The sequence below is a fragment of the Coffea arabica genome, chromosome 3c (genome assembly GCF_036785885.1).
Source record: "Coffea arabica cultivar ET-39 chromosome 3c, Coffea Arabica ET-39 HiFi, whole genome shotgun sequence".
In the NCBI taxonomy this organism is placed as follows: domain Eukaryota; kingdom Viridiplantae; phylum Streptophyta; class Magnoliopsida; order Gentianales; family Rubiaceae; genus Coffea; species Coffea arabica.
In genome coordinates this window covers 35,371,975-35,444,063 of record NC_092314.1, presented here as the reverse complement: position 1 = coordinate 35,444,063, position 72,089 = coordinate 35,371,975, and the positions used below count along the sequence as shown (strand labels likewise).

At 35.4% G+C, this 72,089-nt stretch overlaps 3 protein-coding genes and 1 pseudogene across 26 annotated transcripts; 2 read left to right on the top strand and 2 right to left on the bottom strand.

The window, feature by feature from the left end:
* Window positions 1-4,452, top strand: part of LOC113735856 (uncharacterized) — a 6,818-nt pseudogene extending 2,366 nt beyond the window's left edge.
* A 14,352-nt stretch (window positions 4,453-18,804) lies between these two features.
* On the top strand, window positions 18,805-32,159 carry LOC113734980 (uncharacterized). 24 transcript variants are annotated; one of them, XM_072082592.1, is made up of 9 exons: window positions 18,805-19,037; window positions 20,819-20,978; window positions 22,118-22,370; window positions 23,146-26,323; window positions 26,532-26,686; window positions 27,318-27,367; window positions 27,497-27,582; window positions 28,919-29,054; window positions 31,583-32,159. In XM_072082592.1, the coding sequence occupies exons 3-4, from the start codon at window positions 22,271-22,273 to the stop codon at window positions 25,959-25,961; spliced, it is 2,916 nt and encodes a 971-aa protein (XP_071938693.1). In that variant the 5' UTR covers window positions 18,805-19,037; window positions 20,819-20,978; window positions 22,118-22,270; the 3' UTR covers window positions 25,962-26,323; window positions 26,532-26,686; window positions 27,318-27,367; window positions 27,497-27,582; window positions 28,919-29,054; window positions 31,583-32,159. The 24 variants fall into 24 exon arrangements, with proteins under 24 accessions (XP_071938693.1, XP_027117610.2, XP_027117608.2 ...); XM_027261809.2 differs by lacking the exon at window positions 20,819-20,978 and having other exon boundaries at window positions 26,516-26,686; window positions 28,953-29,054; XM_027261807.2 differs by lacking the exon at window positions 20,819-20,978 and having other exon boundaries at window positions 26,516-26,686; window positions 27,292-27,367; window positions 28,953-29,054.
* A 15,545-nt stretch (window positions 32,160-47,704) lies between these two features.
* Window positions 47,705-48,802, bottom strand: LOC113735855 (uncharacterized). Its single transcript, XM_027262832.2, has one exon. It carries the CDS (start codon window positions 48,800-48,802, stop codon window positions 47,705-47,707), a length of 1,098 nt encoding a protein of 365 aa, XP_027118633.2.
* A 12,421-nt stretch (window positions 48,803-61,223) lies between these two features.
* On the bottom strand, window positions 61,224-61,926 carry LOC113735854 (uncharacterized). The gene is made up of 2 exons (XM_027262831.1): window positions 61,775-61,926; window positions 61,224-61,593 (listed from the first exon to the last, which is right to left on the bottom strand). Exons 1-2 carry the CDS (start codon window positions 61,924-61,926, stop codon window positions 61,224-61,226), a joined length of 522 nt encoding a protein of 173 aa, XP_027118632.1.
* Window positions 61,927-72,089: the final 10,163 nt, after the last annotated feature.

Sequence of the window (72,089 nt, the reverse complement as noted above, 5' to 3'; positions counted from 1 at the left end):
CCTATAAGGAAAACAAAACTAACGGAATGAGCTAAAAGCTCAGTGAGGTTCCGTACACATTATCAAAGCAATTAAACAAGGACATTAATCAGATAATAACAAGTAATCCAGAAAACATTTACAATATAAAGCAATGATAACACATTCATTAAAAGAATACATGCTCACATGGAGCCCTTCGTTTATTCATTCCACCAACCATTTCATTATTCCTCCAGCATTAAAATAATTTCATTTATAAGTGAAAACCCCTCCATTGTTCCTGCCATTAATTCATTCATTTCATTTTTCCCTTTCTAGCCAATTCGCTGGCTAGTTTCCACCAGACTTCGTGGTCATACTCGAATATACCAAACATTTTTCCAGAGTTACCAATCGTCCGACCGAGTCCGCTTCTGACTCGAGTCGACCGGCAATGAAGGGTAAGGGTTCAGTTCAGCCAAAAGGCTTACATTCATGCACAAGTAGCATTTAATCATTTAATCATTGAAAATTTATATTCATTTAGATCGAGTGCGATAAATTACACACTCGCCTAACAAAATTCATTTTTAGAAATCATTGAAAACATTTAACATTTAATCAAACATTCACAAATAGTCACATAGCTACAACAAACCATATAGTCATTGAAAACATAATGTACAAAGAACACTCACCTATTTAAGCAAAATAACGTCCAAAGTATCCTTCCAGACAACACTCTCAATCACCAAGGAACTCTAAGAGTAACCAAGAGAACACATTATGCTTCAACCATCAAAGATTAAGTGAATCAAAGAAAATCCGAATACCTTACTAGTACAATGTTTAAATATGAGTTTGAAAGTTAAAAGAGTACATTTAGATGAAAAGACATGAGTAACTAAGAGTTTCCCAAACCAAACACAAAACTATATTCAAAAGAGTTTAGAAAATTCCATCGAAAAACAACTGAAACGAATGCCACGTCACAATCCGGTCGGATTCTCGGCTAGATTCAAGGTAGTGGACAACCCCAATTTTTTTTTCTTCTTTCCCTGTCTCTTGGCCGGATACACGGCCGGATATGAAAACCAGTTTTTCAAATTTTTCGTAAAGCTCTTTGTTTGGCTCAAAACTAACACATATGCAAAGAAATAACATATAACAAGTGTTTTGAGTAAAATCATATGAAAAGGAAGATAAACAAATCCTAAATTCATACCTAAAGCCTCGCTTGATAAAATAGATTTTGTAGCCGAGAAACCCTATGCAACTCCTCTTTATTTTGGGAAGAAAATGAGTAAACATTTGAAGTTCAAAACTTGACATTTGTAACTAGACATCTTGTTTAAAACGGTCATCACATTCACCATTAGAAAAATGTAAAAGTTCAAGTAAACTTTAACTCATCTAATACCACAAGAGTGGACCTAAGTATGTCTAAGCAAAATAAGTCCAACGCATTACAAAATCACATTTCAAGTTTCATTTTCACTTATTCTAACTACGAGGGAATAAATGGACAGCATTTTCCCTGTTTTTCCTTTATTTTTCCATCTTAGAATCAACACCAACTCATCTCAAATCAACCACAATTTCACATACAAATCATAGGCTATAAAACACACCTTTCGACATAATAACCACAACTGAAGCTACACTTATCGGATTGAAACGAATCTTATGGCGTTTCAAAACCAAGACATATAACTACATTCCTTATGAAGACCCCCAAAGCCAAATCATGCATTTTCATGGTCAAAAATCGAAATCTTGAAAAGGATAGAAAACTATCCGTGAAACAAGGCTTGTGGGCAGTCAAGGGTATTTCAGTCATTTCACAATCTATAGTGCTCCGACTGAGCTGAAATTTTACATGCAGCTATATAACATCGTTTCCTACAACTTTCATGTTTTGACCTAAGTCTAATTCGGCCTCTAACATGGACGAATAAAGCTTGTCAGAAGCAGGGCAGTTTATCATCAAAGCTGAAAATTTTCTTTAGGCAAATGAAACTAACACCAAAACATTAGCTTTTTAACATATCAAAGCTAATAAATCATGACCAACCATTAATCATCACATGTGAGCAGAAATTACACCATAAAACTGAAAATTTTCATATTACCACCTCAACTCATGGAATATTGCATAAAACTATCAAAATCTCAACCATAAGCTACTAGTTTGCACATATTAAAAGTAGGGAAAAATTGCTAGCCAAAAATGCCTTGTAACCTCAAGAAAAATGGTAGCTTAGTCTTTCTTCCTCCAAAATAACTCCACCAAAGTCTTTAAGCTTCCTTAGTGGACACTTGTATGGAGTAGTTTCAAATTTGATTGGCTAAAACACAAGATTTGAGCAAGTTTGGAAGCTAGAAATTGAAGTAGTCTCTCTTGTTTTTCTCCTCAAAGGTTCGGCCAAGACACAAGAAAAATGAGAAGAAATTGGTCAAAAATTGGTTTTAGGAAAGTGAAATAATCCTAGTCAAAGTCCAACTTCCAATGAGGTGGTGACACTTGGCCCTTTGAATGTTAAAACTTATCTTTTTTTTCCCAATGTTTAATCTATCTAGCTAACCTCTAATCATCTCCTAATATCTTATAAAATAATAACACTTAGCACAAAAATCACTTAGTCACCAAATTTATATCGCACTAGCGGGTCCTACATCTATAATGCACTTCAAATTAACGTACACTAACTCATACCAGGAAAATGATTTAAAAACTGTACTTACTTATAAACATGTATAGCAACGTTAATATTTTAAAGGCAAGTATTAAAATGTAGGCGAAGAAATAAAATAATGCCTAGAAAATGTGAAAATTTTTGGGTTCTCACAAAAATAATTTAAAAATTAGTAAAAATAATTAAATTCGAGTTGACTCGGAATAACTCGGAGTGATTCGGTGTGACTCAGCAATTTCAACCCTTCACGGTGACGTCTCGGCGAATCAAGTATTTCGGAATCGTATTATCCCAGTATCGTATCAGGAGAGTCTGAGATGGTGACAACTCGGCCGAGTCGTCTTGGACTTGGTCGAGTCTTAGGACCATGAATTACTAATAGCATAAGTTACTTGACCTATGAATTAGGTGAAATGTCATAGTATTACTAGCTGATTAACTTAAATTTAAAGGTAAAATATGGGATGAGACAACATTTTGGACCAGTATGCAATGCAGTTGGATATGTGGATAGACAAGTTTAGGGTATCAATCATCTTTATTCAGAACTTGTTTGGAAACGTTTAAAGGTACATACTTTGGATATCTAACATTATTGTTTCTTGTTCATTATGAAGTTCCCGAGTTATTATTAGTTAGCAATCAATCTCTTTTTCAAACCAAAATATAGGCTTGTGCATATACTTCCCCTAATTCTGATTCTCTCCGTGAAGACTCTCCAACTCGGTGCCTTGGTCCATTTGAACCTGAAGGCTTGTTAAGGTTTGACAGGATAGATTTACTTTCAAACATTAAAGTAGCACTACTTCTTTCAATAAGACAATTTTGATGAGGTTAGTGGCTTCTACATTGGTGGTTTTCTTTTAGTTCAATTTCAGCTATTCTCTCGGGCACAATTGGCATACATAATGGGCATGTCTTGATTCATTTCAAGGTTATGATCATTATCTCACCTCTTTAGCTTAAGTTAGGTAGATGGTGGATGATTAAGGACTAAAAGATTCAGCATATTCTGATGTAGGATCATGCTGACAGGCTCAAGTATTGGGTGTCAATGGGACTTGGTTTAATCATCTAGCCATTCTTCTTCATTTCACAGATGGTAATTAAGCATCACGAGTCTACCATAACCAGACTTTTCATTAAGCAAATGACTCCAATGAAAAATAGTGACATCTCCTGTTTCAATTCTATTTGCAGCTATTCCTATGAATAAGCAGCTATACAGCTTCAGTTGCATGTGTATGACAGCAGGTGTAGCTGGAATTATGTTCATGGCTTATACATACTGGTAAAGCAATTTGATATTCCCATTATAAGTATATTTTTCGAATAAAAACAAATTGGAGGATCCCAATGAAAATATCTGATTTTTCCTTTGGCCAAATTAACTGATTGACGTTTGGGGAATGAGGAAGCCATTCTTGTTCATTGAGTGGATAGGAATGAATGCAATGCTGGTGTTTATGATGGCAGTACAAGGTATCTTTGCAGCCTCATAAATGGATGGTATTATGAAGATCCTAAAAACAACCTAGCGAGTACCACTTACATCATTTTCTTCGAATCAGTACCGAGGAATAATATAACCTGGAAAGATGTCATTGTATAATGGATTCTAATTTGATGGAAATACTGAAATTTGCAGGTGAACTGGATTCTAAAACATGTCTTCATTGACGTATGGAAATCGGAAAGAGTAGGAACTCTTTTGTATGTGATTTTCACTGAAATTGTCTTTTGGGCTGTGGTTGTTGGTGTCTTGCACAAATTACGCATTTGCTGGAAGCTATGATCGATGATCAAAATTTTTTAAACAGTGCATTCAGAAATTATAGCATTAATCAACAGTATATGATGAATTACCCGCCTGATATCCCTCTATTTTGTATGTGGTCTGGTAATTGAACATGTAAATCTATTGTTTGATTATTTTATCCAATTAAATTCTGAAATAATCATATTAGCATTACAAGGAAATAGAGTCTCGATTTGGTAAATGATTACTTGATATTGATCTTGGGGCACTCACTGCTCAACCAAATTATATGGGAAAACCTTATTGGTAAGCTGTTTGAAATGTTTTCAAGCTCTGAGGTTTTTCTTTTCTCTTGCAAATCAAACTCATAGCTCCACTGAAAATGGTAGGAAATTTGATGGCAAACTAAATAGCATGTCAACATCGTGTGAGGAAAAATTCCATGGGAATTGAAATAGAAAGCAGTAGCTTATAAATAAGGTTGATGAATGTAACACAAGCAAGTAGGAGAAAAATGATGAACTTTTAACGCATGAAAACATTGTTCTTAAGGTTTTAATTGTCTCCATTATATTCAATAGTTAACTTCTGCGTTGTGACAATTTACTTCCAAGATAAAACAAGAGGAGAGAAAAGCAGACTGTAAAATCTAGTTTTTTCACACATAGAAATGATAAAATACTAAAGTTAGTTCAATTGTGAAAAGAGCTAGATTTCAAAGATGGAACTTGGGATCTTTGATCACAATTCGGTGTTGAATCATGTTTGGATCATATTTATATCTATTACCGGATCCTATGACCAAGCAAGTCCACTCCATTTTCCTTTCCTAAGTCTCACATTGCACAGTCCAAGTTTCATTTGTACATTCTATGTGCATTTGTACATTCTGAGTTCATTTGTACATTTCGTTACAAACTATTCTAACAATCCCCCCTTGGTTATTGAATTATTAAACTAATGCAAGTAATACCATGTATAAAGGCAACTATCATTTGATTTAAAATTTATGTTTAGTGTAAATATATCACTTAAATCTAACCAAATTAAGGTGGCTTATAGTTTTACATTATGATTTGAAAATTAGGTTAGATATATCATACATATGGCATTATAAATATTGATCAATTCACAAACAACTTTAATATTAATAAATGTCATGTGCTCCATCCTAGATTTATAATCATGTACAAAAGTAATGCCAAACTTATGTTAGAAATGGCACCAATTCAACAATCATATCGGTGAAATCACTTTCAATTTTTGTAATATAAAACATTATAAAAGACTTTACACTTTATTAAGAGTATATTCAGTATATGTTTGTTGAAAAAAATATATTCAATATATACTCAACCTCTCGATAACAATATGGTCTAGTGGATGTTGTGGTCCAATAAATACTAGTACTCATGACCATTAATTAGCAAGTTATTATTACCGTTTAAAAATTTTAATCTAGTGGTAGTGTTAAACAAAAGATACGGTTTCCATTCCTAGTGATTCTAGTTGAAGGTTTCAATTTCATTACGTTGAGTTCATTAAATCCTTTGGTAAGAGCTTTATCAACAAATTTGCATGACTATTTTATGTTCTTACAAATACAACAGTAATGACGCTATCTTTCAACATTTGTTTAAGGTACTCATGTTTTAGACGAATGTATCTAGATTTACCATTATACAATTTGTTTAATATTATATACATAGTAGCGTTACTATCACAATATAATGAGATTTAGGCCGTGGTCACAAGTTGATATTAAGTAGCAAATCTTCAAAACTACTCCATCTCTTTACAAGTAACAATCGAAGCAATAAATTCAACTTTTACGGTGCAATGAGCAACAACTTTTTTGTTTCTTAAAAGTCCATTATATTGTACCACTACCTAAAGTGAACATCCACCAGGTTGTGGAATTCTTGTCAATCATAATGAGCCTAATAGCATCTAAATAAACCTTAAGCACTGCAGGTAATTTATTAAAGAGTTATAGACTCTTAGTCCTTTTAAGATATTCAAGAACTCTCCTGATAGACTTCCAATGGTTCTCATCCGGACTCTTGATTTATCTTGCAAGTTTACAGATTGCATATAAAATATGTGGTCTTGTACAATGCAGTGCATACATTAAATTCCAATTACACTTGCATATTCAAGTTGAGCAATCAAATTACTAGGATTTTCATATAACTTCAAGTTAGGATAAAAAGGGCTGCAACTTCTTTGAGCTTTATATGTTAATATTTGTTTAGTATCTTAGCAATGTATTTGACATGAAATATAACTTGTGCTCAAGATAGTATCCATCTCTCTAAAGTCTATCATTTTGAATCTTGGAAAAAGATACTTCTTTTTTCTCTTCCACACATTTCATGTTAGTAGCAACTGTAAGCATGTCATCCATATAAAATCTATCAAAATCAATATTATTCTATCAAAATCTACCTAAAAGAAATAGCAAACACAAATTTCTCATGCTATTATTTGGATGTTTGTTCTAATCGCATAACAACTTAACAAATTTGCATACTTTCTTTTCATTTCCAAGCAAAACAAAACCATTATAATTTATTAGTATACACCTATTCATCTGAGTCATCATTTAAGAATGAAGTTTTTTACTTAATTTGTTGTAAGAATGGATTATGTATTAAAACTTATGATGATGGTACTCTTATAGATGTTAGTCTAGCAACTAGTATATATGCATCAAAACAGACTATTCGTTCTTTTTGTTTAAAGCATTTATCTACTAACTTCGCTTTGAAGGTTAGAATAGATCTATTAGTAGATCTATCAGTGGCATACTTCCTTCTGAATACCTACTTATAGACTATAGATTTTGAACTAGTGGCGGAGCCACATACAATCAAGCAGGGGCAATTGCCACCACTAAATTTTTAAAAATTAGTTGTTAAAGTTAGAAACTTTTGTAGTCAAACATTTTGTACTTCTTGCTTTTGTTCTAATTTAATTATTCTTTTTTCACAAATATTCTACTTTAGTTGCAAGGGTCCAAAAATTCAACTAATTCAAATATTGACATGCTACTTTATCAAACACAAAACAATATTGATGTAATATATAATTTTATTTGTGTATAACCGGTATTTCTTTAATTTTCATGGCATTGCCCATAATTAAGATCCCTTTATCAATAAATAATCTAGTTATGAAGTATAATACATTTTGATTTTTAATTTCTTACATATTTCATCCCTAAATCTACAATTTTGTTCTTTTTGTAATTATGTAGATATTATTTTGTGAGGACCCGTAAATTCTCCTTATTTTATATTATTTTATGTTATTTTCTCTCATGCATTTTCTTCACTATACCCTATGATATTGATTTTCTAAAGATTTTATAAGTGAATAGACTTTTTAAATAATTTTTCTAGTATAAGTTAGTTCATGAGAAATTAGGAATATATATTGGAGTGGGACCAGCTAGTGCGTTAAGTGAGAGAAATTCGGTCAATTAGGTTAAGTTTTATATAAAAAGATTTAATTATTAGGTGTTAGGAGATAATTAGAGATTATCTAAATAGAATAACCATGGAGAGACAAGAAGATAGCTTTAAGCATAAAAGATGCCACGTGTCACTTTCCTATTCGAACTTGGACTTTGACTAACTTTCTTTACCTTTACTAAAACCTCAATTTTGACCCAAAAATCATCTTCATTCCAACCCTCTTGGCCGAACCTCTTAAGGAGAGAAAAAAGAGAAAGTTTCAACTTTTATCTTCCATTTCTTGCTTATATCTTGAAATTCAACCGATTAAATTTTGAATTTGTCCACAAAAGTGACTTGCTAAGGAAGTTTCAAGGCATTGGTGGATTTGTTTTGGAGAAGGAACCCCTAAGCTACTATCTTTTTTGAGATATCAAGGTATTTTGCTTGGAAACTCACTTTTGTTCCTCATAATGGAAAATTAGTGACTTGTGGTGGCTAAATAGGTTGTTTTATGGAAGATTTCATGGATTAAAGTGGAATTAGATAAATTTCTGATTTTTTTTGGGATTTTTCTGTTTTCATATGATGGTTATGGTTGGTCTTGGATTGATAGCTCTAAATTGTGTTAAATGGAGCTTTTGTGCGTTAATTGCGGTTGTTTGTGGAAAATTTCAGAATTTGTGCGGAAATTTCAATTTTAGGGTTTCAATTTGCCCTATTTTTGCATTACATGTTCGTCCTTGAGGGAGGCCGAATCAGTCCTTGCCCAAAACATGAAAGTTGTTGGTAATTGAGTTAGCTAGCTACTGGTAAAATTTCAACTCAATAGGAGCACTATAACCAGTGAAATAACTGAAATACCCTTGACTGCCATAAGTCTTGTTTCACGGACAGTTTTTTGTCCTCACTGAAATTTCGATTTTTGACTATAAAAATGCATGATTTGGCTTTAGAGGGTTTCATAAGAAATGTAGGTATATGTCTTATAGCTTTGAAACCCCATAAGATTCGTTTCAATCCGATAAGTGTAGTTTCAGTTATAGTTGTTATGCCGAAAGGTGTGTTTATGATTTGTATGCAGAATTGTGGTTGATTTGAGATGAGTTGGTGTTGGTTGTGGGATGGAAAAGTAAGCAACTTTAGGGGAGATGCTGTCTAATTTTCTAGGCCGTTTGGTTCTTTTAAGTTTGAGTTGCATTTGTGGTAGAAATGAAGGGCTTTTGGGTTGTTCAATCCCTAGGTCCTCTCGTTACCTTTTCGTTCCAAAATCACGCTTTTGTACCCTTGCATTCGTAGTTTGTTTGGTTAGGCATACGACTCATAGTTGAGTTTCATTTGTGAATGTCGTTCCCATAGGAACCATAATTGTGTTACTTTGATCATTTTAGGACGTGCTGGTGATCCATGAAGTGCTTCGGGGGAGGGGAACGTTTGAATTTGTTTTACTTCGGGAGGGACGTGCTGGTGATCCAGGACTTCTGTATACTCTGTATGAAACGAGGGTGTACTTTATCACTCTCGTTTCTCTCGTCTGTTTACTTTGTTTCCTGCATACTGTATAAGTTTGTATTTGCTCTCTGTATCTGTTATTTGTATCTATTTTTTGTATAAGTTTGTGACTTCTGAGCTCAAAACCTATAGCTAGTTACTCGAGTCGAGTCGGCAAGGGTCAGGTCGATTAGATAACGAACCACGGTAGTCTGTTTCTAAGAATCTTTGGGTATTGAGACTTTTGATTCCGGTATACTCGAGTATTACCACTTTTGTTTCTGTTGAAGTGTTCGGGCCCGGTAAGGGGTAAGTTTGGTGGACGGAATGTGATGTAAAGTGGGGGTCTACGGACATGGTTGTTCTGCATACGTTGACGGAGAGTTAATGGGTTTGAATCAAGTATTGCAACAGGAAATTTTGGGCTCCTGAGAGCCACCTATATCCTTTCTATCTATGGTGTTTGTTCATTTCTTTATTTGATTTGCATACGTGACTAATTGAATATGAAGTTTCATGATTCTTAATTGCTATTATTTTGGTACCTTATTGAGTGTAAGCTCACCCCATTCCCATTATCTTTATTTTCCTTACAGGGAACCACACATTGAACCATGATTTTGAGAAAAGGGTTGAGCTAGTGTAAACATTCTTTTGTTAGCTCTTGTGTAATCAAAATCCTAATTATCTTTTAATTAAGTATCACACTTTTAATTGTAAAGTTTTCAATGTATATATATAAGTGTTTTATCACGTACATTAAGTGTATTCATTTGAGATGGTATATTTGCATTTGTTGAGATGCTACTTGTAACCATTGGACGATCGGATGAGCGCGACATTTGAGCAAGGAAAGAAGTTTCTGGCAGGAACTGACAGGTGCTGAACCTGTACAATAATAATTACTAAAAAGTCCTAATTACCACCACAATTAATTATAGAACAAATTTAAGTACTGGAGCAGGGACCCTAGGTGTGCAAGGTTACTTGATTCACCATGTTTCCGAAGAGTTTGTTTGATCCGATATACCAGATTTGTCTATAAAAATATTAATTTTGCGTACAATGGCAAGTAAGGTCGATTCCACAGGGAGCGGATAGGAAATTATTTCTTTCCAAATTAGTAGAACGAAATTGGGGGATTTTCAATGGGAAGCAAATAAAAATGAAATAAAACAAACAAAATTCAAAACTAACCCACAAAGCACAATTCACTAAAAATAACAATTAATAAAAGTTCTACCAAAAGATCAACTGCTCAGGCACGGTCCAATTAAATGATCATCGATGCAAAGATATTTCATCCATTCGTCACTAGGTTGGTTATAGTTGTCAATAAGTTCTGACAACCAGTTCTTCCTTACTTTTTCGACAGTCAAGGTACGACCATTGACTTCTTCCCTAACCAGATAACAACCCTAGATACGACCGTAGGAATTTAATTACCCAATTGCATTAAAGTTAGAAGAACCCAACCCTAACCAATAAACACGCTAAGAGGGTTTATTTAAGTTAGATCTTACATTTCCTCAACATAAAGCCAATTATGGTGATCGCCACTAGGTATCAACTAAACGAACAATTACGGATTCAATTTAGTTAATGTGACAGTAGGCTATTAAATTAAATCAAATACCCGGCCGTTGATATTCAATTAATAAAATACCCATGAACAATTAATTCAGGAAACGCACGAATAACAATAAATTGGAAGAAATAATGAAGATTCGATTAGATCTCACAGATATTATGAACCGCGCCCTTGCGTCAACCTTTGGGTAGAGGAGAAAATTAGCCCCTCCTCATCGTATCCATCCCGCGTGATTTAATTGAAACCCTTCAATTAATTGCCGAAGAATTGGGGAAGGTGGATTAATTGAAGAAACAACCGAGAAGACCCTGACACCACCTTCGTTTTGGAGCCGCAATTACAAAGTAAAAGGCTAACCGAAATTGCCCAGAGCAAGCGTAAAAGTCAAAAAGGAAAATAGCCGTCTGGCCTATTCTAATTGCTACCGAAGAAAAGAAAGAAAAGGGGAAAAAGCGTTTGACAGATCTTGCAAAAAAAAGTGAACTAAAGCTAAAAAGTCTTTTTTTTTTTTTCTGAATCTAGCTTTTCTTTTCTATTTGTAGTACCCCTTTGCGCCGCCAGTAGGAATCTCCCAAAAGGAACAAGCTTTGTCCAAGGGTTTTAATCCCACGCACATGGTCCACGTAGACCGGGTGCCTTAATTGGTCTCCTGCTATTGGTCCCGCGGATCCGGCTTTTCGGTAGCATCTACCTTTTCTGGCGTGGCCACGCCCTGAGATGAAGGGTCTTCTGGAAGTTTGCCTCAAGAGATTACTTTTAACGCCAATCATCTATAATTCATACAAATATGAAATATGAGTTAAACCTCAATACTTAGCACAGTAAGTAGCCAAAATTAGGACAAAATAACAGTGCAAATTGTGCCAAATAACCGCTCTATCAGGAACTGTTCACCAAATTCGGCCGTGTATCCGGCCAGTTCTTGGCTGGATTAGCAGGGATTTTGAAAAAATTTTTGGGTTACTCACTGCCTCATATCCGGCCAGCGATCCGGTCGGAAATCCGGCCATATCTTGGCCGGATTGTGATGTGTCCGCTTTCCATTTGCATTTTCATCTTCATTTTTCATTTCCGTTGAGGCGTTTAATCGAAGTACCATGATATCTTACGGTGTAGAACTCATGTTTCTCAACTTAGTAGTCTTTGATTGATTGTTCTCTTGGGGATTCGTTTGTGCGCTACATCGAGTTTGTGTGATTCAACTCCATAGTGCTGGCGAGAGTTGAACAGGCGGTTCGCCGAATCCTTTGGTTCATCTTAGAGTGAGATGGGGCTGTCACATATTTTAAGTATTTTAAAGCATAGAAGAGTTAATAATAGTGGAATTCAATTGATTGGTTCGATTATATTGCAATTCTTGAGTCATTTATATCTTTTGTTGTTTTTCTCAATTTAAAAATTTTCTTTTGGAGTTGCTTTGACTTGTTTTGCCTTAATCAACAACATTATATTTGGTCTCTTTTTTCCTTTTTACCTTTTTGTCCTAATTATCATGCTATTTACATATTAATTTTGTCATCGTTAATCTTTTTATGCATCAAATAGCTTGGTTTGTGAATCAACTCGAATGGTATTTAATCAGTTTCTCATTCTATTTAAGTCTTTTGACACATGTAGTATGGGTTTTCTTGGATTTAGACGCTTTTTATACACCCATGATGCCATCTTCAAATATTTCACACAATTATTTCATAATTTTTTTCTGTGTATTTCTTAAGACAATAAAGAAGAAAGCAAGTTACTTCTACTTCTTTTCTTCTTTGGAAATAGTCACTCCTTTAATTTTTTTCTTCCAAATTTCCACTAGCTACTATCTCAAGGCACGACTACTATCATTTTTTATACTTTATTTTAATTTTAAGGTCAGGCAAATCTCTTGCTAATTCTCATTTTGTTCACTTTTATTTATTTTAATATAGTCTATAAATTCGACTAGGGTTCAACAAAAATCTAAAAAAAAAAATAGTATCCAATGCCCAATTGCCCTAATGTGTAGTTTTAGATGACTTTATAAGCAAGACTTTTGGTATTCTTAAAGTGATTTTCTCTAATTTTGTTAACCATCAATTGTAGGATGTATTGTTCCTCATCGTTGAGATTCAACTTCTTCTTCAAATAGTAACCATCAATTGTTTTCAGTTGTTCTCTTGACTGAGATGAGAAATAATGGTTAATTGTCTATTTACTTCATTGAATTTATTGAAATAGAAGATTTTAGGAGAGTGAGACCTAAGACCTGATGCAATTACACGTTTGCTTGCCCAAATCATTAATCGTCTTAAAGCTAGTGGAGCAAAGAGTGAGACATGCTCCTAATTCAGGAGATGCAAGTAAGATATAATCAATAAAGCATCTTCCTTTCCTCCCCTTAGCAAAAAAACAAAGAAGAAGAATCTACAAAAAAAAAGAAAGAAATATGTATATGATTTGCAAAGCACTTGTGAAAGATCAAAGAGGTTTTATGGTTAACTGAAGGTTTTTCTAAAAGAGACAAAAAACTTGATTCACAGCTTAGTATCGTGCACTCTGCAATAGCAAAAATGCATATGTCGATCTTTCACCTTGAGTTACCAAATAATCTTTATACTTATTTAGCATGAAATTGGGATTTATTTGGACAAGACAAAGTATCTTCCATAAATTATCTCATTTTCATCTGTATTGTTTCTTTTTGGCTAGAGTTTTTTTTTATTCAAGAGTTTTCAATCCAACATTTACAAGTAGTGGTTCTCATTGGTGAAGATGGCTTGGTTTTGACTTGGGTGTTTTCTATAGAACACAAGTTCAAACACAGTGATTTGCAATTAACAAATGGGTAAAAATTTTAATTTTTAGTCATTTATTTGTATACTTGTGCTTTCTTTTAGGGTAAAATACAAAAAAACTCCCTGTGATTTGACAAATATTCAATTTAACTCCCTCTGATTTGAAAACCTATACTATAACTCCCTATGATTTTTATTAAATTGAAAATTGGACATGAAACATCAAATCTAACGGTTGTATGTGAAATATCAATATTGCCCCTATTATACGTGAGATGCTTTCCATTCAATTTTCAATTTAGTTGAAATCATAGGAAGTCATAGTATAATTTTTCAAACCAGAGGGAGTTAAATTGAACATTCAACAAACCATAGGGAGTTCATTTATATAAGGGCAATATTGACATTTCACGTATAACCGTTAGATTAGATGCTTTCCGTCCAATTTCAATTTATCGAAACTACAGGGAGTTATAGTGTAGGTTTTCAAACTAGAGGGAATTAAATTGAACATTTAGCAAATCACAAGGAGTTTTTTGATATTTTACCCTTTTCTTATGAGTAAATCTTTTCTACACTGATGGTGTATACACTATCATCATTGGATTCATGACATGTGTGCAAAAGTTGAATTTCAAATTCAAATTTTGCATAGTTGTCAATTATCCAACGCTGATAATATATACACTGTCAGTGTAGGAAAGATTAATCATTTTCTTATATGATTTGAAGATAACTTTAGTATGTCTAAAATAGTAATTGACCCCTTTTTGTATAATATTATTCTTTCAATTAAATGTCATGTTGCCCATTTTGAATGAAGCTGCTATAATGGTGGGTATAAGATGATATAAATTATCATCGACAAACAAAAGGCTCTATGACTAGAATATTATTGCAAAATACTACAAGCTTTCATTGATATTTGGGGATATGGGAATCATAAACACTTTAACTCAGGATTGAGGTATTCAGATGCATAAGAGTGCTATAAATAAGTTATATCTGCTTAACACATAGTTTTGACACTATAATCTCGAGATATGTATATGAAATATAGATATGATTTCTCCTTATATTGATGGAATTGTCAAATAAAGAGATTTGGTGGGGGAAGACTTGACAAGTAACTTATTTGGACTATCTCTAGAACTTTTCAATCTTTATTTAATTTTTGAGGTGCTAAACCTTTTGTTTTGGGAGAGGATATTTTTGTCCACTCATTAAAAACTTAACACCGTCCGCCATTTGTTAAGGCAAAGGGAATGATTGTTATTTTCTAAACCTCGGGATGTATTAGTAATTTGAATGCATTACAAGGGAGGTAAAAGTAATTAATTTAACACTTGATTTCATGTTGTGCTATGAACAAAGTATATATATTTGTTTACAATTGTTTTTCTCTTTTTGTTGCCATTTTGTATATATGAGTATTAAAGCAATTATTATCCAATACAGACACCTTGCCGCACGTGGGGAATAAAGACCTAATTAATTTATTGCTTCTTTTACATTTTGGGATAATTTTTGCATCACTTGCACTAATTTTGAAAAATCTCACTTGCCTCCTTTATTTTAAGCTTTTTGTAACATTTGAAATCCATTTCAAAATATAATATTAAAAAACTCATTTTGTGAGAGATAGAATATATTCTCATTCCAAATTTACTCTTTTGTTGTCTTAGTCTTTAGTATAAAAACTGTTTTTTACCAGTCCTTCATTTTTATTAATATATACAAATAAAGGAAGACGGGAATTAGAACACAATCTCCTATACATGGTAATTTTAAAAACTTGACTATATTGATAATAATTTAAAACAAGATCCAAAAGTATGAAGGTTTAATTTTAATGGGACAAAATTTAGTAAGCTATTGAAATACATAGAGTTAATATTCCAAATTTTATTTGAAAGTTTTGCAAATTACAAAAGTATTATAAGCTCAGTATAGATTGCCTCTTTTTCTCCAAAACTACTTTTGTTTGTGTGGTCCACAGTAACTCCACAAACAATTACAAAAAACAACTCCAAAAACACACTTAAATACATTAAAACAATGAAAATAAAATAAATTATCACCATATTTCTTCTTTCACACACCACTATCTCTCTCTCTCTCTCTCTCTCTTCCCTTCGTCTCTCCGCTCTCTTCCCTCATCTCTTCTCTCTCTCCCTCTTTCCTTCTCTCCCTCTCTCATATCCCATCGTCCTTCTTTCACCCATCTCTAGTAGCATTAAAGAAGGAGGGAAAAGAGAGGAGAAGGGAAGAGGGGAGGAGGGATGAGAGAAGAGGAGGAGGCTAGTGGTGGAGATGGAGGCTAGGGATGAGAGAGGAGGAGAAAGAGGGATGAAAAGTTTTTAAATTTTGAAAAATACCGCAGTAAAATTTTAAATTCTAAAACAGCCCAAAATGCATTTTAAAAAACACCAAATCTAAACAATTTGTCTACAATAGTTCATATACACCATTATAGTAACGTTTTTTTTAAAACACCCTTAAAAAGGCCTAATTCATATAGAGCCATATTCTTATCTTATACTAATTAAAAAATGTCCATGCAGGAAGGAACAGTAACTTGTGAACATTGTTTTGGACTAGTTATAATGTAATTTTGGCCAACTATGGTAGTGTTTCACGTGGCAATGAAAGTTTCACTAGTATCTTATTAGCCACTGGATCACCAAGTAGCCTCAATCTTGATCATTCATAAACTGCTTGTTTAATTGTTTTGAAGCACGTTTATTCAGGAGAAGGTTGGTTAGTGGTAAAATTGAGGGATTGCAAGATGCTGAGTTGCACAGACAAATCGAGGAGAATGTTTAAACAGAAGAAAAACAAAAACAAGTTTATGAAGAATAGAATATTATTTGATACTATTTACTGCATTTTTTATTTATTTTCAAGTTTTTGAATGCTATGGTATTGTTGAATGTTATTTTTTCCATTTTTGAATTATTATTCACTGAATTAGACGTTCAAATTTATATTATAAGAATACTTTATATTACAATGCTCACATATAGTAATATACTTAAGACAAGTTATAATAGATTATACATTAAATTTGTATTTTATATCGACATTTTTATAAAATTGACTAAATAGTTTATTTTTTTTCGACAATTCCCGTTCAATGAACGGGTACAAAACTAGTTTGTTTATAAAACTAAAGGTACGCTCGGGGCGACACGTGGACGGTGGATAGGGTGTCCACGTGTTTTCCATTCGAAGAATGGACGGTTCGGACTTGATCTCAGGAAGAGAGAGAAAGGGCAACCCAGGACTTGGGTTGTATGGCCAATAGGGCGGGCCCTTTCTGTTCCCCGCTGTACTTTTTTGCCACCTGGCCGAAGGCCACAGGCCGCTCGGAAGAGTGCTGCCCCACCAGGATGAACAGTGCTATTGGGTTGAGTAGAGAACAGTGCCCGGTGGTCGTGCTCTTCCGAAAGAAGATTGCATTTGAGAAACCCAGAAAGTTGCAGTAGGAACGCAGCAAGCTAATGTCTCAACTAATCAAGATCTAGATCAAAGCAGTAAGATCACAAAGCCCCCTTTATCCCTTTTCAACATAAAAACTTTGACATCTAAACACAAAGATTCAGAATATGATCATGCCATATGTTTAACTACTGGGTTGAAAGAAAGTTAGAAACATCCCAATTCATGGTTCTAAAAATGAACATTCTAATCTTGGACTCTTCTTGGTTTCAATGAGATTTCATCAGGCTTCTAAATGGCCATTATTGAATCATAAATCGTCAGGAAACAAGCATGACAAAGCCAATGAAACGAGAAAATGGCACCAGCAGCAAAAGTGCAAGAGTTCATGTCCAATGGGTTTAAATCTTTGTGAAAAACGTGTTAAATCAGCAAGGAGAGGAGTCATGATTACCTGAGAGTGCTTGCACGGTGGAATGGACGTGAGATACTCTAAAAAATGCATGCTAATTTGTGAAATGATACCCAGCAAAATTTTGTCACAGAAACTGCAGCGTTGATGAATCAGCTACTTTGAGCTTCAATTTGACTGACTTGGAGGCATTTTTTCAAAGTGATTCCTAAATTAAAGTTATTCTGCTGCACCATAGGAAAGTGCAGAAAAGCAAGAGTCCTCTCAAAAACCTAAAATCTACGTCGGAATTCGAGACAGAACTAGGCTAGTGAACTAGCCTGGTCACGAAATTTTTGCAGAATTTTCTCTTGCTCTTCCTCTCTTCATTTTCTCTCTTTTTGCTGTTTTCTTTCTTGCTTCACCGCCTCTCCTCTTTTTCTCCTCTTTTAATGGTTGCATCTTCAGCCATTTATATGGCACAAATCCCCCCCCCCCAAAACCTGGGAGCAACAATGGGGATGAGTTAGCTTTTAGGGGTTGATTTTGAACTATTAGATGATGGGTTTTGGATAAGAATTTGATAGTTGATCTGGCACTTGTACTGGAAGACTTGAAAAGGCGGAAAATGGAGCGGGATTCAAGAGGAAATCGGACCCAAAATGGTAGCTGGAATTTCTTGTACTATTTCTTGCTTGTGAGTTGGTATGATGGTGATGAACCACGTGCCGTGGAAGAGATTTTTTTTTTTTCAAAATTGATTTCTGATTTTTGTTTTCTTTTCTTTTGTTTTCTCTCTTTTTTTCTGATTTTCTAAAAATGATTTTTCTCAAAAAAAAAAAGAAATGAAAAAATAAATTAAAATAAAATAAAATTTAACTAAAATGAATAAATAAAATGGTAAAATTTTGGTGTCTACACTAATGATAATATATATAGTTTATGTTTTGGATATATATTTATAAAAATAAAAATAAAAATAAAAATAATATATTTAGTATTGATAAGTCGAGTCTAAAATAGGTCGAAGTCCCAGTATATTTATGAGTTCAATATGAACCTCATAATGTAAATTTGAAAACTTGAATCTTTTACTTTTTTTTTTTTTTTGAGTTGTCGTGAATTTATTAAAACCCGACTCATAAAATCCAATTATTGCTACTCTCAACAAGCCGTCTAAAGATAATTTTGCAAATTAGAGGGTCTCCAACTTTAATTTAAGTAAAGAATAGTGGAGGCAAATGCAACATAATCCGGCATTTTTAAAGCAGCTCCAAACAAGCTCGAAGTATTGGCTGGCAAACGTAACTGGCCGTCCTATCCCCAAGGCTCCTCCTCCTCGGTATTCATCTGCTTCTACAAAAGCCCTAATTTTTCCCTCCAAATCCTAATTCCTTTTGAGCCAATCAGATCGCAGCCTTTCTTTTCTGTTGGAATAATGAGCCATTGTTATTTCCTCCGATTTTGAATCCTCCCCAGCCATGGTAAGTTTTCATTTCCCTTTTCTCATTTCTATCTTCTCTCTTTCCCTTTTCGTAGTGTTTCATTCCTCATCTTTGCTTAATTGATATTTAATTAATCTTTAGAGAAAACTTTGAGGAAATTCAGGTTTGTTAGACAAAATTGCGGGATGAATCCTTTGGTTTTAGCTTAAAATGGTATTATGTTTCTATCTTCTTTTTTTTTTTTGGAAGTGCTTTCCATGGGAAAGTTTGGTTTTTTGTTTTTTATTCTTTTTTGGGTTTGATTTGCTAGCTATTTGTTATGAATGTCAAGAAAATTTATCACTTGTTATATGTATTTTATGCTTCAATTTAAAATGCTGAAGATAGTTTTTTGGGGGAAAATGTCGAAAAAATGTTTTCTACCTGCCTAATGGCGCCTAGATTGAAGTCAAAGAGAATGTCTTTTTGCACTATAAATATGGTTTTATCCTCGGATTTAGGGGAGATTAATGTTTTTGGTACAAAGGTTGTCGATTTACATTTCAGGATCATTAGAATGATTGTTTTTAATGCTTCCTAAACCTCGTTGGCGTCAAGATCGGGGTTGATACTTATGCTGTATCATATTAGTTAGTAATGAGAATACTGTTCTGATAGACAAATTAGTCTACTTACATCTCAATGATAAAGATAATTATATTTAGAGCTCCCAAAACCTCCTTATGAGGCCACAAACTTGTGCACCAATTAAGAACTTTTAAGTGCATGTCGTATTCTTAAAGTAGAAGCAAGTGTTGTTGCTACTTTTTGGGTTGCTTCCTTGGGACAATTTGAATAGAGGGCTTTATCAAGCACAGATAGATGAGAAGATCCCTTATTAGTGCTTCTTAGAACTTGTCATTTTGTTAAAAACCTGGTGCATTTTGTTTTTACGGATGTTGGAAATGCAGTAGCTTTCCATATGTTTTCTGGTTTAATGTGCGGCTGCAGCTGTACTTGTACCTTTTGATGTGTAACGAGTGTAGTAGATCACGTTTTGATGCTTTTGTAAGTAATTGGGAATTTCTTGAATATTTTAGTCTCTTTCTGCAATAGCTTCTTTGGCCTTCGAAAAATAAAAGTGATTGCAAGTAGAAGATAGACTTAATTTTTATGGTTCATTTCCTTCATCTTCTAGAGTTAGGTTAGTTATGGGAATCAAATCACCAAAAGTGGCAGTTCTTTGTCATCCCATCTGCATATGTGTCCATTGAAGTTAGACCAAGATAGCTACGAATTTATGGTTACCTATGGCTAATTTGCCATATCTTTCATCATGGATACCATATGTTTACGGAGAAAGGTTAAATTACAGTCCGCTACTTCATTGTGAGGTACGGATGATTAGTTGGCAAGGAGCACCAATGGGCAACCAGCTTGTCTAGTTCAATGTGCAACAGAAAAGGTTTCCTCCTTAGTTCTGATTTCTCTAACACCCTTCCTCTTACCTTATCCATTACTCCAATACTGTCACAATTTCTGCCACAATTGTGTCCAATGGCTAATTAATTCCATGATTTTATGGACTACTTGTGAAATCAAAATTAACAAGGGAACACCACAAATTGCACGTATCTAGTAAACTTTTCAATCAAACAAATACCTTCATCCCAAAATCACTCTTTTTTTCAAAGCATGTGCATGTAATATACAGCCAGTTGATCATGAATCATGCGGTTAACATCAAGATCAGCATGGAAAATTGGAAGGTATTAAAAGGGAGGAGAGGTTGCGAGTAATGAATAGAAGATAAAATAGAGATGGCCATTTGGGGTTTGCAGATTGATGATATGGGATTTGGATTTGGACTTGGAAGAGGGTACGAAAGTGGGAACGAGTGGGAGGAGAAAAGGTGGCAGGCAACAAGCAGGGTGAAAAATAGGTGATTTTGGTGAGGAAGAGGAAGAATGACACAAGTCCTGGAGACATTGCTCGTGAGAGGTAGGGTGGTCTGGTCTATTTTTGATTAACAAAACTGTTGGGTTTCTTTTTGAAATTATGAACAACTGAAAAGATTGGTGTCTGTGACTCTTAGATCACAGACGTCTGTTACCTAAGTACTACTTTTATATGGGATTGTTTCACAAACCTCCCTTGAGGTTTATGACAATTTCACTCCCCTCGGGTTTTACAAATTACACTGACCTCCCTTGTCACAATAAAATGACTATAATGACCTTCGCTTAATAGATAATACACATTATAATGAAATGAGATTAAAAAAAAAAAGAAACCCAAGCTCTCCTGCTCACAAGCCTCAGCCAATGACGATGATTCTGTTTCGCTTATTGTCACTCCATTCTCATCCATCAACCCCTTCCTCCCATAACTTGCTCTCAAATTCCCAACAACCTTTGCCTACAACTACTACAAATCACACCACAATGGATCCCTTCAAACTCTATGGTATATTACCATTCCTCCTGTCTTCTCTTTGGAATTGCCAAATTACAAGTTCAGTTGATGGATCAGATTTCATGGTTAAAGTAAAATCTGATTACATGGTCAAACTCAAAGGAGATAAAGCGGCTCACAATAATAAAAGAGGAAGAGGAACCGAAGTTGGCGTATTTGCTAATTTGTCTGTGATCCATTCAAAAAACTTTTGTAGGGTGTTGGGTTTCTGTTTATGCTTAGCAATTGTTGGTTGTGGGGTTTATGGGAAGGTGCTCGTGGTTGAAATCTTGACCTTCCTTCCTCTCAACTGAAGTTTATTTTATCTTATCTTTTTAAAGGAGGAATAGTCTAATTAAAGAATTTTGTCTCAAAAAATAAAAATTTTGTTTTTTGATAGAATTTCTAGCTGACACGTTGTACCTAGGGTCCAATTTTGAATGGCGACTCCAAATATTTGAAAAATTCTTTTCCTAGATTATACCGGGCCATTGATCGTCGCATTTCCAAAGTCCCATTTTAGGTCCTTTCTTCTTTTTCCTCTTTGCTTTTAGTTTATATTATTTAAAAATAAAAAATAAAAACTAAAACCACTGGTGGTTATATTATATGTATTGGTCTAAAATAATGTGACACTTCAATAACATCTTATATCTATGTCTAAAGTGTGCATCTCCTCCGACCAGGGAACAAGTGGACCGGGCTATTAAAAGTCTTGATTAATTGTTGCAGCAGGCCTGACCCCGAGCAAAGAAGAAGAAAATGATGACATGGTGGCTGGAAACGAGGACTACTGAAAGGTTGCCATTGAGTTCTTTCCTGACAGCGTCATTTCAGACATGCATAAAGAGGTCTTGAAGAGTATTCCTATAGGTGGTAGGGATGGTGGTTCAACCAGGAAAGAAGTCATTGGGATTGTGATCGGCGTTTATGCACTTGGTATTGCAAACATTCAAATAGTGCTTTTGGTTGGGTCTAAGGTTTATTTTATGACAAGTATAATTGGTTAGTATAAAACGAATATATAATTATAGATAAATAACATCCCTTATTTTAGTATAAAAAGTTTTACTTTACATTTGCTATTTAAAATTTTTTGCTTCTTCTCTTAGATTTTATTAGCACAGCATGTTCAAGGCAAGTTTAGGCTTTTTGTCTATGATTATTTTGTGGTAATTGATTTTGGCTTTCAGCTGGTGGTACTGTTATAGAGCAAGATTGGACCTTGTACCAATGTTCAGCTCTTTCTTACAGTCTCAAAAACCTGCATTCTCAAAACATGTAGAACTTGTACACCTTTTCCTTATTAGAAGTAATTCTGAGATTGGAAGTTTGGCATTTAGGATGTTTTGCATGTATGTAAAATTCATGAATCAGATATTTTGTTTGTCACAATTTAGAGAGTGTGATGAATTTCACATTTTTTGAATTGCCTACGGTACAGTTCTTCTCTTACCGTACTAGTATTCGGACTTGACTTATTTAGGGGTATTGGCTCTTTTGCTTGCTCAAGACAGTCTTTTCTGGTGTGGAATTGCTTTTAAATTGGTATGTTAGTCTCATTTGGTTAGCTGTCTCTTTTTTATTCTTTTAACACGACTAATTCTCAGTTTTATTTGTGCGCTATATAAGTAGAGTATGATGTTGAGTTTGAAATGTTCCTTTATGGATTTTGCGTTGCTCTCAACTTACTTTATGTATTTGTTTTTCCCAGATGCCAATTCCATGGTCTGGAAGAACTCTCTCACTTGCGCTGTCCGATCCTTTAGCACCATGATTATAAGATCAACTGCCACTGTCAACCATCTCAACAAGCCAGGTCCATCTCCTCTCATTTCCAAGCACCCATTTTCCATTGCCCCTTCTTTGCGCCCCATCATTTCTCCAGAACCCAATATTAATCCTCCTGTACAAGACCTCTCCACCAAACTCTACTCCCTCCTGTCCAATCCCAATTGGCAAAAACACCCATCTCTCAAAAAACTAATTCCAATTTTAACTCCAAACCATCTTGCCAATTTCTATTCCCAATTTCCCAATCTCAATCCCCAAACGGCTCTCAACTTCTTTAACTATCTTTCCTGCATTCCATCTTTTAAACCAAGTGTTCAATCATATTCTTCCTTGCTGCATATCTTGATCCCCAATAAGTTTCTTGGGTTTGCTGAAAAACTCCGCATTTCAATGATTAAGACCTGCGAATCCCCCGAGGATGCGCAGTTTGTTTTAGGTGTGTTGAGGGATATGAATAATAGTAAAACTGATCATGATAGTGGGTTGCTTTTTAAGATTAGTCTAAGGTGTTACAATACTATGTTGATGATGTTGGCAAGGTTTCTTATGATTGATGATATGAAATGTGTGTATGTTGAGATGTTGAATGACAAGATTTCGCCAAATATTTATACTTTTAATACCATGATTAACGCATATTGTAAGTTGGGGAATGTGGATGAGGCTGAGTTGTACTTGAGTAAAATTTTGCAAGCTGGGTTGAGTCCTGATACTCACACGTTTACGTCATTTATTTTGGGGCATTGTAGGAAAAAGGATGTAGATAGTGCTTTTAGGGTGTTCAAGGAGATGGTTAAGAAGGGTTGTCGGAGAAATGAGGTTACATATAACAATTTAATTTATGGGTTGTGTGAGGTGGGGAAGTTAGATGAGGGGATGCAGTTGTTTAAGAAAATGAGGGAGGACTATTGTTGTCCTAATGTTAGGACCTATACGGTACTTATTGATGCATTGTGTGGTTTAAGTAGGACAATGGAAGCCTTGAAGTTATTTGATGAGATGAAGGAGAAAGGTTGCGAGCCCAATGTTCATACTTACACTGTTCTCATTGATGGCATGTGTAAAGATGGTAAACTTGATGAAGCGTCGAGGTTGATGATTCTGATGTCAGAAAAGGGATTTGTTCCTACCATAATTACTTATAACGCTCTGGTTAATGGTTACTGTATGAAAGAAATGGTGGATGCTGCCTTCAAGATATTGGAAGTGATGGAATCTAATAAATGTAGTCCTAATGCCCGAACATACAATGAATTGATTTCTGGATTTTGTAAGGCAAAAAAAGTGCACAAGGCCATGGCATTACTTAATAACATGCTTGAAAGAAAGCTAGCTCCAACTGTTGTAACTTACAACTTGTTAGTCCATGGACAATGTAAAGAGGGTCATGTTGATAATGCGTTTAGATTGCTTAGGTTGATGGAAGAGAGTAATGTAGCACCTGACAAGTGGACTTATGGTCCTCTAATTGATGCATTATGCAAAAAAGGCAGGGTTAAAGAAGCTAATGCGTTGCTTGATTCTGTCAAAGACAAAGGCCTGGAGGCAAATGAAGTGATGTATACTGCTTTGATCGATGGATATTGTAGGGCAGCCAACATGGGTATTGCTTTTAATTTGTTTGAAAGGATGCTTGGAGAAGGCTGCATTCCGAGCTCCTGCACTTATAATGTGCTGGTTAGTGGGTTGTGCAAAGAGGGCAAAATGCATGAAGCTTCTGAATTATTGGAAAGGATGTTGGAGAGAGGTGTGAAACCCGATGTTGTTACTTGTTCTATTCTTATTGAGAAAATGCTAAAAGAATATGCCTTTGGTTATGCCTATGCAATGCTTGATAAAATGGTTTCTCTAGGATATAAACCTGATGTTTGCACTTACACTTCCTTTCTTCTTGCATATTGCAACCAAGGGCAGTTGAATGAAGCAGAGAATGTGATGACTAGAATGAAAGAAGAAGGCATTAGGCCAGATTTTATGACCTACACTGCATTAATGGATGGGTATGGACGTTTAGGAATGATAGACTGCGCATTTGATACCCTTAGACGTATGGTTGATGCTGGATGTGCACCTTCTCAGTATACCTATGCTGTATTAGTTAAACATCTTTCACGTGAAAAGCATGCTAAAGGAAATGTAACTGAAGTCAGACTTGATCTGAAAGGTGGGGTTCCTTTAATAAACATTGCTGATGTATGGAAAGTGATGGATTTTGGTACTGCTCTGATGCTTTTTGAGAAAATGACTGAATATGGTTATGCACCTAATTTGAACACGTACAGTGCACTTGCTACCGGACTTTGCAGAGAAGGAAGAATTGAAGAAGCTTGGAAATTGTTTGATTATATGCATAAGCATGGTTTGTCTCCTACAGAAGATATGTATGATTTGTTGATAAACTGTTGCTGCAAGTTGAAAGTGCATGAGAAAGCCCTGCAGATTCTTGGTAACATGGTCAAGCATGGTTTAATACCACACTTGGAGTCCTTCAAATTGCTTGTTTGTGGGTTATATGATCAAGGCAATAGTGACATAGCGAAAGCAGTATTCTGTTGGCTGCTAGAGTGTGGCTACAATCATGATGAAGTAGCTTGGAAACTTTTAATTGATGGCTTACTTAAGAGGGGGCTTGTTGACAGTTGCTCTGAACTGCTGGACATCATGAAGAAAAATAATTGCCAGTTAAATCCCCAAACAGATTCAATGTTAATAGAGGGTCTTCTTGAGAGAACATAGGGCACATAGAATGGTGATTCTGTACCTCTTAGACGAATTCTTTTACTGTACTGGTTAGAGTTACACGTAGTATATCTCACATATGTTGGAAGAGTCCTCAATTTTATATGTGAAGGAATATTTCCAATTGCGCTTCTTAAGATAATACCTTGATTGACTGAGACTTCTGATTTGCCTCGTCAAAGTTCAATGGAGCAGCCCAGTAATTCAGGATAAGCAAATTCTTTCAATGAAGGAGAGGCAAGTAGTCACTTACTATTTTACGTAAGATTTTTGTTCAACAGAGGGGAGGCAAGTGAACCGTCAGGGAAGTTGCTACACCATCATGGTTGCAGCATCAACATGTTGTGCTTTCCTACCAGGTAGTTGCTTTCAGTTTGATGTTTCCATTGCATCATGTTTCCTGTTTATGAAGTGTTCTTTTCTGTAATATGTAGGAGGCTATAGTACACATTATATTTTAAAAATTTTTAATTAATCAAATTTATCAAGTTCTGAAGTATCTTTGTTGTGTTTGACTGTTTTAGTAGTGATCAATCTACTTAATATTTCAGGCATGGTTTGAAACAGGAGTTGATGTTTCCTTTGGTGATGCAAACCATGGCTGAAAGACCATCATGAGCTTCAATTTGAGCTCTATGGATGGAAGCTCATCTGATATTTTTGGGCCTGAAAACAAGCTTGATTCTTCTTACTTTTACATTTCAAATGGGATAGTGCCGAAGGTTATACTTCTCTTCTAGGAAATCCCACACCAACACATGCTTAGGGGCAATCAAAAAACAACACTATTACAGATGAGAGAGGTCTAGATTTTCTTCGCCCTTTTTTTTGGGGGATAAGGTTGGAGTGGGGGTTCTGGATGTTCGAACTTAATATCTGTCTTCTGTCATGTTAGTCTTCCCCTTAACCTATGCAACATTGAAAGTAATTTCCTTCTGTATTTTAATCTTCAGCAGTGTTATAATTTGAAAGTTGCACCTTTTCTTTTTCTCAGAGCTAGTCTTTCAATTTTCTACTTCTGGCTGTTGTCTTTTATATGAAGTTACATGAGCTGTAATGAATAAGGAATTGAAAGTATAATTTGCCTAATGTGCCAAAGAGAAAAACTGAATGACAATGAGAAATTTTTCCAGAAAACATTGAGCCTGTTAACAAAGTGAATGAGTTGAATAAGTCGTCCTCATATGAACCTGTTGCTCAAAGAGGATTCCTTTTTGAGGCACTAAGCATGATGAGATTCATTGCTTTTTTGTTAAAGTCTGTCTTATAAATGCTAGAATGCTGAGTTTAAGATTCCATTTTCTTTGTTCAATCTTTTTCCCTTCAGAATTGTGATATTCATTTGTACCACAGAGATCTGTTAGAAGCAATTCAAGCCAGAGCATCGACAGAAAGTGGTTAAGGTATGGGCTTTAAGCTACCTTTATGAGACTTTCATCATTTGGCTTCTCAAGAAGACAAAACTCTGCTCCATATGTCAAATCTGAACTATGGTGGATATAAAATATTCTTATTTTCTCTACTCTTTTCAGTGTGAAACTTCTCTCTCCATTAGGACCTTTGCGTCCTTGATCTTCTGAAAGAAAGCCTAGATGGGTTGAGAGGACAGATTCAACAGGTATTTTAAACATCTGAACCTCATTTTCTCAAATTCATTTCGCATCTCAAATATATTATCTTGTTTCAAATGGAATACCACTTTCTGTGTTCTTGAATTTTTTTTTAAATTTTTTTAGCAAGACAACTGTTATATTTATAATCATTTGTTCAAAAGAGGATGTCTTTAGTTGTGAAACATAAGGAAAAAGCATATTTTTTAATGTTGTATCACTGAAGTTATAGATGAAAGTTTTCTCCTATTTTGCAATAGTAAGGTAACAGCAAAGATATGTATACATGTTTTTGTGTATGGTTATAGACTATGAAAGGTTTTGGGCATGGTCTGGGTTTGGGTTTGGATCTGGGTCTGGGTCTAGGCCTGGATGGTAGGCAGACCCACGCCCATAGTTCTCTTTCAGGGTTGTTTTGGAAGTTTAGAGCTAGACCAGTGAAATTTTCATGGATCTACTTAATAGCTGCAGTTAACATACCTCTGTGCAGTTATAAGATTTATCAGGATGCTAAAGTTTCTTACTAAGAGTCTTCTCCTCCCAACCATACCCTTATCAGACATGATATGACATTGGCACTCTGGTATGTGATCTGTGTGTGACACTTCTTTTGAAGTTTTGGACTCCTCAAAGTCAATGAACACAAGAAGAAAAACAGAGGAGGAAGAAAAAGGTCCAAGGTTTATATCATGGTTGAAACTGCTAGGAGTGCATGAGCTAGATTTTTATTCTAAATATGATGTGTATTTTCTTTGCTTCTTTTACATCTTCTTTTCCCGTGCAACACTGAGGAATTATTTAAACACAAATACATGTTTAAATAGATATTTTCCATTTAAACATGTGGTACAAAATAGTTTAAGTGGGTTTATATTGTCATATTTTCTTAATATGCTCCTTACAAAAGAGGAGACAGGACAGCCCCCTGTACTCATGTCCAAGTCTTTAGAGGTGTTTTGCCATATCTTAGTTATAGAAAATTAATGTATATAGGACGCTAGACACATTGCTGTACCCAACTCCCATACCTGAGTCCAAGTAACGTAGGTGCTAATTTGCTGCTTATTTTGTTCTTGAAGAATTGATTTTGTTATAATCTGAATAACATCAGTATCATTCTTGCAATTCAGTCTGAACTAGTTTCTAACTGGCCTTCTCTCCTAAAACTTTATCTTGCTGAAGTTGTTGTAGATAGATTGTGTACTGTTTCAGTCTTGTAGATCAGCCCCTTCTTAGGCTAAGGGGCACCATTCGTGCTGGTATGTTGTAAGTGATTCTTATGATGTAATTATGTCTAATCATGTAAGTTGAAACATTTCTTGCATTTGGTTACCATAATTGCAGATAAATTCACTCACAAGACACAATGAATTTTCAGAGCTCAATAACCATTTAAGAGTTTGGAGGCTTGATGGACGTATTTCTGTGGACGCACTTATGCATCCAACTGGGAATTTATCACTGCAATATGTTTTTTCAGGTACGTGGATGATGTATGTCTGAGATGTGGTATATTCCAGCCATTAATTCCCCCACCCTACCCCATCCAAAAATAAATGAATAAATGAATAAAAAATAAGAAAATTATTGTTATTCCATGTGATATGGCAAAAGAAGGGACAGTTACTAATTGGCTGAGAATGTTCACGAGGTCTTGATACCTTGATTGAGAAAGGATCTTTTGAGTTTTGTCCAAACTTTGCTTCACTTCTAGAGAATTCCTTCAAAAACTAGATTGAAAATTATGGCAATCTTGTCAGGGAAGTGTGTCATTTCACGTTAATCTCTTTCCTAGTCAGTTTAACATTACCTCCTTGCCACAGTAATACAATTCTGACATAAAGATTCCATGCCACTATATATTATTTCTGTACCACCTCTGTGTTGCATTCCACCATTCTAATCATTTAGGCCGCATTTCATTGACCAATATATGCGGCTTGGGAGAGTAACCTGAATACTTAACTAGAGATTTCACTGTTGGCTAAGTAGGTGAGCTTAAGAAGAGTAATTAAATTTCTCAAAACTGAAAACTTTATGCCAAGCCTGGGATTGTGAATTGTTGTCTTTTGGTGATGATTAGATTCCTAGCCAATGAAATTGGACAAAAAGAGTGTTACATCCTTTTTGACTCAAATGGAGGTATTGGCCAAGTTATGCTCTCTCGCTTTTAGGAATTCTCAAACTATTACAATTCCAAAACAAAATTTAAAAAATGAATGGTAACCTTGTCAGATCAGTGGTTTATCTGACAATAATCAGTCTTAGAGCCAATTTAATGATGGCCTCTTTCCCATAGTCTGGAGTCACATGAATAAGCATTAACTTCCTATCAGCTTTCTGTCAAACTAATGACAAAAATTTACATCTACTGTCAACTTCTGAATGTTCAAGATTGGTCCTAGGTTGGGTGGAAAGGGGGGAGGAAGTGTAAGTAGGAGGTCTTGAGTTCAAGACCTCCAACTTACCAAAAAAAATGGTCCTTGGTGTGCCAGCACAAAAACCTTCTGCTTCAGCATTCAACCATTTGGAAAGAATGAAAATTCTTAAAATCGCAAGTTGAAAACATAAGAAAAAAATTATAAGAGAAAATTCATGGAATGCGATTCGTACTTAGAAGATTATGGCGTCTTTAAGTTATAAGAGAAAAAGTAAACAAAATGGAAAATAGAAGGACTACAATTGCAACCATATTTTTTATTTCTCGAAATGCTATTGTGGAAGTTTATTGTATTCTCATAAAAAAGTAACTAGATAGCAAATTGATTTTAGAGACAGTTTCTGCTAAATGCTACATGTTCTATGTTGAATATTACTGTTATTATTTCCCAAATGCTGTAGTTGGAATTCTATAAATCCAAAAAAAAAAAAAAAAAAGATCATGAAACAACTGGACAAAAATTTTCCTTACAGGTCTGTGTTTCGACCTACCTATACACTTTTGGAGTTGTAAAATGGGGTCACAGGTCTGTGCTATTGATAATTTCAAGTTCTTGGATTCATGCTTCCTTTCATATAATCAGTTTCTTGCTCCTTTGCTGTCTGTGTTTCGACCTAGAATACTGAAGTTCAGTACAGCAAGGGGTTGCAAGTGACTTCATCTTTTTAAAGATGAAAAAAAATTATATGATTGGCAAGATTAACATTATTGTTTTCAAATTCAATTGTGAAAGAGAATCAACTGTTAAATGGCCAAAGACACGATGTGATTTGAAAGTATATCTTTGAACAATGTGCCTTAGTAGATTTCATGGTCCTAACCTTTGCCATAGTCATAGAATTGGCCACTCACCTGAGCTTCAACTTGTATCTTGTCCTGAATTTTGTTATACCTGAGGAAGAATCTTGGATCTTAAATGGAAGAGATCTTGCTTATACTTGGTGGACGTTATGATCACTTATCATGTACGAAATTATGACTAATGTGATTTATTTTGCTTTCTTGCTTCCTTATTTTATCTTTGTAATTGATAACTGATCAGGCAGTGACCAATTGCAATAGAAGTTAATTTTCCTGTATGCTCCCAGATGGATGTCAACATGGACTTTAAATAGGCTGGAGCAAAAGTTTCCTCCTGATCTTTTTGGTGCATGACATTTTCTGATGCTTATCGTGACATCTTCGTTTAAATTGTACAGCTTGCCTCTTTGGGAAACGAAAGTGAGTTTTCACTATATATAATTTTGGGCCTCAAAATACTGAGCAGTGAAGCATGTTGCGAGAAAGGTCATTGTATGGTCTTTGACTGTTTAAAGTTTGGTTGCTGTCCTTCAGTCAGTGCTTTAAATCTCAAATCAGACTGGCCAGTTTGACCGGAACCGGTTGACTGTCTTGTTGAAACTCTGGATTTCTCTGCCAAATTCAAATTTTTCTGGAGGGTTTTTATTCTTTTAGCTGAAACCATAACATGAAAAGATTTGAGTTTTTCTTATCTCCTTCCTTGAGCCATTTCACATGAGTTTTCTTCTGCCAAATGATCTTTTTCTATTTGCATATTTTCTTTGCAGATTTATTGCATCGTGTGATTATTCCATGGCTGCTGCTGCTTGCCTTTGTTGAAACTTAAAAGGCCTGAAATCAAAATGAAAACAGAAAAGCAAAAAAGAAAGAATGGATGAGAAGAGAACGAGAACACAATGAAGAAAATATGCAAGGTTCTGAGTGCGTTCGTCGCGAGGAAAGAAAACATTGATCAAAGAAAGGAGGAGAAGTCGATGAAGGAAACAAGGATGAGTCAACTGAAGTGGTGAAGCAATAGACGGAAGGAAAGAAGGAAATGGTGTTCAGGGGAAGAGGACAGGAGAAGAAGCAGGAGGAGGAATTTTTTTTTTTCTTTCAACAGCACAAAGAAACACTTACACAGAATCTAAAGTAGCCCCACAAGTTTACTCAAAAGGCAATTGCTAACAGGAGTAGGAATTTGTTGTAATTGTTTGATGGCTTTTATGCTTTAAACTTTTGAGATATTGTATAATAACCTCTAACTTTTTTGAAACTGTAAATCCACCCATGAATATTTTAGTTTGGCAGCTTTAAAATTCTAAATTCATCAATTATGAATCTGAACGACACGTTTATAACTTACCAATGTTCTTACTGGGTTGTTATGTCTTATTTAAAGTTTATTGTAAAAGAATATAAAACAAACCAGTTTTAAAGCCCATTTGTCTCAAGTGAATTAATTTGGAGAAGGTTTGGTCCATCTTTTAAATCCTGATGCTGATGGAACAACAAAATCTGTTCGTATTTTGAAATCGTATGTATATATATATATATATATATATATATATATATATATATATATAATAAAGTTGTATTTTCATTCTTATCTCTTCATGTTTTCTCTTTTCTACGTGGCTTAACGAGACGTCAAGTAATTTCCAACGTGACTTACTTCTTTTTTGCTTGGATTAATATCAATTTTTATTTCCTATAAGAATTTTTAATATTATAGGATTCTTATTTTCTATTCAAACTTATGTACTTTAAGCAACTTAAATCAAGATAAACTTACTTTTAATATTCTTATCAATATCTCTTTATATCTTTACCAATTCTTATTTCTTATGCCTACACTATATATAACCTCTAATATATTGATTTCAAGCATCATATTCATGGTTAGGTATTTTCAGTGCAAACGGTTGGTACATTAAAGTATCGATTTTGGGTTTTCACTCCTCTTGATTATCAGGTACATCTTCTTTCAATATATATATTTTTTAAAAAGGCATGTTGATCTTCAATTGTAAGAGTTTAATAACATATCTTGAATTTTATTTTTTTCGTTTTATTTTCTGTTTGTTTTGTATGAAGATATAGGATTTAAACAAGTACTTTCATCATTATTTTTGTAAGATTCTTGCTAACATGTTTGTTAATTGATTTTTGTGATCATATGCTAAGATGCTTGTTAATTTGTTTTTAGGAAAAACAACCAAAAACAAAAGGCACCGAAAAGTAATGCGATATAAATACAAGAGACTTAAATATCTCTATTAGAAATATCTACAAATTCATTAATTAATTACAAGACTCTGGCCGTTTACTTAATTAATCCACTTGAGAATGGTTTCACAAGGATTTTTTAAAAAGTATCCAGCTTTATGTCTTACCAACATAGTTTAAATAGAAGAGAGGTCAAGAACCTGATCACTTAAACAACATGAACTTCTGACAACTATTGGCTATATACACTTATAGTCTATGCTTCATAAATAGCGCCATGAAAGTGCTTTGCAGAATATATCAATTCCTTGCTCCCATAATCAAGAAGTTTAGAAGCAAATTCTATCTACATTCAGAATATTAGCTACCACTATCAATGCTGTCAGTAGTCAACATCCAAGGAGTATTCTCAAATGTTGTCAGTAGTCGACATCCAAGGCCCTGTATTGTAAGAAAAATATGGAGTATCCTAAATTGTGTAATGATTGCAATCAAAATATGGAGTATCCTAAATTGAGGTATGTCGTAGGTGTTTACCTTTTTATCATTTTAATTGCTACAATATCTACATAAACATAACTTTTAGAATATGTGTGACGCCCGGAAGAAGAAAAGAAAAAAAAAAGAAAAAAAAAGTCTGGTCAGCTTTGTTTTTGGCAAATCCGGCTAGTTTCTGGCCGGATACCTGGCCAGATTGCCTTGGAGTTTTGAAAAAAATGATTTTTGCCACTGCCTTGAATCCGGCCAGATTCTGACTGGATTGTGACGTGGCATGTCGGTCATCAATTTTGACCAGCTGATTTTCTTCCTTCTTATATTGTTTTTGGCCCAAAATATTTTCATTTCTTCACTTGGCCTATCCGTGCATCATAGAGAGAAAAGCTCTCAATTTTCCTAGTTTTAATCTTTGCCAAAATCTTGAGATTTCACCAATGATTTTGGAAAATACTCCATACAAGGGCTCACTATGGAAGTTTGAAGAGGTTGATGGAGTTGTTTTGGAAGGGGAAGCTTTAAGGTGTTAGCTTTCTTGAATTTGAGGTGAGTTGTTAAGAAAGTTCCCTTTTATTTTAATAATAGTATATTAGCGGTTTATAGTGGTTAAATATGCTATATTGTGGATGATTTCATGGTTTTAAATCAAGTTGGTCCAATTTCTGATTTATTGGGTATTTTTCTGATTTTATATTATAATCATGAATTGGTCTTGGATTGATAGCTCTAAATGGTGTTAAATGGAGCTTTTGTGCGTTAATTGTGATCGTTTGCGAAAAATTTCTGGTTTGTACGGAAATTCCGCTTTCTAGGGTTTAATTTGGGGGTTTTCTAATGGTTGGCTTTTGAGTTTCTAATTGGCTTTGATTGAAGGGTATTGTGGCCTAATTGGACGTGCTTTATTGTTTATAAACCGAATGTGTGATTGTGATTGATTCTCGTAAGATTGGGTATTTGATTGTAGGATGGAAATGAAGAATTTAAGGGGAAATGCTGTCCGATCTTTGAGAGTGTTTGGTTGCTTTGAATTTGAGCTGAAGGGCTTGAGTTCGATCCACGAAATTGTCTATAGTAGAAGAGGTTCCTGAGCCGTGGTTGGTGAGTGACCCCAAACTGTTTCCAAAGCTACTTATGAACTGTTTCTTGTATTATTTACTCGATTGCATATCATGTGTGCTTGCATGTGAGTTCATGATATGATTTGGCTTCAATGAGTTCTTGGGAAGTCTTGTGCTTAGAACCAACATCTCCACCACTGTTTACTGTTCATCTGGAGCACCAAAGGCTCCCTATCACTATTTTACTGTTAACGGATCTATTTGAGCGTTGGATGTTTAAGTACAATGATTTCATTGGCTCACGAGAGCAATAAATGTACATTTGATTACTGAATCATGACATTATTGAAATGAACTATTGAGAAACTGATTTGATTACTGATTTTACTGGTTACTCGCTGAGCTTCTAGCTCACCCCAAAACTATTTTATTCCCCTCCACAGGGCTTGAGGTGAAGGAAGCATTTGTATTAAAGTTCTCCGTGTGAATGGATGGATGATCTACTGTACAGTTGGAGTTCTAGTTTTATCTTGTGTAATATTTGAGATTGCGCTTGTACTTGTACTTATGTGAGAACTGAGGACCTTTGTCTTATTCGGAAGATTAATATTTCTTGTATCTCCTGAGGTTTTAGTTTGTAGTGTATGTGAATTTGTGGAACATTTGATATATATTTGAGATATATATTGTGATTCAATTGAGGACTGTAGTGAATGACTGAGTCCCGACGAGAGTTGGGCAGGCGGTTCGCCGAACTCTTTGGTTCGCCTTAGGGGGAGGTGGGGCCGTCACAACATGTGTATTTATACAGGTATATGTTAAAAGTCTTGGCAAGTGATGCAACCAATAGTGCTTGGTTTGTTATATTTGATCAAGAAACTGAAAGAATAATAGAACACAACCTTGAATGCGATAAATCATTTATTTATTTTTATATTTAGTTATCCTGCTTTGCTATCACGCAGTGATAATGAAAAATCAATAAATGCTGAGTTGCATGGACAAATCGAAGAGAATGTTCAAACAGAAGAAAAACAAAAACAAGTTTATGAAGAATAGAATATTATTTGATACTATTTACCGTACTTTTTATTTATTTTCAAGTTTTTGAATGTTATGGTATTGTTGAATGTTATTTTTTCCATTTTTGAATTATTATTCACTGAATTAGATGTTCAAATTTATATTATAAGAATACTTTATATTACAATGCGCACATAGTAATATACTTAAGACAAGTTTTAATAGATTATACATTAAATTTGTATTTTATATCGACATTTTTATAAAATTGACTAAATAGTTTTTTTTTCGACGATTCCCGTTCAACGAACAGGTATAAAACTAGTTTGTTTATAAAACTAAAGGTAGAGATGACCAAGTAAGCTATAACTAACATTTGTCTTTTGTCAACACGATAACTTCCCATTGATCCTTTTGGGTCGTTCCTTTGCCCTCACCCTAGCATATATCTATAACTAATACATGAAGTAGAAAAAAAAAAAATAGCCCTAGCTACATTCTTTGGTAATTTAAATGCTTAATTATCATTGAAGGGGTGATAGCTCTCTTTTATACTTCTAACAGTAAAATTAAACTCATGGGTATGGTACTCTAAAGGGGCTATAAAACTCCTCACAAAAAAGAGGGTTAAAAATGTACCAAAAAAATTAAGTATAATACTATTCGTATATTAACTTGTATACAAATCATAGGAGGTCTTACTAAAGCTTTTTCCTCGAATAATAATCTCTGACATAATCCATTTTTGTTTTCAAAATGACTCCCAGAATGACTTCCAGCATAGTAAGGTGGATTGATTTGCCTATCACAAAAAAAAAAAGAAGAAATAATTTATTTTGTATCTAATACTTTATAATTTCATGTAAATAGTTCTTATGTAAAGTAATTAAAATTAAAAAAAGCATGTCAAATAAATGAAGTCAATTATGTGTTTTTTTTACCATACATATTTTGCAATAAATCGCTTACATATCTCAATACACAACGAATCAGAACCACTGAGACTCCAATAGTAGGATTACTAACAGCAAAATCCTTAAAGCCATCATCTGTAGAAAGGGCATTAACACCACCACTTGCAAGCAAAATCACTATGACATAATTCTAATCCAGTGGCATGACAAACAAGTCTACATGATTTTTAGGTGTCAAAGGTGTTAAAATGCATCTCACTTGTTGGTCTCAATTGATACTTGGGCTTCAGTGGTGGTATAGTTGGCAATGCATTCATAATATCTTGCAAATAAGCATATCCATTAGCAAGAAGAAACACAGTTGAAATACACAAAAAGTGAAAGTATAAATTTTTAATAAGTATATTTAAGAAAAAGTATACATATTTTTATTTTTTTTAAAAATGTAGGTGGAAAAATTTAAACTTGAAACCTTTTACTTATACTTCTTCCTCCCGAATCATCCAACCCATTCCTCCCCCAAGAAAAAAGAGTATATCTTAAGCAACCACAAGACGATATTAAAGTGTTATAGGAACTCCATTTAATGCTATTATTGTGAACAATTACATATAAGAGATAGTTCAATTTCAGATCTAATCTTAAAGGCACACCATCATGTTCTAATGAGACTTAACTATTAATAAGTAAATTAAATTTATTGAGACAAATGCAGCCCATGTTCAAATCCCAAAAAACTTCAAAACCAACAAATCTCTTGCAACGACAATATTTAACTGAACTTCCCTGTTATTTAAAAACATTCAAAACACCCCATTTTGGTTTGGAAAATGGAGGGAACCATTTAAATTGATGAAAATTTTCTATATTAACCGTATCTTCAAATTATACCAAAAGTTACCTTAAGACTTAATTAAAATTTTAAAGACTTTCTTGCTTCATTTAAAACAAAGGTAAAACTGAAGGGCTCATTTGAAATTTTAAAAGATGCGTCATCTTCTCTATTCTAGGTTTCTATGGTCCAGCGAAGTTAGAACACTAAGCCCTTTTTCTTTTTTCCTTTTTTCTCATTTTTTTCTTTTTCCCATTTCCCTTCCATTTTCCTTTCTTTTTCTTCCTGACAGGTCGTCAGCCTGTGCAATAATAAAATTAAACCTAATTGCCAGTTAAAATGACCAAAACCCAATTCCAAGTACTGGAGCAGGGGCTCTAGGTGTGCAATGGGTTACTTGATTCACCCTGTTCCCGAAGAGTTTGCTTGATCCGATATACCCGAATGGAATGGTTATTCCTTTTCACAAATAATTATGAATTTGTAGACAGGGCAAGTAGGGTCGTATCCACAGGGACTGGGTATATTTGTTTCTTAAGAAATCCCAAGTGACACAGGGGGGTGATTTTGTAGGAACGACGATAATTAAATAAATTCAAATAAGTAAATAAAAATAAACAACTAACTAACAATTAAACCACAATTCACTGGACTTAGGATAACAATAATTAAAGGCCTAAATCAATTAAAACAAGGAAATAATCAAAAATAAAATAAAGTAGGCAATTAAAAGTCAAATGGCAATCCACTACAACCAAGGTAATATTAACTAAAGATCTAGCCAAGAAGTAACTTCAGCAATGGTTCACCTAATTGATCATTGATGCAAGGCAATCCCAATTATTTACCAATAAATAGGTTATAACTACCAAACAAACGATGGCAGTCAACCCCTCCTTACTGTGTCGGTGATCAAGGTACGCCCGTTAATCACTGCTCTAATTGAGAAATAATCCTAGGTACGCCCGTAGAATTTAATTCCCCAACTGCCTTACGTATTAGAGGAGCCCTATTCTAACCAAATAACACACTACCAGGGTTATTTTAAATTAGCCCGCGTATCCCCCTGACACGAATCTAATCGTGCCAGTTGTCACTATTTTGAGGTAATTAAACAATTACGGATTTAATACCCCAATTGACAATAGATTACCAAATCAATTAATTACCCGGATCCAAGACAATCAACTAATCAAATAACCATAAGCAGAGTACACAGGGAATACACGAATACCAATAAGTAAAAGGGAAAGATTAAATTAGATCGATCTCACAATTTTCAGGTGACCCAAAGCATCCGTCGTTTCTTGACTAGAACGAGGGGATTAGCTCATATTGGATGAACTAAGCCCGCGGGAAATTTCAACAAAAGTCACGGCCACTGCCTGCATTTCAGGAGCCGCAATTCGTCGAATAATTGGAAAGCAAATGAAAAGCGCAGGTGACAATTGAAGCTTTTTAATTGTTCCTAGCATTCGTAGAGCAAAGTCATTCACAAGGTGCAAGAAAGAAAAGTCAAAGAAATCAGGCTCCCATTCCTTGCTCCTGACATGCGTGGAGACAACCCAAAAGAAAACTAACAAGAAAAGTCTAAGGCTAAGAATTCCTAATGCCTGCCATTCGTACGTTCCTTCAGCCCAAACAAAACAAATTCAAGGGAAAAGTCAAGAAAATGTCTGCCAAGGTCAAAAACTTATCATCCGGCCAGCCCCCCTCTGATTCCCTTTTTCTTCCTATTTATTGCCGCGGCTCATCAGGAGGAAGAAACCCCCCGCCCGTCACTTCTTTGCGGAAATTACCAACGTGGGCGTGATATCTCCTCTTTCCAAAAACGCCCCCGGGACCATCTTTATCATCTGGATTTCGTTTCTGTCAAATTGGCACCTGTTATCACATTTTCGTTCTACTCCCTGAAATAAGTGCAAATTACGAAAAGTAAGTAGAATCTACTAATTAATTCACATCAGGTCAGGTAATAGGGGAAATTAATAATAAAATAAATAGCGAAATTATACCCTATCAATTCCCCCCACACCTAAACCATGCTTGTTCTCAAGCATAAGACACCAAAATTTGATAATGGTCATTGCCCAATCTACCAAATTGCCGAGACATTCAAGAAAGAACCACATATCGGGCACTAGTAATTAAAATCCGAGAAGCATCCCCCCAGTTAGCCTCTAAACCACGAACTCCTCAAATTCCCGAATTAACTAATCTAAGGAAAAGGAATGACACACAGCATTTATCAGCTAATGGTCCAAATATTCACACAAGTCCCCATATTAAGTCCATAAGCCAACAAGCTTCCCTATTATTTATTCTCTCCTTTTTTCTCGTTTTTTTTTTTAGAATAATAATAATTAACACAAAAAGACTTAGTCGTTAGCCGTCGGGGCCTTTTGACGCGAACTCCAACATTTTTAGATGAATGAGCCCGGTTACTCAGCTCCTACCGCTATACGACCACGCACTCATATAAAGTACCACCTTTTGACGCGAGAATCGACACTTTTAGGTGCCGATCCCCGGTTACTCAGTAGTAACTCATAGCGGAGTACAGTCCAGATTATTCACAGCCGAACAAAGCCAAAAACACATAATAACAACACTAAGAACCAAGAAAAAGAACAGCTCGCCTCATTATTGCCAAACATAGAGAACTGGAGTCAATATTGGACCAGTTCACCTTAAAATGCCAACAGTCATTCCCCATGCCTAGAGAAATTAACACAGAAATCAAAAGAGCCAAGCAATCCGATATTCACCGGGGAGATATTCTGGATCCAACCACATTAACCCGATACATTTTGTATTTTAAAAACTTGGCAAAAGTAGACTTGGAGTCAATAAGTCCACATCTCAATTTTTAGCATTCACATGAAGGGTAAGCACCAAGAAGAAAGAACGAAAACGAGCAACTAGAAATAAAACTAAGAAATACTACTAAAAACTAAAAACTTACATTTTTTTTTTTTTTACTAAAAACGGAAAACACTATCACCCCCTTAGACCCCCCACACCTATAGGACACATTGTCCTCAATGTGACAAATAAAAACCAAAAGTGAAGCAAAAGTGAGAGGGGAATCAGCCAAACTTCCCTGAAATCGGGTCATAGCGGAGGGCGAGGTGGAAACGGAGGTGCAAAGCCTGTATGCATCAGAAACTGCGCCAAATTCTGTGCTATGCCGGCGACATTGGCGTCAACGTTGACCATCCGAGCCTGCAAAGTCTGAACCTGCTCCCGGAGTTGCTGCCATTCAGTAGTCCCATGCGGGGGAGGTGGCGCAGAAGAAGATGGCCCAGCTGTGTCCTCGGCTGATCCAGGAAAGGAGGAGGGCCCTGCCCGGGACGAATGATGCGCACCCGGAGCTCTAAGTGGTCCCGGGGGGATGAACTGGTAGGAACCATCAGGCAGGCGCTCGATGACTCCCATCCTCTCCAAACAGTCTACGTCCAAGAGCTCCATCTCGCACGCCAAATGTAGGTCGTGGTCCTCCAGGTTAAGAACCCCCAACTGTATCGCCAAGTGAGTGATATAGGACCCAAGGATAAGGGGTTTGTTCTTTTTGGCCAAGACGGTCTTGAACTGTGCGGCCAACCAACACCCCAAGTTAACCTTGATATTGTTCTTCATACTCCAGAGGAAGAAGAACTCAGGACGAGATAGTATGCCAGAGCTGTCCTTGCGCCCCGAGTAGCTGTAGGCTAAGAAACGCTGAACATAGCGGGCACTAGGGTCCTTAAGAAAGGAGCTCCTAGACCGGGAAGGATCGTAGCGCTGCTGATCGACGGACATGTCTTCCCACACATCATGGTAGTGGGAGAGGAACGGCTCTATGTAGTCACAGGCACTCTCTGCATACTCCCTAGTCCCAGCATACTCTCTAGTGATAAACCCAAATGCCCGATTGAATTGGGTAATGGAGAAATTGAACTCTCGACCCATGAGCCGGAAATGAATGACCTGTGGTGTGTCAACGGTGTATCTCGTAGGTAACTCGAACTCAAAGGTGGAGTAAAACTCCCGAGTCAGCTCGACAAAGGCGGGGCATAAGATATCGAGGTATGAGCGCCACCCGATGGCTGTAAACATCTGCTCGACCTCCTCTCGTATACCTAGACCCATGACGGTTAATTTTTCCCAAGTCTTGCTTGGTGTAATCCGCCGCTCGCAGACCTTAGCATATCTCTGCTGATCGGCGGGTCTAGTGAAGGTTAGGTGCCCCCCAAAGTGAGCTGGGGTATCTACCTGCGCACCCCTACCCCTACCCAAACGGGTTCGAACACTAGAAGAGGATGGTAGGTTGGTAGGTGAGTTGACGGGAATAGAGGCCTGTGGAGGGGGCTGAGAACGAGAGGCCCTAGACCTAGAGGATGATTTTGGTCTTACCATGTCCCCCAATAGTAAGTTCAAGGCAACAGAAAATCCAACAGGTATAGAAACCAGCAATAACAAAGCAAAAATCTCCCAGTAGTAACCCAGCCAATAGCAAACAAAAGCGTTCCAGCAAGTAATCAACAAGCAATTCAGAAATAACGCAACTAAAATCTCAAGAGAAACCCCAGCGAGTTATCCAACAATTCAAGCAATATCCCCAAGCAACGTGATGTTCAAAATGTCGTCTCCAAATCGAACAAATAATCATAGCATTGCAACACACTTAAAATCTCAAGAAACGGCTCCAGTTGGCCAAGAAAAGTGCTAACTCATATTCAGCAATAGTAGTGCAGCAAGGGGACAGTAACAACCCAATAAACACAGCTACTCAGACAGTCAAACCAATGCAGTATTGTAGCTCCCCCAGATTCCCAACAAGTGGCTCCAGATGGCCAATTAAATGCACAATTGCACCCAACCCAAAAGAATTAGCCAGTCCAAGCAAAAATAATTCAACCAGTACCACTGGTGGAAAATCACCCAAACATGCAGGGAATCAAATAGCACCGACAAACACTGAGAAATTGGGGCAAATGTCAAATACCTCCACTGGGACTACTCCAGGCGGCCGACAGAGAGGCAGAGGTGAAGCTGGTGGTGGCTGGCGGTGGCCGTGTGCAGAGCACGGCTGCCGGACAGAGGTTGCTGCGCGTGCCCGTGGGCTCGTTGTCACGTGCGGAGGGAGTCGCGTGGGCGACGATGGAGCTTTAGCAGCGGCGCGCTGGAACTGGTCAGCGGCGAACAGAGCAGGGGCAGAGCGCGCGGGCGGAGCTGGGCTGCGCGCTCCTTGGGTCCGTGTTGCGCGCGATGGTGGTGAAGGGCCGGAGCTACAGCAGCGGCGGCGGGCGGTGGAGATCTGGTTGGCAGCAGTGGATCGACGAGAGAGGGAGAGAGCTCGCGGCGTGAGCGGAGCTGGTGGTGGCTGCGCTGCTCTCGGTCGGCGTGCGCAGAGGTGGGCCGCGGCTGGCTGAGGTTACGGACGTGCGATGAGGTTGAGCCCACACCAGTGGCGGCTGAGCTTGGTGCTGTGGACAGAGCGGCGGACAGAGCAAAACAGCGGAGAAGAAAGAAAGAAAAGAGGAAGAAAGAAGAAGAAAAAAAGAAAAAGAAAGGAAAGAAAGAAAAGAAAAGGAGGAAATTTTTTTTTTTTTTTTTAAGAAAAGAAAAGGCTACGGTTAAAAGGAAAAAAAAAATTTGCTCTTCTTCTTTTTTCTTTTTTTTTTTCGAATTATTCATTTGTTATTATTGTATTTATAAAATTATTTTTTTCTTTTTTTCTTTTTTTTTTTATTATTTTTTTTTAAATCCATAACTTTCCCGCGAACGTGACGCGGGCACGTCAAGAGGTCAAGAGAGCTCCCAGAAGTTTCAGAAATTTCTGATCGTGAGCGTCCTGCACATCCCCACGCGGGCACGTCATGAGGGCAAGAGAGCTCCCAGAAGTTTCAGAAATTTCTGATCATGAGCTTCCTGCACCTCACCACGCGGGCGCGTCATGAGGCCAAGAGAGCTCCCAGAAGTTTCAGAAATTCCTGATCGTGAGCTTCCTGCACGTCATCACGTGGGCACGTCATGAGTGAAGGTCACCCGCAAATCAGCAAAGACGAAAATCAACACCCAAAATCAGTCAAATTAAAGGGAAAACAGATTTAAACTATGTCACGAAACCAACAAGCAATTGAAAGAAACAATTGGGTTGCCTCCCAATGAGCGCCTTTCTTTAATGTCTTTGGCTAGACATGGTAAAGTGTCATTGATTAGGACACGATGGTGCGTCTAGCCTTATTGTTTCCACCTCTCCACCTGAAAATCCTTCGTAGTAATACTTGAGACGGTGTCCATTCACCACAAATTTGTTGTCTGTCTTAGCACTCTGGATTTCAACTGCACCATATGGGAAAACGTGAGTCACAATGAAAGGTTCAATCCAACGGGAACGTAGTTTACCTGGGAATAGCTTGAGCCTGGACTGGTACAGGAGGACCTTCTGACCAACCTCAAAGGTTTTTCTTGAAATTTGTTGGTCATGAAATGTCCGGCTTCTCTCCTTATAAATTAGTGCATTTTCGTAGGTTTCGTTCCGAATCTCCTCCAATTCTTGCAAATCCAACTTTCGTTGGACACCGGTCTCTTCTAGATTCATATTACATTGCTTTATCGCCCAAAAAGCCTTGTGCTCGAACTCCACTGGAAGGTGACACGGCTTCCCAAATACCAACCTGTACGGTGACATCCCTATAGGAGTCTTGTACGCCGTCCTATAGGCCCAGAGTGCATCCTCCAACCTTTGGCTCCAGTCTTTCCTATCAGGGCGCACCATTTTCTCTAAAATGGACTTAATCTCCCGGTTCGACACCTCTGCTTGACCATTGGTCTGAGGGTGGTATGACGTTGAGACCCTGTGGAGTACACCATACTTGCGAAACAACGCAGCTATAGTTTTGTTGCAAAAGTGCGTTCGCCTATCACTGACAATAGCTCTAGGCATTCCAAATCGCACAAAAATATTAGACCTGATAAAATCTACAACTACTCTCGAATCATTAGTCCGAGTGGCCTTAGCCTCCACCCATTTAGACACATAATCAACTGCCAGCAAAATATATAAAAAACCACATGAAGTAGGAAAAGGCCCCATGAAATCTATACCCCAGACATCAAAAATTTCAACAAAAATCAACGGGACTTGGGGCATTTGATCTCTACGGGCTATATTACCTACCATTTGACAGCGATCACATGACTTGCAAAACACATAGGCATCCTTAAACAATGAAGGCCAATAAAATTCACTTTCTAAAACCTTATGAGCAGTTCTCTTGGGTCCAAAATGACCTCCACAGGCAAAAGTATGACAAAAAGCTAAAATCGATTGAAATTCCATCTCACTTATACATCTCCGCATCACTTGATCTGCACACCTCTTCCATAGGTATGGGTCGTCCCAGATAAAATACTTGGCGTCGCTCTTCAATTTATCCTTCTTCGATCTCGGCCAACCTGCAGGAAAATCACCCGTTACTAGATAATTGACCAAATCAGCATACCAAGGCATTTGAGAATTTAAGGAAAATAAATGCTCTTCAGGGAATGCATCCTTCAATGGCTCATTATCCTCCCCAACGGGTATACGACTCAGATGGTCAGCTACTAAATTCTCTGAGCCCCTTTTATCCCGTATCTCCAGGTCAAATTCCTGCAGTAGCAATATCCACCTGATAAGCCTCGGCTTTGCATCTTTCTTGGTCATCAGGTACCTTAATGCTGCATGATCAGAAAATACAATCACTTTAGCACCTAACAGATATGACCTGAATTTTTCTAGAGCAAAAATAACTGCAAGAAGCTCCTTCTCAATGGTGGAATAATTCAACTGGGCTCCATTCAATGCTCGGGATGCATAGTATATGACGTGAGCTGCCTTTCCTACTCGCTGCCCCAATACAGCCCCTACAGCATGATCACTTGTATCGCACATAATCTCAAATGGTAGACTCCAGTCAGGGGGCTGGATGATTGGGGGTGAAGTCAACAATTCTTTTAACTTGTTGAAGGCTTCCTCACACTTATCATCGAATTCGAAGGTCACATCCTTTTGTAGAAGTTGGAACAGCGGGGCCCCAATTTTTGAAAAATCCTTGATGAACCTTCGATAAAAACCTGCATGTCCAAGAAAAGAGCGCACCTCCCGCACACTCGCGGGGTAAGGTAATGCAGAAATAATGTCTATTTTAGCATTGTCAACTTCTATGCCCTTAGACGATACAATATGACCCAGGACTATCCCGTGCTCAACCATAAAATGACATTTTTCCCAATTAAGCACAAGATTAGTCTCTATATACCTTATCAGGATCAATCTCAGGTTATCTAAACACGTATCAAAACTATCACCATACACACTGAAATCATCCATGAAAACTTCAATAATTTTCTCCACGTATTCAGAAAAAATACTTACCATACACCTCTGAAATGTTGCAGGTGCATTGCATAACCCGAATGGCATTCGTCTGTAGGCAAAGGTCCCGAACGGGCACGTGAACGTTGTCTTCTCTTGATCCTCTGGGGCAATTGCTATCTGAAAGTATCCTGAAAATCCATCCAAAAAGTAATAATAAGCTCTACCAGCTAAACGTTCAACCATTTGGTCAATGAAAGGGAGAGGAAAATGGTCATTTTTAGTGACGGCATTTAGCCTACGGTAGTCTATACACTGCCTCCATCCCGTGGGTTTGCGCACTGGCACGAGCTCACCCGTTTGATTGGCTTCTACCGTTACTCCTGCCTTCTTTGGGACTACCTGGACCGGACTCACCCAAGGGCTATCAGATATTGCAAAGATGATCCCCACATCTAGAAATTTTAGAATCTCTTTCTTTACAACTTCCATCATGAGGGGATTGAGCCTCCTTTGAGCCTGCCGTACAGGTTTGGCATCCTCTTCTAGTCTAATCCGATGCATACAGACGGCCGGGCTGATTCCCTTAATGTCTGCAATTGTCCAACCTATCGCCTCTTTATGCTCTCTAAGGACCCGGATCAGTTTCTCCTCCTGGATTTGTGACAGTGCCGATGAGATAATCACCGGGAGTGTCTCATTATCACCTAGATATGCATATTTCAGGTGCTCTGGTAGAGGTTTCAACTCCGGTACAGGTGCCTGCACCACAGATGGCAATACCCTCTGGTGAGGCTCGGGAGTAAAAATAGTTAAGACTTCATACCTTTCGTGGTGGTCTGCAATGAGTGTAATGCACCGATTGTGCATTTTAAATCCTCACTCCACTCCACCTGAGAAGTTGTCTCCAACTCAAGGTGCTTGGTTAAAGCCACCTCCAGCTCATCCCTGCCATCAGTTTCAAACACTTCCTGCACTATATGGTCAATAGCACTCACAGAGAAAACTGAGCTAAAGTTGGAGTTCGAGGGGTACTTCATAGTATCAAAAATATTAAAATGCACAATTTTCCCATCAAAGTCCATGGACAAGGTACCCTTATTAACATCAATTTTCGTCTGTGCAGTGCTCATAAAAGGTCTACCCAATAACAAAGGTGAGGGATCAGGGGAGTGATCATCATCCATATCAAGTACATAAAAATCAGCTGGAAACACCAAATCATTAACTTTTACCAACACATCTTCAACCAACCCATCAGGATATGCATTAGTTCGATCAGCTAATTGAATGATTATTTCAGTTTCTTTCAATGGACCTAATTTTAGAGAAGCATAGATAGATTTAGGCATGACATTAATTGATGCTCCCAGATCCAACATGGCCCTTCTGATCATAGTATTACCTATCCTACAGGGAATAGTAAACATACCTGGGTCCCCGCACTTTGGGGGAAGCTTTCTCTGCAGGACCGCGGACACATTTTCCCCAACAATAATCCTTTCATCCCCCCTCAATCGCCTTCGGTTGACACACAAGTCCCTTAGGAACTTGGCATATTTTGGTACTTGTTTGATGGCGTCTAAGAGGGGGATATTTATCACAACCTTGCGAAAAACCTCCAAGATCTCCTTCTCCTTATCCTGTTTCTTCGATTTTTCCAACCTGCTAGGAAAAGGAGGTGGGTTAGTTTTAACTGTAATTATTGGGTCAGGAAGTACCTTTGGATCTGCACCATTGCTGTCCTCCCTTTCAAGCTCATTTTCGATCTTCTCTTCATCCTTGTCCTTGGGGATCACAGGCTCAGACCCTTGAATTTCTTTCCCACTCCTTAGGGTCATTGCGCTCACGTTCTTCGGATTCAACTCCGGTTGAGATGGCAGCTTCCCTTGGTTCTGGGACTCCAAACGGTTAATTTTGGTGGCCATTTGACTCATCTGATTCCTTATGTCCTGCATTTCGGAGTCCGTCCTTTGCTGATTTTGCATAATAGCTGCCTCCGTCCTTTGCTGATTTTACGCCATGGTTGTCATCATTTGTTTCAGCATCTCCTCCATAGATGAACCAGATTGAGGGGGCGGAGGTGGTCGGGGTTGGTATTGTTGCTGGTACCCTGGGGGCTTATTTGGCACAAAGTTAGACTGCCTGTTCGGCGTGAAGTTGGGTTGCTTATTCCCTCCATAACTGAGGTTGGGATGATCTCTCCACCCGGGGTTGTAGGTGCTTGAGTAAGGGTCGTACTGCTTCCTTGGCGCGGCCGCGTGGTCAGCCATGTTCACCTGTTCTGCGGTTTCTTCCTGAATCATTGGGCACATGTCTGCAGAGTGACCTATACCAGTGCAAATCCCGCATACCCTGGCTTGTGATGCATTTCTCACAGCCTGTTGCCTAACAAACGCAGTCAACTCATTTAGCTGCTGCTGCATAGAGGGTGTCTCTACCTCATTCACCCTACGTATTGGAACACCCTCTCTCGTACCGAATTGTTGTGAATTTTCTGCCATCCCCTCTATTAGTTCCCGTGCTTCCTGAGGGGTTTTGTTCACCAGTGCCCCTCCACTTGCAGCATCAATGATGCTCCTATCTCTAAAAAGGAGCCCCTCATAAAAATATTGTATGATCAACTGCTCACTTATTTGGTGTTGGGGGCACCTGCGCAACAAGTTCTGATACCGTTCCCAATACTCGTAAAGTGACTCCCCTAGATGCTGCTTGATCCCACAAATTTCTTTCCTTAGACTTGCAGCCCTGGACGCAGGAAAATATTTATCCAAAATTTTTTTCTTCAATTGGCCCCATGTGGTGATGCTACCTGGTGACAGGTAGTACAGCCAGTCCTTCGCAGAATCTTTCAAGGAGAAGGGGAATGCCCTCATTTTTATCTGCTCTTCTGTGATTTTCGGGGGTTTCATACTATTGCACACGACATCAAACTCCTGCAGATGCTTATACGGCTCTTCACCTGGTAAACCATGAAAAGAGGGTAAAAGCTGAATCAGACCAGATTTTAGTTCAAATGGAATGTTGTCATTTAAAGCGGGGAAAGTAATGCATAAAGGCTGCTGAGTTAAATCAGGAGCAGCCAACTCCCTTAATGTTTGTGCATTAGCCATGGTGCCCTCCTCCTGGTTAGAGTCACTCGAAGTGTTACCAAACGAATCTGTTGGTTCAACTTCTGACTCGGGTCTTTGAGATGTAGCACTGGAGTGCTCTTCTCTGAGCTGTCTGGTTTCCTTTCTCGTTCTACGCGCGGTCTTCTCTACCTCAGGGTCAAAAATCAAATCACCTGTGCGAGAAGATCGAGGCATACACTAGAAGAAAACCAGAAAATTAGGACAAAAATTGAATTTAAAAAGAAACAAATAATAACGCCAGTCCCCGGCAACGGCGCCAAAAATTGACAGGTCGTCAGCCTGTGCAATAATAAAATTAAACCTAATTGCCAGTTAAAATGACCAAAACCCAATTCCAAGTACTGGAGCAGGGACTCTAGGTGTGCAATGGGTTACTTGATTCACCCTGTTCTCGAAGAGTTTGCTTGATCCGATATACCCGAATGGAATGGTTATTCCTTTTCACAAATAATTATGAATTTGTAGACAGGGCAAGTAGGGTCGTATCCACAGGGACTGAGTATATTTATTTCTTAAGAAATCCCAAGTGACATAGGGGGGTGATTTTGTAGGAACGACGATAATTAAATAAATTCAAATAAGTAAATAAAAATAAACAACTAACTAACAATTAAACCACAATTCACTGGACTTAGGATAACAATAATTAAAGGCCTAAATCAATTAAAACAAGGAAATAATCAAAAATAAAATAAAGTAGGCAATTAAAAGTCAAATGGCAATCCACTACAACCAAGGTAATATTAACTAAAGATCTAGCCAAGAAGTAACTTCAGCAATGGTTCACCTAATTGATCATTGATGCAAGGCAATCCCAATTATTTACCAATAAATAGGTTATAACTACCAAACAAACGATGACAGTCAACCCCTCCTTACTGTGTCGGTGATCAAGGTACGCCCGTTAATCACTGCTCTAATTGAGAAATAATCCTAGGTACGCCCGTAGAATTCAATTCTCCAACTGCCTTACGTATTAGAGGAGCCCTATTCTAACCAAATAACACACTACCAGGGTTATTTTAGATTAGCCCGCGTATCCCCCTGACACGAATCTAATCGTGCCAGTTGTCACTATTTTGAGGTAATTAAACAATTACGGATTTAATACCCCAATTGACAATAGATTACCAAATCAATTAATTACCCGGATCCAAGACAATCAACTAATCAAATAACCATAAGCAGAGTACACAGGGAATACACGAATACCAATAAGTAAAAGGGAAAGATTAAATTAGATCGATCTCATAATTTTCAGGTGACCCAAAGTATCCGTCGTTTCTTGACTAGAACGAGGGGATTAGCTCATATTGGATGAACTAAGCCCGCGGGAAATTTCAACAAAAGTCACGGCCACTGCCTGCATTTCAGGAGCCGCAATTCGTCGAATAATTGGAAAGCAAATGAAAAGCGCAGGTGACAATTGAAGCTTTTTAATTGTTCCTAGCATTCGTAGAGCAAAGTCATTCACAAGGTGCAAGAAAGAAAAGTCAAAGAAATCAGGCTCCCATTCCTTGCTCCTGACATGCGTGGAGACAAGCCAAAAGAAAACTAACAAGAAAAGTCTAAGGCTAAGAATTCCTAATGCCTGCCATTCGTACGTTCCTTCAGCCCAAACAAAACAAATTCAAGGAAAAAGTCAAGAAAATGTCTGCCAAGGTCAAAAACTTATCATCCGGCCAGCCCCCCTCTGATTCCCTTTTTCTTCCTTTTTATTGCCGCGGCTCATCAGGAGGAAGAAACCCCCCGTCCGTCACTTCTTTGCGGAAATTACCAACGTGGGCGTGATATCTCCTCTTTCCAAAAACGCCCCCGGGACCATCTTTATCATCTGGACTTCGTTTCTGTCAAATTGGCACCTGTTATCACATTTTCGTTCTACTCCCTGAAATAAGTGCAAATTACGAAAAGTAAGTTGAATCTACTAATTAATTCACATCAGGTCAGGTAATAGGGAAAATTAATAATAAAATAAATAGCGAAATTACACCCTATCACTTCCATCTGTCAATCAAACCAACAATTTGCTTGCCACTACCGTCACCTTCTCGCCATTGTTGTCGTGTACATTTTTATCGTCATCTCTATTACTGTTATATCTCAATATAAATTCAAGAATTTTCATGCATTTTCGTGTAAAATTGATGATACATATCTATATGATGGCTCTTGAAGATCATCTTAGTACTAAATTGTACAAGATTTGGTTGTGATTTGAGGGTACAAAGAGGGTTAGATCCATTTCGATTCTAAACCTATTTTACTACTTTTTGTTCCATTTTTTGACCAAATTGGACACCGGAAATAAATCTGCACCACAAATAGAGCTCGGGATGCATATTTGATAAAGTTTCGATAGTAGCCGTCGCAGCCGACACAGTGGTGGCCGAATGGGCCGATGGTCGCACAACTATATTTTTGCTCATGGGATTCTAGTTTGCTGAAACAAGGGCAAAATTAGAAATAAAAAAGAAGAAAAGAAAACAAAAAGAAAAAAAAGTAAAGTAAAATCAACATCAAATTACCATCTTACATTGTCATCCATACTTGCGTATCAAGAGTGTACAGTTCACTCTCTATTATTTGCATAGTTTTTGTTCATTTCCCAAATAAGTCCCAACCAAAATGGGGTCTTCTAGTTATTTTTAAATAATAGAGAGATCTCATGACCTTAGACCTAACCATAAGGGGGTTTTGTGTATTTTACACTTTATTATACTAGGAGAGGAACACCGCACCATGCGCGGTGTGAAGTTACAAGTTTAACATGCCCAGTGGGAAGTTAAAAGGCTAAAACGACCAGAGCCCTCATTGGCTTTATTTTTCCAACCATAAATTATTTTTTTATCATTTTCTATATGTGGTAGATAATGAAGTATTTTGTCAACATTTCAATTAAGAAAAGAAATAACACTAATAAAGTTGAAGAGCATAATAACACATAATTGAGATAAGCTCACCAACTGTACGATGCACCTCATTACCTGTGAAAAGTTACAATTTAAGATATAAGATACATTCATCCAGAAATATTGACTGCTATTTCTAGAAATGCCTCTCGTCTTTCTTATCTTCCGTCGCGTTCAATCAGCCAATTATAGTGGAACTATGTATTAGTGGTCAAAATTAAAAAAAAAAAAAGCATCACAAAGTTTGATATCTCTACTATAGCAAGTGGCTGTTGAAGTAACTAATGACTTCTGGTAAAGATATTGGAAAGGATAAAACAAAGTATCAAGCATTCATGACAAAACTCCATAAGCTTCCATTAGCTTCCAAGTTCCAGCTATCCAAATATCAATCAGATCTGCCAAGAAGGAATCATATTAGAATTTAATAACATTTTGTGTAAATAGTATAATGACAATCTTGTTAAATCACAGGTAACGCACCCGTAGTTTTTGCCACACTTCATTGCAAAATTGTAAGGAAATAATAAAACATGAAATATAAACAAAGTCGTCAAGAACATATTCCCTACTCCTAAGTTTGAGCCACCATTATATTTGAATAATACCTCTTGCCATTCAACTTTTTGTCAAACATTAATGTTGGATATATAAATAAAGAATAGAAAGCCAATAAACAGCAGATGCATTTTGAGCCACGCATTTTGAGCCACCATCTTATTCGGATAAATACCTCCTGCCAATCAATTTTTTCTCAAACATGAATGCTAGGTATACAAATAAAGAACAGAAAATAAAAAACAACATATGCATTTTAGCCTATAAATCACGTAGTTATAACTGATAATGGTGGACTAAAGATCTACATATAACTGATAAGAGAAACAAGCCATTATCTCGTGTCCAAAATCTTATTACGACAATGAATGAGTTTTGAAAAACCAAATCAAATAATTACACAATGAAAATATTTCAGATGCAAGATACGTTTTACGTCAACAACATACAACAAATTTAACATCTTTTTTTCTTTTTCTTTTTCTTTTTTTTTTTTTGCATAAAAGAAACTTTAAAATAACATATAATCCTATCCACATACAAAAGAGATCTCCAAAATGCAGTCTCTATAGACCCATAATGAAAACTCTGTCAATGAAGTTTTCCCCGGCTGCAGCTTCATGCGGTGATGCAGATGCAAAACCAAGAAAGTCAAAACCAAGCTTTGGACACAAAAATTCACAATGAAAATCAATAGATAAAAATAGACCAATCCAGCAAGCCATCTCTAAGCCTAAGGTAAAGCCAAGGGGCAGATTTCTGAGAGGCACTGACAAATCTAAACTGCATCCGGAGTCTTTTCAAACATCGGATTTTCCAGATTATCATATTCTACTTAGTATATTATTTGCGGAATGCTAAAAAAGATCATTCCAATATTATACAGAAATCTATATAAGTTGCCATCTAAACTGGATATGTTAAATGCAGATCTTGTCAAACATCCAGGATTTCTTGACGACATGAGCAATTTTCTTCCTCTTAAGTAAATTATTGCAGAATGTTCAAAAAGTTTATTGTAATCTTACAATCCAAAATTCTTTAACAAATCTAAGTCATTATATAATTGATGAATTCTGTTACACAAGTTTCAGCTATTTAAATTTTTCAAATTCACCAGAATGGATGTAAAAGGGTTGAAGAATAAGGGTTCTCTGGTATAGGTTTCAAAAAATGGCATATTTCCATTCAGAATTTGTCTTGATAGTACTTCATTTGGTACAATAAAGGATGCCAATAGAATATTCCAATTTAATGCGTATGGTCCTAATCATCAAATATAATGAACTACAAGTCGTAACTTAGGAAATCATGATCGTAGAACTATTGTTCTTGCATGCCTTGATCATCGTCAGCTCAGGTGCAAAACATCCTCAAGAGCAACAAAACTGAACCATCACCATAATCCAGGCTAGTTACTTGGAATTCTACAGATTACAATTTAACGCCACTAATTGCATGAGATAATTTAAGAATCCCAATGAGGATCTTATTTCGATTTCTGCAATTATCCTTAAGCTATCTGAGGTACAAAAAGAAAAAAGAGAAATCTTCCAAAATACTATTTATCCATCCATATTTTGACAAAACTTAATCACAAAAAATTATAGTGAAAACAACAAAAGTCAAAATACACTTATTTACTGTTATAAGCATAGTCTCTCGATCTGATTTGTATAAAAACATAGCCTTTTTCAAGTTCTCCTTCCAAATTATCACCATTGACATCTCACATATAAATAAGCAATTCATAAATCCAAACAAAAAAAAAACCCAGACCTTAAATCAACTAAAAGCAATAAGAATTGCATCTATCTCCCACTATTCGTTAATTTTGACAACCAATCAGCTATAGTACAGAAACAAGAATCCCAAATATTACCATTTTACAACCCATGTACTTACCAGCAAGTAATCAATTCAAAAAACCCATCAAAACCCAGAAGTAAAATCCACCAAAAACCATAAATATCTGAGGATCAACAAAATTCATATAATAAAGGTACAACCTTGGTCCTTGACATACTCAGCAAAGGTGTTGCAGTCTAAGCAGAGAGCCAGACCAGTTAATCCCAGACTCTCACACTCTTTGGTGCTAAGTTGCATTTGAACATGAGCAGACCCACCAGTAACAAAACCCAATGTATGGTCATTTCCTGCTACAGAAGTAGGATTAGGATTAGATGTACCCCAATAATAACATATTCATATAAAGAAAAGAACCTTTAAAGTTGCTTAGAAGAAAGAAGAATCCACAAAAAAAAATGGCGATAACAGAAACAAGAGAAGAAATCTATTGAGAGAGTATAAAAGCTGGTCTTACCAACAGAAATCAATCAATAAAAATAATGTCACTGATGAAATTTCCCCAAAGGGAACAAAACATTGTACATATATGTGGAAGCAAATTCTAGAGAAGTTCCTATGCATTATTTTCCAATTTTTCTTTTTTTTTTTTAAATGCAATATTGGGTCCAACATCAAATGTCAATTGTGTGACGCACAGGAATACTATTTTCTGAACATAATTTTTCCAGTCAAAGATCGAGCCAAGTTTTTTTAGTAATTTAAAAGAGGAAAGATGGTATCTTCATAGTAGATTAAATGGATTTTGCTTTTGAAACTCCATTTATGTAATCCATATAACTATGTATCTCATGAATCATGAACTGATCAAAACATCCTCAAGGAAGTTAGTCATAATAATGATTTCACTTTGCACGTTAAAACCACAAAACCAGAAAAATCGACTATGAAATAAAGATTTCATCATACAGCTTCCCAAATCTTGACATTACGAAGAATACCAAGTAGTTTATATAACAGATTCATTATGTTTGCCAGCCAAGGGAAAAAAAGAAGATACAGAAGAAAAAGATACTGTATCTAATTTACTTTGACAAACACAATAAAACCCAAAACACAAAACACCGGAAGAAATTTGCTCATTCTTCCAATCACTTTTACCTTTATCCTTTCTCTGACAACAACCTCAATAAACAAAAATAGGCTAAATTAGGTGAGAGAAACCATTTACAGAAAAAGACTATGGTTTATAGTATAAATAGTAGAACACAAATAAATATTACCAGCTTTAACTACTTCTTAGAGATGTCAACTTCAAGTTTTCATATTCCTTCCTGTAACAACAACCAATAATATACTTGGAAAAGTAGCACCAAAAGAACAAAAAAAATGGAAAAAAAATCATCCATCAAATCCTAAACCAGGCGTGGAAGAGGGAAAAATTAAATCAGATTGATGCAGCAAACTTACATTTTCACTCACCAGTTGTTTTTCACAAGTGGCCATTTTTCCTCCGAACTCCAGAAGAAATCCAAGACAAAAACGAAAAATGGAACAATAAATCACCAAATAGATACAAAAAAGAAAGTAAATAAATATCTAAAAGCTAGCTAATCATCAATTATTCATCATCTCAGACCATATTAAAAGTTTTTCTTCTGATTAAAAATTAAAAATCAATGATAAAACAGAAATGAAACAGAGACATTAATCATGGAAAGAAAGGGGAAGAAAAGTACCATATATCTGCATTCTAGAAATTCACATCAGATAGTGGAGATGAAATATTGACCTTCCCTGTCCTTACTGTTTCACAAAAGGACACGACAGAGATGAGAGAAAAAAAAAAGATTTGCTGCTTTTAGCCAATGAAATAGAAATATCAGGAAAATGATAGGAAAACAGAAAAAATTAGCCCTAACTACTCGAGGGAGGGAGGAAGATGAAGAAGAACAAGAGGGAAAACTGGGAGAAACCGGGAGTGGAAGGGGAAGAAGATTACCAGCCCTTTTCTGTCTCGAGCCCATCGTCCATCAAATCCTAAGCAGCCACTCTGCAGAAGGAAAAATCCGGACCCTCCAATTGAGATTACAATCTCTTCCAAGTACAATCAAATGCCAGAAATTGAGGGGAGACCTCTGGGTCTCATAAAAAGAATGGAGTTTTGTCCAGAGGACAAAAGCAAAGAAAAGCTCTTGACATCGATTGATGCTGCTATGTTTTGAAAGACAGAGAAAGAAGAAAGAAGAGAAGCTGCCGTCGGTTTACCAGGGGAAAGAAAAAAACCTCAATATATGGTTAATAAGCATTTCCACATCATCAGGACCAGCCAATCTTCACGCGCCACGTGGGTGTTTAATGGTTAATATATATCAATTACAAAAAATTGATAATTAATTGTGCTTTAAAAACAAAGTGTTCAATAATTGTAAAAAGTTAGTAATTTAAATTTTGGCTAAAAGAGGACATTTTCTTAATAAAATTTGAAAAGAAAAAAGGTAATTAAATGAGATTTGTTGGACAAAAAAATTTTTCGTTAATAATTGCAAAAAAGTTATAAAGTAAATAAGATTTGTTGGGTGAAAAAAAAGGTCAATAAAAAAAAGCGCGATTAATTAGTTATTAATAATTAATTAATAGCTAATAATAACGAACACAGCTAAAGCAATAATTACAATAAAATAATAATAATTAATAGTCGTGATTTATTCGGCAACCAAAAGAGCGCACTGATAATTGTACAACGGATGGGCAACATAATAAAAATAAGACAGGCATTATTCAGCCAAGACACAATAACCTGTCAACAAAAGGAGGTTGATGACAAGTAATGCGAAACGATGGATGAAGAAATTGAGAAAGTACGGATTTAAACTAAACAAATAAAATTTGTCCATAATTAATTGCAAAGAATTGGTAATTAAGCATGTTAATTTAAAAGATTAGTTAATTATTAATCAATTAATTATTAAGATGGCCAAAAGCAAAGAAGAAAAGACTAACGAGAAACAATTTTTCTCAGGCGGAGCAATGTAGACATATTAATTGATTAACAATTAACAGCAACAATTTGGTAATTAATTGCGATTCTCTATGCAACAAAAAAGTAACAATACTAATTAATTAATTAGCAATTACTAATTGTTAAAAAGGGCAACCAAATATGATTTGATTAGCAACCAAAAAAAAAGAGACTAATTTTTGGCTAATAACTACATACAACTGATAATTCAATGCGATTTGTTAGGTAAAAAAATAATTATTATTATAAAGTCGGTAATTAAATGTGATTTGTTTGACTAAAAAAAGGTGAAACCAGAAGTTAATTAATAAAAAATGGATTGAAAAAAAGTTGATGAGTACACCTAATTTGTTGGGCAACCCCCAAAAAAAAAGAGGACATTTTCTTAAAAGAATGTGGGAAAAAGGTAACCAAATGAGATTTTTTTGGACAACCAAAAAAATTTTTTTTTTGTTAATAATTGCAAAAAAGTTATGAATTAAATGCTATTTATTGGGTAAAAAAAATGACAATAAAAAAATGACATTATTAATTAGTTACTAATTAGTAAGTAACTAATAATAATAAATACAGTTAAAGCAATAATTACAATAAAAATAACAATTAATAATTGCGATTTAGCCGGCAACGTGGGACCAAATTTTATCGGAACACTCCCCAGCAAACAACAAACAAAGAAACAAAAGCAATTGATAGGCGTCCAAGCAAACAAAAAGGCGTCCAATTGGCAAACGGGCTGGACGACCATCAATTGAGAATTCCCACGGGCCGGACGATCACCAATCAACCAATGAAAGCCAGCCACGTCAGCAATTGAAGCCCAATTGAAAACAAGGGCATTCCCCAATAGACTAGATATGTTAATAAGGGGATGGTTGGGAAATCTTTTGTGTTAAGGGGAATTGTCTAGCCTATTTTTATTTATCTGGAGTAATAATTTGGGATGGTGGTTTCTTATAAAATTAATTTCTTTGATAGTTTTTATTTTTGTTGCAATTAGTTAAGTTACTTTAATTTTTTTTCTTTTAGGAATGTAGATTATAACAAATAATAGGATGATAAGTCAGTTGAATGATAAGCTCTGTGGCCAGGCATCAAGGTTGATTATAATTGAGAATAATCCTATTCAGCCTATGAGAGTTGTAGATAGAATATATCAGCAATTTGTATTTTTTTTTGATGGATCAATAAGAATTATTTATGTATTTGGAATTTTATAAGTTAATTATAATTTGTTCGATTAATATGTATATTTATGTATTCAATAGCAAGATGATAGAATGCAAGGCATTGTTTATTTGATTGATGCTCAAACATTGGATTAATTTTTAGAGTTGTATAGAATATATGATGCACTTTTTGATAATTCATGCACTTTTATTTCAAAATGTAATTGTACAAGAAAGGCACGGTCATCAAGAATTTGTAGTAATCAATGAGCAGTAAATTTCATGATTTACCTTTCGGGTATAATAAGATTATTGTGTCTTGCGCATGAATTAATTGATTATATTGTTATAGAATGAGGCATATTATATTCTCTATATGGGAAGGTTTTATGAAGGTGGAACGAGTACATTTTTAAAAAATTGTGCATGGGGGTAATTGTTGTCCTTTCGAGGACATCTATAAATTGAAACAATACAAATATTAGTTATTATAATTTGTATGCAAACAATCTATAAATTAAATGGTGGGTTTATTAAGGTTTCTTATTGTAGCCTGTAGGTATGGTATTTTCAATTTTATTGATTTTAAAATATGTATTTAAACTAATACTATTCATTGTAGGTGTTTCTCTTAGTATTCGAGCAACAACAACTATACCGCTTAATCCGAATATTTTGCAAGTACATGAGTTTCACCATTAGTATAAGGCGATACTGGGGAATGACATTGATTGATGTTGAAGAAGAGAAATATTTTTTTGAATATAATTGGATGGTGTATTGGGTTTAGATTTATACTTGAATAAATGGTATATGTGTATATTTGTAAAAGTGAAATTCTCTACATGTAACTTTATATGCAATGAGTGTAACTTTGATGCTGTAATATTAGTTGTTTTGGTTTGGTTGATATTGTAGTGATGGTTGTAATAAACAAATAGCTATTTTGGATTATTGAGTTTTGTGAGAAATATATGCTGATACTTAATTATATAAGTGTTGATTTAAATATATGAAATGATTTTTTTAAGAATAAATCGGTTTCATGAAAGAAAATTGACTTGTATGTTGGTTGTGTTTGTACGATAAAATTAGTGGTATAAAATTTGTTATGGTAAACAAATGAAATGCAAATGACAGAGGAGAAAAGAGGGTCAAAAGTTGTATATAAGTTAAAAATACAAAATGAGATTTATGGTATATGATATTTATTTATCAGTATTGCTATAATAAAAAAAATCAACACTAGATTTGAAAACGAATAGTATAGGTCCTAGGATTAATTTTATTCGCGGAAAAGAGGAAAAATAGGGGGTGGTTACAAAGTGGGGCATCGTCCTTTTTATCTTTATTACTTAATTCACTTAGTCGTAGTCATATTTTATATTTTTTTTCTTTATTTATTATAACGTATTTGTGTGTTTCAAATTTGATGACCAAAGTTAAAATTATGGTGAGTACTTGAAAAGAAATTTCTTCATATTAATACTTTGACAAAGACATTATTTGTGACTGATGAAAAAAGTAGTAATTAAAGTTGTAATAACAAAATTACAAAGTAAACAAATATAAAGAAAGAGTAAGAAGAGGTGTGCAAAAGTAATAAGCTTGTAAAGAGTCTTGTGGTATATGATATTTGTCTTTTATGAATCTTTTGTATTATTCTAATTTGTAGAACATAGTTACAATTATTGTGATGATTGAAAAGAAATTTCTCAAGAATTGTGGTTTTGTAAAGAAATTGTATATATATGATTGATCTTGTTTTATCTAAATCATTCGAATACACATAATTAGATTTATGAAAATAAAAATATGTGAGAATTATGTAGCCTGTGTTTGAAGATGTGGAGAATGGAAAGTTGGATTGTATTGACTTTATCTGTTAATACTTGTCATTTATTTTATATAGCATTGAGCAATTGAATTGAGTTTTTTTAATTATTATTTAGTAAGGAATAAAGATGGATAGAGAAAGGTCTTATGCTAAAAGGGATAAAATTTATACATACACAAGAGGGGATTGAGTTGTTGGGTTTGCAAGACCTCAATGCCAAGGAATTGAATACAGTGATAAATATAAAATGCATACCGTTATTTATACCCATTGAATCCTGACAAGATTGAGAAGAAACCACGGATCCATGCAATGAATCCACTCTTTTTTATTGTGACAAATTTTGTGGGAGACAAGGTGCGAACCCTTGACCTCCCGCACCACCAAGCCTAAGAAGACTTGCAATGAATCCACTCAATATGTTAAGATTCACGTATCTAGGTTAGGTGCTCCCCCCCTCTAATTCCTATGTGGTGGCTCTCAATGGGGCAAAACCCTCCTGATAGTCTATATTTATAGGCTATAGTGTTATAAATGGGAGAGAAGAACCTAATCCTAGTTTCTGAATTGGACCCTTTCATTAGGGAACCCTAACTAAATATAAACCCTACACCTTACATACCATACCCAAATAGTTTAACTGAGATAGACCTAGACCTAAACAGTAGTGGATCACGTTACAATGGGTTTTACTGATCTTATTTAACCCGTTTTGACAAAATAAATAATTAGTGGCATCCTAAATAAAGAAAATATTTCTAACATTCTCCCACTTGGGTAATATTAATTAATTTGAGTTTGAAAAGAAAAAATAAAAAAATTGAAAACCCTTTTTGGGTTAAATATTACTACAGCGGCCACTGAAAAAACATCTCAGTTCAGAATTCCGTCCAATGAAAGTATTTGCACTGAACTGTAAATGTCCTTGCATTATTTCTGCCCTAGGGTGTGTTTGGATTGCTTGTTTCTGTCGGAAAATATTATCGTTTTCCGTGATCATATTTCCTTATCACCTTTTTCCCTCACATATATCAAATCGCTACAGTAATTTTTCCATGAAAAATGACAGAAAATACAATCCAAACATACCTATACTTCATTGACATGAATTCCACATCGAGTGTAGTGTGGCTTGACTCACATGATCCAAAAGTAAAGTGATCAAGTCGATCAAAACCAATACCACAGGTCTTAGTTCTTTGGTTAATGGATTAGCAAGCATATTAGTCGTTGCAATATTCTCATAAAGCACATCAACATTATCAGCCCATTTCCTTGCATCAAAGAATTTTAGGCCAATATATTTTGCACCACCAGAGTTCTTTATGAAAAATACAGCAGCGGAATTGTCAGAATAAATCTTCAATGGTCTAGCAACGGAATCAATAAACTTAAGCCTTGATATGGAATTTCTCAACCACTTAGCATGAGCCCCACCTTCATAGCAAGCAATCAACCAACTTTGCCTAAACGGTGGAAGAAGCTATCAAAGATTGCTTTGAACTCTTTCAAGATATGGCACCGCCTGCTAACATTAGATTTTCTATCATTTAAGCACCCTCAAAGATCAGCATCAGTGAAACTGATAACCTGGAGATCATCAACATGTCTATAAATAAGTATATGATCTTTGTTTTCTTCAAATACCGCATCAACCTCGTCGCAGCTACCCAATGTTCATGACTAGGATTTGCCAAGAACCTTCCTAATACGCTTATTGCATAGGTAATATCAGGTTTTGTACAAACCACAGAATATATAAGGCTACCCACTACACTGCTGTAAGGAATTCCTTTCATAGAATTCCTATCAAGATCATTTTTATGACACTACTCTTTACTTAGCCTGTCACCTTTACCTAATGGAGCCACACCTACTTTATAATTCTACAGGTTAAATCTAGCAAGAACGTGATCAATATAAGCAGATTGAGATAACTTCTATATTTTCCTTTCTCTATCTCTATGGATCTCTACACCAAGAACAAAGCTAGCTTCTACAAAATCTTTCATATCAAAGGTCGTAGATAAAAAACCTTTAACATGAAGAAACAATTCCAAATCACTGCTAGTTGATAGGATATCATCCACATAAAGAACAAGGAAGATAAATCTACTCCCACTGACCTTGACCTATATGCAAGAATCCACTGTATTTTAAACAAACCCGAAAGATGTCACCACTTCATGAACCTTGAGGTACACCGCCTGGAAGCTTGTTTCAAACCATAAATTGACCTTTTCAATTTACACACCATTTGTTCCTTCTCATTTTCTTCAAAACCTTCCGATTGCTTCATGTAAACTTCCTCAAATAGATCTCCATTCAAGAATACTGTTTTGACATCCATTTGTGGAGTTCTAAGTCATAATGTGCAATCAAGGCCATGACGATTCTGAAGGAATCTTTCGATGAAACTGGAGAAAAAGTTTCTATGTAGTCTACACCTTCCCTTTGTGTATATCCCTTAGCAACTAGTCTGTCCTTGAATCTCTCCACATTACCTTTAACATCTTCTTCATTTTAAACACCCATTTGCACCTAATGGATTTAAAGCCTTTGGGAATTTCAACTAATTCCCAAACACCAATATACGCCACAGACTGCATCTTTTTTTGCATTGCAACCTTCCACTTATCTGATAATGGACTGGCAACTGCTTCTTTAAAAGTCACTGGATCAACAACTCTATAAATGTCAAAATCATATTCACCTAAATAAACATAATAATCATCAGATAGAACTGGCCTAAAAAAAAAAGAGATAGAACTGGCCTTCCATCATGTCGAGAACGTCGAAAGGGAGCAGTCTCAATTTCTAAATTTTGATGTGTGACAATGGGATCAGGATTGTCATTGGCAGGATTGGATTGCTCAATATTTTCTATAGGATTTTGAACGACTCTTTCATGCATTATTGGGATAGTTACAATCGTAGGTTGTGGTTTAGAAAGCACTATATCATGAGAGCAATCACAACTACCAATATCATATTCCAAGAATTTTGCAGTAGTAGATTCAATAGTTCTTGTGCCATTATTTGGACAGTAAAACTAGTAACCTTTAGAGGCCACTAGGTATCCAATGAAAAAACCACGAGTAGTTCTGTGATCAAGTTTCTTTTCAAGGGAATTATAGATTCTGACTTCGGCTAGACAATCGCAAACACGCGAGTGATCGAGGCTAGGTTTTCTACCAGTCCAAATTTCAAAAGGAGTTTCGGGAACAACTTTAGTGGGAACTCTATTTAGGATATACATTGCTATATAAAGGGCTTCACCGCAAATTGATTCAGCAAATTGGTTCGACTCATCAAATACCTAATCAGGTCCTTAAGAGTGCGAGGCGCTCAGCCATACCATTTTGTTCAGGAGTTTCAGGCATTGTATATTGAGCTACTATGCCACATTTTTCTAAATATTCAGCAAAAGGACCTTTGGATTGACCAATGTCTGTATGTCTACCATAATATTCACCATGTCAACCCTGACCACTTTAATTAATTTACCCAATTTCCTCTCAACTTCAATTTTAAATATTTTAAATTTATCAAAAGCTTCTAATTTGTGGTTAATCAAATAAACACACCCATACCTAGAATGGTCATCAATAAATGTGACAAAAAATTTTTTACCACACAAATTAGGTGACAAAGGTCCATTAATATTTGTATGAATTAACTCTAATAGTTCCAAACTACGTGTAGACCGTTGTATTTTAGATTTTGTTAATTTTTCTCATGAAATCAATACAAGTGGTAACATCATTAAAATTCAAATTAGGAAAAGTTCAAAGGCTACAATTTTCTTGAACTTTAGGATTCAAACCTTGATCTTGTGGCTCTAATACCACTTATTGGGTTTATTAGACTTCAATACCAAAGAATTAAATATAGTAATAAACACAAAGCATGTACTGTTATTTGTAACCATTGAATCCTGACAAGATTGAGAAGAAAACATAGATCCACATAATGAATCTACTCGATACGTTAAGGTTGATGTATCTAGGTTAAATGCTCCCTTTTCTTCTCCAATTCTTGTATGGTGGCTCTAAATGGGGCAAACCACCCATAGCAGACTATTTTTATAGGATGTAGTATTATAGATAGGAAAGAGAGACCTAACCCTAGTTTTTGAATTGGATCCTCCCATTAAGGAACCCTACTGAATACAGGCCCTACACCTTACATACCACACCTAAATAGTTTGACTAAGATAGATCTAGGTCCAAATTGTGGTGAATCACGTTGCAATGTGCTTTACCGGCCTTATTTAACTCATTTTAACAAAACAAATAATTAGTGACAGCCCAAATAAAGAAAATATTTCTAACATGAGCAACATAACCAGTTGTTATTAAACACAAGATATTTTCAGATATATTAGGTGTGCAAGTTTAGTGTGGGATACATGTTCACATAAGTACATAGCAATGGACAAAAAGTTAATGAAGTTTTGCTACTTTGGTTCTCGCAATAGTTGTAATATTTTATGACTTAAAATATTTCTATATGTTCTAAATGGGTTGAGTGTGGCTTCTTCTTGTTAATTATTGCGTATTTTCTTTTACTAGATAGCTGCAATTTCTAATGTGTTTTTACTCTGCATTGTTGTTGCAGGCTAAGAGAAAAATAAAGAACTCAAACTAGATGTGTTGGATGCTTCAGTATCAGTATTATGGAGCAAGAGTAATTCACTTGTTTATGTCTCAGTTGTGATTAGGATATATACTATAATGAGATAAACTGTTGTGACTGGATTATGCTCCTGATTTGCAAATAAAATTAGACGTTTCTAAGTTTTTTACTTGTTGCTTCCATTAGCTACACTTTTGAGGAAGCAGTAGCTATCTTCCAATTTCAAATGCATCTCTTTCAATTTAGAATTTTTTTTGTGCATTAATATCACCTTTATCCTTCACTATCAAATTTCTCTGCATAAGTTTAAATTAATTATATTGTTATCATTTTTTTTTATCAACGTTGTCTCTAGCAACTTAAGCATTTGTATCTCATATTATGCAAACAATATTATTGCCACCATATTAGCATCCAATGCTTCAATGTCTTTTGACAAAGTAATGCATGCTAATTAGTGTATGTACTTCACTCAACATACATGTATTTTAATAACTACCTAACCCATTCATATATTCCTTTGTAATATATTATTAACTTACTTAATTCTATAACAAATCAATTTGGTTCCCTTTCTAAACACTTTTAAAGTATGTACTCTTTACAAATTTTAATTAAATTTTTATTCCATAAAATTGAGCAGTGGCTGCGCTCAGCAGAGTTACCCCTATTCTACTACCAATATAGAGCATTGCAGACACACAAATTTAATGTTCAATATGTTCGATTTGCATAGGTAACTTTAAATTTTAGTTGTGTTTAATAAGTAAAAAAAAAAGTACATATTAAACTTGTAAAAGAGATAATAATATGTACAATAGCTATAGATTCTAAAAAATAGTAAGATAGTACTAGTATGCTATAATAAAGGATAACAAATAGACAAATAGCAGCCAACTAAGATGAATTTCAGTTCTATGCAATCATTAACAAGACTTCTTTATAAACAATATTTTTGGTAAGTTTGTACTTAAAGAAAATATATATAGTTAGAGACTTATTAGGTACTTTACTATTGTTTAGTATTATTTTGCTTCTTGATAAGGTCACATATAGCTGTTTATCGAAGAAAATGGGCTCCTTAAGGTATGAGCCAATGAAATCTAAGGTTTATTTTTTTTGTGTTTTGTTAATTGTTATTGCATTCGTAGTCTCAAAGGAAATTGTACGTGCTTGAAAGGAATTAAACAGAACTCATCATCTGAGCATTCTAGGGGTTTCCGAGGAATAAATACATGCTTACCTACAAAAGACTCGGATGCTATGTCTACTTGGATAGCATTGTTTGCAAATTCTTTATAGATTAGTTAAATATCATTTGAAAGGCCTTTTGTTGGATTGAAATTTTTATCAGCATAATGGGACGATTTCTCTTTAGTTTTAACCTGTGTTTTAAAACTCGGACCGGATCGGTCGATTTGACCGGTCGAACCGAGAACCGGCCAAATGTTCGGTCCGAGTTATGCTAAAAAATCGGGTAAATAAAAATCCGGTCAAATTCGGTCAAAAACCGGGTTTGACCGAAAAAAAACTGGATTTTTCGGTTCAATTAGCATTTAAAAAAAAATCTCAAATTTTTTCAATATTATGTTTTGACCCGTAGATTGTTAAAAATTATTAATATACCTCAAATATTTCATACTTTATCAATATTTTCTTAAATTTGGTGTTATTTTTCAATTAAGTCCATAATTTTAATTCTAAGCTTGTTAATGCTCATTAAATAATATAAATTGCTATTTGATTGTTCTAATTTCTTTGTATTTTCTTGTTAAATATATTTGAAACATCAAATATATATGAATATACCTTTATTAATATTAACATGTTATTAGGTATTTTACATATAATATTTTAATTTTTAAATAATTTTTATTTATGACGTCATCCGGTTCAACTCTTATCGAATCCGGTTGAACCCATTGACTCCTGACCCCTGAGCTTGATCGACTCGATACCCGGTCCGATTCTAAAAACATAGGTTTTAACTCATGTAGTGCCAATCCTTTTGGAGTCAATGTGTTCAAGAAGTCTCGACTCTCCAATTTCCATTTCGAATCGATTACTTTATCAAAGTTAAGGTATGTTTTCACAAGGTTAGGAAATTTTTTTGATCAATTGTTCGTTTATTTCATGGACAAAATCATTTATTGTCATAAGGCTTACTCTATTACCATTTCTATAGAGTAATCATTATTGATGCATGGCAAATCCATTTATGGTGGAATTTGGATTTAATTAGAGTCGTTGCTTGGTTCAAAATCATCAGTAATTCTGAGCAAAAACTCACAAAAACCAAGATACAATCGTATACACAAATTTTCATAAAGTTTGATTTTGATAACTCACTGCCAAATTGGGAGACATTACAAGGGAAGCATTAATGATATCATCTTTGTGGCCTTCTTTTACTGCGAGAAAAGTTTGTCAAAAGTCTCCTCCAAGGACAACAAACTTGCTCCCAGTGAAGACATCCTTATTAATAATGGGCCTATTTGGCAAACAAGTTTTTAGTCAAATTTGTCAGTTAGAAAATTTTTAACAATTTTAACTACAATAATTTTAAAAAACTTCTCAAGATTTTTAAACACTTCAAAATATCCAAAAATTTATACATTTCAAAAAATTTTCCGACAACTTTTACAGTAAATTACATTAAAATTTTAGACAAATACCCAAAAAACTCATTTGGCAAACAAGGCCAATGTCTTCTAGTATTTCATTGAATCTTTCAATAATTTTTTGCTTTGCCATAGTCGTTTCATCCTTGAGCTGTGCATCTCTGATCAGTTGGCTAATGTAGTTTATTTGCCAATATACCATGTCTTTGAATCATTGTCATGCAATGAAATTTTAAATCTTGAATGTACAATCCATCCACCAACTAAAATAGAAGTTCCTATACCTGAGGTTGTTGATACAGGTGTAATTTCACCATTTGATCTTATTGTTGCAACTGCTGCTTTGTAGAGAAAAGTCTAACCTATACCTCCATGACCATCAATGAATGATGCTAACGGATAATCGTTATTGATAATGGAGCACCTTGTCACATGCCACTTTTTGGCCTGGGTTTAGATCGTTCAATACTAATAACTCATTTTCAGAAACAATTGTGTTTCTTTCGACTTCAATCTCCGGTTAATCCACTTAGTGGCCGGATCACCTGAATGAGGGGTTACTGTAGGCTATGCTGCTAGACAGTAGACACGCTCCTGAGCTAGTAGGGCTTCTAGTGAAAGCCAGTAAGAGAAAGTCGAGATGGACAAAGATACTATTGGTAGTACTAGTGTGGGAAAACAGTTCAGGTTGACTAGAGGGGAGTAGAATTGTACGCTTGCCACTGCAGAAAGGCCCTTCAAAAGTTATGTTTTCACCTGTTTGTTAGTGTCTTCTGAACCTGAATTTCCTTAGGCCACGTCTATTGGTGCAATAAACTGCCATAATGTGCTCTTGTAAGTGTTGAGACATTTATTGCTCAATTGATAATCTTTCAAACTCTTCCCCATTGCCTGCAGATAGCCATCAATAATATGCATAATCTTTGCTTGTACAGATTTAGATGGGATAGATGTGTATTGTTGAATATCTTCATTGAGAAAATCTAGGAATTTTTGCCACAAGTCTTTTAGATTCCTAGCAGTGAATAGATGTCTCAAGGAAGTTTGACATGAATCATAGCTTCTTGTAAACATGGCTCGACACTATTATCATATTATAGTAGTCTAAGCAAATTCATTGCCTCACAAAAATATCTATAAGTGTAACCATAATAATTCTCAAATTTTTTTAAAAAAATTGGTTTCCATATATGTATAAGTAGCATTCTCCAGTAAAATTATTCTCTTTCTGATGGATGAACATACAAAATCCTACTAATCACTTCTTTGTTCTTCAATTGTTGCCAAACTCTTGCCTTTTGGTCCCAAGTGAACTACTCAAGAAAATTAGCATAGAGGCAGCTTAAGGACTTTGCAATGTCATTTCTTCTATTCATAGAAAAGAACTTTGTTAACACTGTTTTTGATTAAGCTGGATTGCTGACAATATTATGTAGCAGTCAATCTTATTGGTAGTTTGTTTTCTAAATCAATCTGAAGAATTATCACAGTAGGTGAATTTGATTGAAATCAAATCCATAGATTTGCCTATAGCATTTGGAGGAGATACCTGTCTGACATTAACAAAATTCTTGATTTTGCCAAGTATTTCTTGGTCGATGTTGTTGTTCTCATATTATCACACCCCAACTCTACTGCTCCTAAGATTCTATCAGTGGTGGATAACCTACCTCTCGCCAAGACTCACTCAATCACTAATTTAAAGATTAGCAACAGCTCGCATTTACTACAAAGACATTTTTGTAGTTTAAAATCTATGCCTTGAAGGCATCACATTATTATGTAGTGAAAATTAAGTTCCATTTGAATTCAATAGATTTTATTCATCTTTGGTGCACTCAACTATTGTAGTTATATATGTGGGGATAGTTTTGGGTGATCTTGAAAGGAACGAGATATTTTATGTAGCCATATTGAGATTCCAGGAAGTAAAAACAAAGAGTTTTAGGACAAGCTAATATTTAAGCAACTGAGGGCCGTAGTATCTCAATTAAATTGAAATGTAAACTTTAGCAACTTGAAAAAAATTAGTAGCAATAAACCATGGATTGCTAGAGAAGTTGGAGGTCAATTTCAAGAGCTAAAGAGACAAGTTCTAATAGTTAGGAGGCAGAACAATAATTTGAAAAAGGAAAGAAAAATGTTCAATTTTAGAAAAAAAAATTTATAGTAGAAGAGACAATATCGAGTTAATCTTATTGTGGGTGTTGCACATATAAGAAAGTTAAGAAATAGGATGGACTGTCTATAAGATAAAATTAGAGGACTATGAAATAAAATAGAGACTACACACTTCAAACACTACCAAACTTTATTAGCAATTGTTGACCAAGAGTAGTACAACCACATTAGGCTAATGAAAGAAAATGGAGTCAATCAAAGATGATCCCGAGGAAGAAGAGTTAGATGAATGGAGATTGAAGAGAATGACTTAGAGGAGCAATGTACAAAGGAAGATCTGAGAGACCTTGAAATAATTGATCCTTAGGAAAGAAAAATAAAGATGTGTAGGTTTAGAAAAGGGTTAATTACATTTACCTTCCCTGACGTTTGACCATATTACCAATCAATCCCTGTAATTTGTCCAAATAAGGGTTTCACCCTTTGAATGATCAAACATTTAACAAAAACCCCCTTAATGCCGAAAATGCCCTTATTGAGGCCATGTTGCATTAAAAAAAGAACATATTTTTATTTTATTAACCCTGAAGCAATCCAAAAAAAAAAAGAAAAAAGTTTTTGCTTATTATTTTATAAAAACCATATCTTTGCTTCCATAAATAGTTTTAATCAATAATTATTTTAAATCTTAAAAATGAATATTAAAAATTAGATAAATTGAAAGAAAAATAAAAAAGAAGCAATTATTTTAAATCCTCAAGTATGGTTCGAATTTGTGGTTCAAAGCATGTTGCGGAGAGCACAAGGCATGTTTTCCTCAATTTGAACCATACTCTAGGAATTAAAATAATTTCTTCTTTTTCTATTTTTCTTTCAATTTATCTAATTTTTAATATTTATTTTTAAGATTTAAAATAATTATTGATTCAAAACTATTTATGGAAGCAAAGATATGGTTTTTATAAAATAATAAGCAAAAACTTTTTTCTTTTTTTTTGGATTGCTTCAGGATTAATAAAATAAAAATATGTTCTTTTTTTTAATGCAACATGGCCTCAATAAGGGCATTTTCGGCATTAAGGGGGTTTTTGTTAAATGTTTGATCATTCAAAGGGTGAAACCGTTATTTGGACAAATTACAGGGATTGATTGGTAATATGGTCAAATCTCAGGGGAGGTAAATATAATTAACCCTTTAGAAAATTTATAGAGTGGCGCAAGATGAATATAGAACTAAGTTGGTAGCAAACAAGAAAATCTTTAGGGAGTTGAATTTAGGTTATGTGATTACAATGCGTTAACACCAAAGTAGGAACTATAATCATTGTAGTGATAAAAAAAATCATTGTAATTATAGAGATTACAATTCCTTAAAATATGATGAGGCACTTGGGCCGTTTATATGACATGATTGCAGATGCATGGGCACAATTAAGGATGGCAACAGGGCAGAGTTGGGACGGGCCTACAAATTCCCCCTGCCCCTGCCCCATCTACCGTCCCCCGCTCTCCCCGCCCCCATTGCCATCCACAAGCTCTCCCCCTTTCTCGTTGCTTCTCCTACTTCAAATTTTATATAAAATTTTTTAATTGGATAAGAATTATACAAGTTGTAAGTAGCATTCAACCTTTTTATTGTTTCAAACAACGGTGTATGCATTAATAGACAGTTTGACTTCGTGAGTCTCTAAATATAAGATTAATTATTTTCTATAGCATTTATTATATTCTCCTCTTTTCTTAAAATCAATTGTTGTTAATTATTTGATAAATTAGAATGGTCAAGATTTACAAGGGAAACTATATCGGGAGCCAAGTACGAGTTAGTATCTAATATTCATTTACCATTTTCCTAATTATGCTTTACATTAATATTATATTGACCAAACAAATCATTAGTGAACTATCCTAAAAACCCACTACTAGAATAAAAATATTCCAATGTTCATTCCCTCAATAGCTTCCAATATTAAGCAAAACTCACTATAGTCTCAAAATTAATCAAAACTCAAGATACTCTAACAATTCATAGTAGAATAAGTAAAAGCTTAAAACTTAAGAATTAATTACAATTGTCTTCCCTAAAATTTGTCCGCATCAAAATGAAGGTTTAATAGCATTAAATCCCCTTAATGTTTGGGATGACTTACACTTTGCCCTGTATAAAGTAATTTGCCCACTTCATTAATGAAAATCAATTTTGACTATTAAATAATGTCTGAACTTCCAAAATTTCCCTCATTTTCAACCTTAACAAAAACGCTAATTTGCAGTTTATTCCCATGAACTATGATTGCAAGTGTACTTTGTCCGCCAATATATGATTTTGGCATTTTATTCCTATTATTATAATTAAATTTATTTTCCCTTACTCCTCATTTGCTCCTTTATCTTCTTTTCTTTGTTTAATTTTTCCTTTCTCTTTCATTTTTCTACCATCCCGTATTGTCATTTCTAAGCTGTCATATCACTATTAAAAATTGATTAATAAAATATATATATATATATGTATGTATTTCAATTTCTAGATTATATATGATTTGTCATACAAGCAATGAAATAACCACAACTAATAACAAAAT

Coding starts and splice junctions, on each gene's coding strand:
- LOC113734980 (XM_072082588.1), top strand. CDS start 22,271: ATGCATAAAGAGGTCTTGAAGAGTATTCCTATAGGTGGTAGGGATGGT. Junction 22,371..23,145: donor GATCGGCGTTTATGCACTTG/GTATTGCAAACA, acceptor TGTTTTTCCCAG/ATGCCAATTCCATGGTCTGG.
- LOC113735855 (XM_027262832.2), bottom strand. CDS start 48,802: ATGGCTAATGCACAAACATTAAGGGAGTTGGCTGCTCCTGATTTAACT.
- LOC113735854 (XM_027262831.1), bottom strand. CDS start 61,926: ATGAAAGGAATTCCTTACAGCAGTGTAGTGGGTAGCCTTATATATTCT. Junction 61,594..61,774: donor GCTGCGACGAGGTTGATGCG/GTATTTGAAGAA, acceptor TCCACCGTTTAG/GCAAAGTTGGTTGATTGCTT.